We start from the raw sequence: 72,089 nt of genomic DNA on the forward strand, positions 1-72,089 counted from the left end.
CACTATAACTTACCCAGTCTCCTTGTTTAGAAAAACTTCTATTTTATTTAACAGGAACTATCATTTACCTCTGAGCAACACATTTTGAGGACTGACATAGCTGTTTTCAAGGATAGAAATAATTCTATTCATAACACTTTATCAATCTATAATAACATCCTCAATTTTAATTGTCCTTGAAACTCAAAGATGTTTAATTATGAAATATAATTTACCCAGTTTCTGGAGATCAGATAAGAAATGGTTAGTATATTGTCACTTTGACAGAATTCAAGTGCCCAATATAATAAATGATAAAATATGGAAGAAGTCAAGGGATAGTGATGGTATTTGCCCTAGTGTTGTCATTCCCTAATCTGTTGGTTGGATCCACAAATTGATCCCAGCCATACTCTAGCTCTGGTAGAATTATGCAAGCAAATTGGGGTCATACTGATGCGAATGTATTTCATCAAGGAAATACCCAGGAAAAACAAAAAGGTAAGAAAATGAAGGAAGAGAGGGCAAAGGACAGTGGGCTAGAGGGCAGGGCAGGAAGGCTTGTCATTTTAACTCTAAGTGCACAAGAATGTCCACTTGAGAAAGTTTTATAAATAAGGTTCCTTCCTAAGATGTTTCATTTGTTCATTTCACTGTGATTGAGACTCTAAAACTTTAGCAACTTTAATTATTGACTATCAACATATACATTAAAATAAGTTATTTTCAATAAAATGAATAAAAATAATTTTATTAACATTTTGAGTCCCCTTTCCCCCACATCCCTCTTTGGAGATAAATACTTTAAAAATAATAACTTTAGACATTTTTCTAAATGTCTACATTTACCCCAGCAATATACCCCAGCAAGGGGATTTACCTTCCTTTATATCATGCAGTCAGCCTTGATATAACACTTATAGTAGTTAGATAATTTTATTATGGATACTTTTGTGTTCTGATTTGGAAGTTGCACAGAACCATTGCATGAGGTGCATGAGGAATATCTGTAGAATACTGTCCAATTCTTTATTCTCTGTTTTCCATAGATTATGGGAAATTTTCATCAGATTATAAGCGTAACTGAACCACCATGAGTACTTGCCATACAATCTGGGAACTACTTCTGTGTTCATATTCCAGCACCGAGAAGAGGAGCTTTATCAACCAGTTGTATCTGTGACCATTTCTATCATGTATGAGATATCCATGAAGTTCATCAATCAACATAAGATTTAACACAGCAGAGTTCATGCACAAAGTAACATTATTAATATAGTGAAAGGAATACCAAGAAAAAATTAAGAAAATCAAATAAAATACACCCACATTTCTCTACTCTAACACAAAAGTGGATATGTATGTTGGATCTTTTGCAGCTCTAAAGAAAATGTAATCATAAAGTTTTCAGAAGATAGGAAGATATTAGAATATATAATATTAAGTGAAATCACACAATCCCAGGAAGGAAGAAAGAAAGAAAGAGAGAGAGAGAGAGAGAGAGAGAGAGAGAGAGAGAGAGAGAGAGAGAGAGAGAGAGAAAGACACTTGATCTCTCATTTGCAGAACTTGGACAATAATACCTGTATATATGTGAAAATATGTATATGTTAGTACAATTAACATGTAGACAGGGAACAAGAAAGCCTAAAGTTTAGATCACAAGGAAGATCTTATCAAAGGTTATAGACATGAGTTATGAAAGAACATATAAACCTTACTTATTTTTCTAGGTATAACCCAGTCACTGTGTTTTTACTTACGGTCTCATATGTGAGGGAAATATATTCAAAAGTGAAAGTGTACAATCCCCTTCCAGAGTGGACCAGAGCCCTGAGCATGGGCACTGAATTCCAAAACCAGTCCCACAACACACAGAGGAAGTTCCACTCCCAGGGGCACTAACAAGCCCAGGCTTATAGAATCAGAAGTGGGGAGGATACAACATTTGCCCTAACACTAGAAGTACCTGGGACAAGTGGGAACCATGCACCCAGGAACTCCTCCTGACCAGTGGCACAGGTTCCTTCAGGTCTGGGCCAGTGCTCTGAGGAGACCTTGACTGCAAACATGGCAGAAAGTATCACACCACACAGAGGAAGCTCCACTCCCAGGTGCTCTAACATACCCAGGATTGCAGGATCACAGGTTCAGAGAATCACAGAATCGCAGGAGCTTGGTCAGACCAGGATATCTTGGTCCCAAAGGCAGTTTCCAGGTGCTACGACATACTCAGGATCTCAGGATCACAGAGACATCTGAACTCTGAGGAATTCTGACAAAGCCAGGATCACAGCAAGGACAGGATCCAGTCAGACAAAGTATCAGCAAGTAGCACTAGAGATAGTCAGGTGGCCAGGGACAAGCATAAGAACATAAGCAAAAGAAACCAATGTTACTTCGCATCATCAGTACCCAATTCTCCCATCATAGCAAGTCCTGGATATATCATCACACCAAAAAAGCAAGATACAGATCTAAAATCACTTCTTATGATGACAATAGAGGACTTTGAGAAAGACATAAATAACTTCTTTAAAGAAATACAAGAGAACATAGGTAAACAGGTAGAAACCCTTTAAGAGGAAACACAAAACTGCCTTAAATAATTACAGGAAATGCAATCAAACAAAGAAAATGAACAAAACCATCATGACCTTAAAATGGAAATAGAAACAATAAAGAAACCCCAAAGGGAGGCAACCCTGGAGTTAGAACACATAGAAAATAGATCAGGAGTCAAAGATGCCAGCATCACCAACAGACGAAACCGGATAGAAGAGAGAATCTCAGATGCAGAAGATACCATAGAAAACATTGAAACAACAATAAAAATGCAAAATGTAAAAAGCTCATAACCCAGAACCTCTAGGAAATACAGGACACAATGAAAAAATCAAAACTAAGGATAATAATAGGTATAGAAGAGAGAGATCCCCAAACATACAGATCTAGTAAATATCTTCAACAAAATTATAGAAAAAACTTTCCTAACCTAAAGAAAGAAATGCCCATGAACATAAAAGAACCCTACAGAACTCCAAATAGACAGGATAAGAAAAGGAATTCCTCCCATCACATAATAATCAAAGCGCCAAATGCTGGAAACTAAGAAAGAATATTAAAAGCAGTAGTGAAAAAATTTAAGTAACATATAAAGGCAGACCTATCAGAATTATGACAGATTTCTCATCAGAGACCATGAAAGCTAAAAGATCCTGGGCAGATCTCATACAGCCCCTAAGAGAACACAAATACCAGCCCGGAATACTATACCCAACAAATCTCTCAATCACCTTATTTGGAGAAATCAAGATATTCCTTGAAAAAGTGAAATTTGCACAATATCTTTCTAAATCCAGACCTACAAAGAAAAATAGATTAAAAAGACAAAACACAAGGATAGAAACTACACCTTAGAAAAAGTAAGACAGTAATCTTCTTTCAACAAACCTAAAAGATCACCACAGAAACATAAAAACAGAAATTTCAAAGTCATCAGATGCTACTACAATAGCTTATACCCAACAGAATTGGAAAATCTGGAAGAAATGGGCAATTTTCTAGACATACACCAGGTGCCAAAGTTCAAAGAGGATCAGATAAACCATCTAACCTGTCCTACAACTCCTAGGGAAATAGAAGCAATCATTTATAGTCTACCAACTAAAAAAAGCCCTGGACCAAACAGGTTTAGTGGAGAATTCTATCAGACTTTCAAAGAAGACCTAATACCAATACTCTCCAAACTATTCCACAACATAGAAGGGATAGTTTGGAACACTAGCCAGTTTGTTCTATGAAGCTACACTAATGCTTGTACGTAAACCACACCAAGACCAAACAAAGAAAGACTACTTCAGACCCATTTCCCTTAAGATCATTGGTGCAAAAATATTCAATAAAATTCTTGCCAACCAAATCCAAGAACATATTATGATGATCATTTACCATGATCAAGTAGGCTTCATCCCACAGATACAGTTATGGATCAATATATGAAAATCCACCAACATAATCTACTACATAAATAAATTCAAAGAAATAAAACCACATAAACATTTCATTTGTTTTTGTTTCTTTGTTTGTTTTTGAGACAGGGTCTCTTCTGTGTATCCCTGGCTGTCCTGGTCTCACTCTGTAGACCAGGATGGCCTAAAACTCAGAAATCCACCTGCCTCTGCCTCCCAAGTGCTGGGATTAAAGGTGTGCACTACCACTGCCCAGCTTAGATATTTCATTAGATGATGAAAAAGCTGGAAATATCACCTAAATTTATTGATTGGCAGGATTAATATAGTAAAAACGGCTATCTTTCAGAAAGCGTCTAAAGATTCAATGCAATCACCTTCAAAATTCCAACTCAGTTCTTCACAGAACAAGAAAGAGCAATTTGCAAATTCATCAGGAATTAAAAAAATCTCAGGGTAGCAAAACTTTCTCAACAATAAAAGAACTTCAGGCAGAATCACCATCCCTGACCTCAACCTGTACTACAGAGCAGTAGTAATAAAAACTGTATTGTATTGGTACAGGGACAGGCAGGTAGATCAATGGAATTGAATTGAAAGTCCAGAAACAAATCAAAACTACTATGGCCACTTGATATTTGATAAAGGAGCTAAAACCATCCAGTGGAGAAAAGACAGAATATTTTCAAAATGTGCTGGTTCAACTGGCGGTTAGCATGTAGAAGAATGCAATTTGATCCATTCTTATCCCCTGTACAAAGCTCAAGTCCAACTGGATCAGGGACCTCCACATGAAACCAGATACAGTGAAAGTAATAGAAAAGAAAGTGGGGAAGAGCCTCAAGCATTTGGGCACAGGGGAAATTTTCCTGAACAGAATACCAATAGCTGATGCTGTAAGATTGAGAATTGACAAATAGGACCTCATAAAATTGTCAAGCTTCTGGAAGGCAAAGAAAAGTGTCAATACAACAAAAAGGAGACTGAAAGATTGGAAAAAGATCTTTACCAATCCTACATCTGAAAAAGGACTAATATACAATATACACAACAAACTCAATAAGTTCTACTCTAGCGAAACAAATAAGCTTATTAAAAATAGAGTACAGAGCTAAATAAAAAAACTGTCAACTGAGAAATACTGAGTGGCCGAGAAGCACCTAAAGAAATGTTAAACACCTTTATTCAGTAGTGAAATGCAAATAAAAAAAAAAAAAAACCCTGGAGATTCCACCTCATACCAGTCAGTGTGTTTATCTCCATAACCATCTGGAAATAATTTCCATGTTTCATAGTAAATATTCAATGTTTACAGAAAGATGTGTATGTAAAACAAGCAATATGTGTTTCTAATGTTCTCATAAATTGAACAAATATAAGTTAAAGTACAAAATCAAGAACCTAATTAAAATCATCATGACAAGTCTATTTTTTTTTCTATTGTGGAAAACGTGGATCTGATGAGTTTATATGTAAGTAGGAAAATTTATGCTAAAATATGAAACAGCATATTGCTTATGCTATGGTATGCTGTGGAGACAATAGTATGCTATATAAAACTTAATCAAATACATTCCATTCATTTACTTTAATTGGCTTATTTTCAAAGACAGAAGGTTTTCTGCCAACTTGCTGGACACTCTTAGCAAACCTAAAATTAGTTGTTTTTTCCCCTATTTTTTCTTTTATACCTAGGAATATAAAAAAGCAATGAGAGGGGTAAACCGTGGCTGGTGTCTGAAAGAATAAAACCTCCAGCAGAAAGACAGGGTCAGAGAGAGGAGCTTGTAGTAGGTACAATTTTGCAGTATCACAACTACTGAAATTGAAATCTTTTCTTTGTTTTTGTCTGAGAGGCAAGAAAGTTTCACATGATTAAAAGAAAAAAGTTACATTACCCATAATCTATTAAATAAGACAAAGCCTGTTATATAAAACAAAAGTTGTTAACATTTACATTTTTCTTACTAATATTATTGAAAGGTTCAATAAAGTGAAAAAAATCAAATGAAGAACTTCTCAAGCAATAAGGGACACTGGGATCACCACCATGACATGGGGAGTTGGGGAGGGCCTTGAAGGGAGCAGCCAATCCCATGGCTCTGGAGCTCAGGTGTCCTTTTCAGATAGGAACTGTTTTCCAACTTGGTTTTTCATTAGACAAATGTTGGGACCTCTTTCAGAAATATGGCTGATAAATCTAGAAACACTTCAGTCATTTGGAAACAATGCTAGTTAGAGAAAGTTCTGTGATGAGCAACCAAACATTTCAGGGCCTTCTGTTACCTGGAGAAATGCCAGGACATGGAACATCGCTCTACATGTGACAATGAAAAAACATTAAATTAGATGTCATTACAGCTTACACAGTCGTAGATGCTAACTTAAGACAGGTGAACAGGCTCAGGGTGCTGTGACACACATGAGCTATAGATACAGTTAGTTCTCCTGCACTCCACTATGTTGAAAGACAATACCAACACTGCCTGGAGAGCTGTCTGGACAGTTCCTAAACTCATGTACATACAGAACTCATCTACCAAAGGCAGAGGCACCTTACAGGGATCAAGTAGCATACAATGTATGACCATGTAATGGTTATATAAGACTCAAAGATCTGAACACAAAAACCTTATTTTATCTAATTGTTTAATATTTCAACCTTGCCATCAGTTAGTAAAGTTAAACACAAATGATTAATAGGAAAACACAAAACCTAATTCATACCTCACAAAAATATTCTCAGGCTGCCAAAACTGTGCCATATGCCTGTTCTCACTCTTACTGTATTTCCTGAGCTTCTAAAATTTTAACTAAAAGCACGTTTTTGTCTGATCACCTGGATACAGGACACATTCTCCTGAGGCATAAAAGCAGTGCCTAAGATCTGTTTTCAGGCAAGCAACAAAATAGTCTTTCCACATTTTCTTGTTTGAACAAAATAATTTCCTTCACACACAATGACTGGAAAAGCAGTTGGGTGACAGTCACTGCCATTTAGTGACACATTTCTCAGTATTTTGTCCATGAGAAATCCATCTGAACTGCAGAGCCAACTCTGCACAAAGGCCTTGCTTTGTAGAAGTTGCACTCTGGTGGAAAGTTTAGCCAACCAATAAAACATTTTCTTTTCTCTGTGTGGTCATCAATCCAGCATGCAGTGTAAAACCACAACAAAAGCCAAAGTACAATTTAAAACTTTCTGTGTCTACTTTCTTGGTCTCATTGCTTAAGTACAGACAGGACATGGGATCATTTGCTCTGGGCTGCCATTCCACATTTGGCCCTGCTAAACTGCCAACAAGCAGCCCAGGCAGACCTGGGCACACCCTCCATGGATGGTCAGACTCACATGATTAGTTCTAACCAACCACAATTATAGTTCTCTGGGAAACAAGGTTGATTGTTAGAATTCCCCCCGAAATGAACCACAAAGTCTTTTTTTTTTTTCCATTTTAAGTTGAGTTTTTTTTTTTTTTTTTTTTTTTTTTTTTTTTTTTTTTTTTTGCTTTTTGGGTTTTGGTTTTGTCAAGACAGGGTTTCTCTGTATATCCCTGGCTGTCTTGGAACTCACTCTGTAACACAGGCTGGCTTTGAACTCAGAAATCTGCTTGCCTCTGCCTCCCAGAGTACTGGGACTTTTTAAGGCTTCTTTATTCAACCAGTTCTGATCTAAAACAATCACTATACAAGGCTGGTATCATACTTGTTATTTTGTTTCTTTCTGACTAACTACCAGGCTTAATCTCAACCTGGCTAATAAAAAAACTTTGTTACAAAGCATGGCAAAGAAGGCTGTGAAATTGTCTATCCACAAATGGGTAATTTGAGTACAATATAAATATTTTCATAAAACTATAAATATAAGTATACTGTCACATTTCTACAAAACATGAACAGAAAGGTACAAAAATTCCAGATTTTGTAAATTTTATTGCAGAAATATTTGTTTGAATGCTGAGCTTTTAGAGCAAATTTTCTTCCATTTCCTTACAAGAGTGAGAGACATAGAGTGATAGACAGAGCAGATATACACATATAGAGAGACAGAGACAAAGTTCTAAAAGTAGAAAAGATACTGAACAGAGTTCCCATCAGAAAGGTAAAATTAACATACTTCCATCACAAACAGTCCCCCAAATTAAAAAACCCAAAGACCGTGTTTATTTGTGGAGAGGAACATAGATTCCATTCCTGAAGAGGCTTTCGAAGAAGTCTGAAGGTGATGGATGCCACAGGGTGCCTCAGCCAAAGACCGGCAAGGGTTCGAGGATGCTCCCAGGCCTCTCTGCCAAGGGGATTCTGTTCAGCTTGCCCACCTCCGCCTGCCAGCCTGAGATCTTGGTTGTCATGTGTGGATGAGCATGCTTTGTCAGGTGGTCACACTGTATGTAGGGCCAGTCACACACAGGACACACCAGCTTCTTCCCTCCAATGTGAGTTCTGTGGTGGCGAGACAGCTCATCTGACCTTGAAAACTTGTTGTACCAGCCATCACATCACAGATGGAGGTAAAAGGTAAGTGTGTGTGCAAAGATGATCTTAAAGGTGGGCAATTTTGTAGTAGATCTTCTGGCGTGCTGTACAGCAGTGGTGATGTAACCAGAATCAGAGACAGGTGTGAGGGGTCTCAATTTTCACTTTTTGAACTCATAATTTCTAATCGTGTCTTGGGGTAATATGAAAGAATAATATTTATTGAACAAGGCTTTACAATCCTTTATTTTGGTAGTATAGAGTAAGGAAGGAGTCTGTATTATTGTAGAAGCCACTAAGCTATGACATTCACTCTCCTGGATGTCACCCTCACTGAATACCATCTAAGAAGAGAATAATGGACTTACTGTAACAGAAAATATTTTCTGTCATCTCACTACCAAAGTCTTGTAGCCTTTTTGTCCTTCTGTCAGACACATGGAAGTTGAGAAGGAACTACTGGTTCAATGTAAGCTTACAAACTTTGAGTAATAAACAGACATATAAATTAGATAACTACACTGCTGTATTCTTTTCACTGGGGGGGGGAATCATTAAACTTAGGATTTTATATAAGAAGCAAACATTTATACAGTTTTCTTATATGCAGAACATGTTTCAACCAGTTTTATTTAATAATGCTTTTGTTCTTTTTAAATATTTTCTATATTTACATTTCTAATGTTTCCCCTTTCCATGTCTCCTCTTCATAAAATCACTGTCCTATACCCCTGCCCCTGCCTCTATGATGGTGCTCCCCCATCACCTACTATCAATAGGACAAAATGGCAATCAACAGATTAGGCAAGTCTTTACACCTGATACAGAGCTAATATCCAATATATACAAAGAATTCAAGAACTTAGAATCCAGTGAACAAAATAACCCTATTAAAAAATGAGGCACAGAGCTAAACAAAGACTTCTTGACTGAGGAATACTGAATTGCTAAAAAATCACCTAAAGAAATGTTCAAAATACTTAATAATGAGGGAAATGCAAATCAAAACATCCCTGAGATTCCCGCAAAATCTGTAAGAATGGCTAAGAGCAAAACTCAGGTGACAGCAGATGCTGGCAAGGATATGGAGAAAGAGGAACACTCCCCCTCTGCTGCTGGGGTTGCAAGCCAGAACAACCACTCTGGAAATCAGTTTGGAGGTTCATTTAAAATATTGGACAAAGTACTACCAGAGTACCTAGTAATACTACTCCTAGGCATATACCAAGAAGATGCTCCAACTTGTAATAAGGACACATGCTCCACTAATTTTATAACAGCCTTATTTATGAGAGCCAGAAGCTGGAAAGAATCCAATTGTCATTCAGAAGAGGAATGGATGCGGAAAATGTGGTCCATTTACATAATGGAGCACTAGTCAGCTATTAAAAACAGTGAATTCACGAAAGCCTTAAGCAAAAGGCTAGAACTAGCCAATTTCATCCTGAGTGAGCTAACACAATCAAAAAGAATACACATTGTATGTACTCCATGATAAGTGGGTATTAGCCCGGAATCTCAGAATACCCAACATAAAATTCACAGACCACATGAAGCTCAAGAAGAGAGACCGAAGTGTGTATACTCGAGTCTTTCTTAAAAGGGATATCAAAATACCCAAGCGAGTAGAAACAGAGACAAAACACAGGGCAGGGATTTAAAGGAAAGGCCATTGTGTTGATGATCAGTAGAGTATAGAATGGCAATCTATAAGGTAGTTATTGAAGAAACTAGCAATAAAAATGAAATCTGGTCTAGATATACAACTTTTCCATCTCTAGTGGAAGGACTTTAAGTCAGATTTGCACATACATAATTTCAAATACATATTTATTGTTGCCATGTTTAAAAGAGTCAGGTAAAAGAATGAGCATAGTTGACCATCATATGAAGAATGTTGAAATAAAATGTGCACTTGTACTTAAAAGAATCTCATTAAAACATGTCAGTGTTAACTTTGAGGATATCTTGTCCCCACCTGAGAAAAGTACAGCAACTATGGATCACTAAGATGAAAATGGTCTTTAGGCATGTCTATGAGGGGTTGTTAATTGATGAAGGAGGACCCATGCAACTGTGGACATTGTCCACCATTCCTTGGAAGGAGTTCCGGGGCAACTAAGCATGAGCTTGTGAGTCAGCCAGCAAAAACAGTGCTCATTGCTGCAGAAGATTCTGTACATCATGGCTGGGAGTAGAGTATGCTGGAGCACAGCATTTTAGCCTTGCAGAAAGGGAACAAAGAAGAAGGGATGCACTCCTCTGGTGGCCATCTACTTTGCTACTGTTTATTCAACCTCAGCCTCCAGGTCAAGGAACACACACTTCCCACATTCAGACTGGAACACTTGGATCCTTTCATTCCATCTAGAAAACCTCTAACACATAAACCAGAAGGATGTGTCTCTGAATTCATAGACGATTCCGGTCAACTTGACACTGTATAAATCCTGAAACCATAGTTCTCAATCCCTATTTATTAATTACTGTATACCTTTCTTCATCTTTGCTTTGAAAAGTAAGTGCTTCAAGATTCTAATAGTCCTAAGGAGACATTCTTAGTAGCTGCAATTCCTGAGCAAAAGGCAAGAGAGCTCTTGTCAAAACAATTCCACACAAATACTTGCACATGCATGATTATGGCTGCATTGTTTCAAAAAGCCAGGAAATAGAATGGGTCTAGCAGCCAATCATTCAAAGAACATTAAAATAGCATGTGCCAATATACATAACAGCATTGTATTAAAAGGTCTCAGTTATCTTTGAATGATTGCTGGATACATCCTAAAGCATCAAAGACACAAAATTAGATTTTCTGATACTCATATTTCAATACTCAATATTCAGGCTTCTTTCCGATATATTTTTTATTTACATTTCAAATGATTTCCCCTTTTCTGGATGGCCATGCCCTGAAAGTCCCATGAGCCTTCTTCCCTCCCCTACTCCCCCATCCACCCCTTCCCACTTCCCTGTTCTGGTATTGCCCTATACTGCTACACTGAGTCTTTCCATAACAAGGGGACACTCCTCCGTTCTTCTTGGACATCATTTGTGTGTGGATTATATTTTGGGTATTCCAATTTTCTAGGGTAATATCCACTTATTTGTGAGTGCATACTGTGATTGATCTTTTGAGACTGGGTTACCTCACTTAGTATGCTGTTATCCACCTCCATCCATTTGTGTAAGAATTTCATGAATTCATTGTTTCTAATGGCTGAATAGTACTCCATTTTTTTATCCATTCCTCCGGTGAGGGATACCTGGGTTCTTTCCAGTTTCTGGCTATTATAAATAGGGCTGCTATGAACATAGTGGAACATGTGTCCTTATTACATGCTGGGGAATCCTCTGAGTATATGCCCAGGAGTGGTATAGCAGGGTTCTCAGGAGGTGACATGCCCAGTTCTCTGAGGAACTGCCAGACTGATTTCCAGAAGTTTGTACCAATTTGCAACCCCACCAGCAGTGGAGGAGTGTTTCTCTTTCTCCACATCCTCGCCAACACCTGCTGTCTCCTGAGTTTTGAATCTTAGCCATTTCGACTGGTGTGAGGTGAAATCTCAGGGTTATTTTGATTTGCATTTTTCTAATGACTAATGATGTTGAGCATTTTCCAAGATGCTTCTCAGCTATCCAAAGTTCTTTGGGTGAAAATTCTTTGTTTAGCTCTGTACCCCATTTTTAATAAGATTATTTGGTTTTATGGGGTATAACTTCTTGATTTCTTTGTATATATTGGATATTAGCCCTCTGTCAGATGTAGGGTTGGTGAAGATCTTTCCCCAATTGGTCGGTTGCCGATTTGTCCTTTTGATGGTGTCCTTTGCCTTACAGAAACTTTGTAATTTTATGAGGTCCCATTTGTCAATTTTTGATCTTAGAGCATAAGCTATTGGTGTTCTGTTCAGGGACTTTCCCCCTGTACTGATGTCCTCAAGGGTCTTCTCTAGTTTCTTTTCTATTAGCTTCAGAGTGTCTGGCTTTATGTGGAGGTCCTTGATCCATTTGGAGTTGAGCTTACTACAAGGAGGTATGGATGGATCAATTCACATTCTTCTGCATGCTGACCACCAGTTGAACAAGCACCATTTGTTGAAAAGGCTATCTTTTTTCCATTGGATGTTTTCAGTCCCTTTGTTGAGAATCAAGTGGCCATAGGTGTGTGGGTTGATTTCTAGATCTTCAATCCTATTCCATTGATCTGCCTGATGATATTCAGGCTTTTTTAAGAAAATGCTTTTCAGTGAATTTTACCAATTCTAAACAACAGTGAGATATTATATCTTGTGTAAATAAATAATCTACATTATGGAAACTTGAAATCAGCATCAGTAATAAATCCATTGTTTCAAGCATTTTCATTGGTTTCTGTTAAAACACTTTAATCTTCTAATTATTTTCAAATAAACATATGAGTCATTATTAACTATACAGTTAATTCACAGTTCAATACAAGTTCGAATATCTATTTTCTAATTAATACATCATAATCTATGACAGATAATATTGATTTTTGACATTATTAATTATAAACACATTAAGGAAATATGGCACTCATGCACTGCCAATGAGTCCCAGCTGCATCTGCCTTCCAACTCAAGGACTGAAGACCGGGGGATACCTATGATTCCTCCAGGCCTTGGGAGGCAGATGAGGACTGCTCCAAAAGATGCAGAAAAATTGCATCTGATATTGAAAATTGGAACCAGGATGCAAGTGGCTATTGGAACTAAATTTGACTTTGTATTGCTTACCCTTTAAAAATGGAATTATAGGCCAAATCTAGAATTAGTTGGAGGGAGGCACGGAAAGACCCTATGATCCAATAAGCACGACTTAATGGGTAATCTAGTGAGATCTCAGAAACCAATGGCAACAGCTGTGTAGACAGTGAAGGCTGGAGTATTTGACAGCAATCAGGTTGAAGTCCTTTTACATCTCATCCTGCAAAGGAATATTTATCTATGCCTGGAGGTTTCAAATGACTCTGAGATAAAAATGACTGAATGCCTTCCACCTGCCTCATCCACATACTGCCTGTGACATGTGTCTGCCGTGTTCATAGGCACCTCAGCCTAAATCTTTTGATGTGCAAGGAACATAATATAGAATCTAGGCTCAAACATTTTCCCAATTACATTGTAATAAACATCTGAGAAAAGGGGTGAGGAGTGTGTACCTTTCTGAGGTAAAGAATTAAGTGGAATCCTTTTCCAAAATAAATGACCAAGGTAGTGGATTCTGTATTATCATATATCACAATTATCAAAAACTATGAAACTGTTATTAAACTGATGCAACTTGTCATCATATTTAATATTACTTGCTAAATGTATACTAAAAAAACTTGTTTGAGTTATATTTTACTTACTTTGTATCTGTGGGTATGTATGTGAACAGGCACCACAGCATGCATATAGAGGTAAAAAGATCAGTCCTTTCTCCGCACCATGTGAGTCCTGGAGTAACTCACATTATCAGCCTGGGAAGAAACTCATACCAATTCATCCTATTCATATTGAATCTTAGAATTACCAAATCCCCTAGAGTGTGTACTGGTAGCAGTCAGAAGGCAGAAGCCTCCATTACCTTCCTCTTCTATGATCTACAGTATAAAACTCACTCAGGGTTTAGTAAATAGGAATTATATATTGTCTGCCCAGGTGCTACACAATGAGTACTCTGATTGCTGTTTCTGAGGGCAGAAAATAGGTGTTCTAACACTGAGCCACACAGTGGCAATAACTCAAGAACATGTGGATTTCTCTATTTCAAGATGAAGCTATACTACCCAAAAGATACTTCTTCCTATCACAGATATACTTATTCAAACCTGTTCAGTGCTACAGCATTCACAGTAACCAGAAGTTTGGAACAACCTATATGGTGCTCAACTGAAAAGCAGGTAAACAAAATGTGGTACATTTACACTATAGAGCAATACATAGACATTTACATGAATGAATAAATTATGAATTCAAAGCTAAATGGAACTAGAAAAAGGCCCAGTGCTTTCTGCTGCTCTTTTCCATTTCATGCTAGCTTTGCTCAGATGAATTGGAGGGCTCTGTTCTTCTTTTCTTGCTTTCTGTCTTCTTTGACATCATTTTACCCTCACATTCTGCACAGTTCCCTGATATGTGAATGTATCTGGGTAGGGGGATTAATGGAGACACATCACATAGGGCTGTGTTTATCATAATCTGTCTCTGTCTGTCTGCCTTCTGTTTGCAGTCTGTCTGTCTCTTTTAGTCTTTCTCTGTCTCTATGTCCTCACTTTGCCTGTCTCTGTCTCTCTGTATCTCATTCTATCCTGTTTCTGTCTCCCTTTCTCTCTTTCTCTCTCCGTCTGTGTCTCTATCTCTCTGTCTATCTCAGTCTGTCTGTCTCTCTGTCTTTGTCTCTGTCACTCTCTGTGTCTCTGTGTCTCTCTGTCTGTCTCTCTGTCTGTCTGTCTCTGTCTCTGTGTCTGTCTCTCTGCATCCTTTGGTTTATTATGAAAAACTCTGATATGACATCAGTGATTCTATCTGCTGCAGGAGGAAGCCTTTCTTAAATGGCTGAATAGGGAATTGATCAGTGGGATTAGAAGAATTGGACTGCTAGATTGTTTCTTTTATTTAATTGTTTAGAGCAGTAGGATTTGATTTCAAACTAGGTCTCTGGCAATCTACACTCTATGTTTTTGTCACCTAAGCAGTGTCTTGTATGGATTCTATCTAATTAATTGGGCCTTAAGTCAAATCAGACATTTCTATTTTATTCCTAGATGTTCTCTAACACCACTGCCGTAGCATATCTGGCAGGTAGAACTGCCCAATGAGACTGAATAACAGACTTTCAACAGAAAATATTGTAGGTCAAGGGTTTTGTGGCTGAATCGGTATTTGTTTCTCTTTTGGTGGCCAACAGAGAACTCTCGTACAACAAAGAAACTAGAACATAAGGGTAAAGGTTTGAATCATGCATCTGCTCAACTTCAATTTCAATGTGCTGAGTAGGTGTTGGCCTAAGCAATTGAGCTCTACTTTCAGTTAGCAAAGAGTAAACAGTTGTCTTAGCAACAGCCTGGGTTGTTTGTGTATTTCCATGGGATGACCTTGCAGAACAACTCAAATGAATGCAATGCAGTCACTTTTCATGGAAGCCTTATTGGTGGCAAAAAGTGGCCAGTAGAGATTTTGTATCCCCATCAGTAGAAATCACTAAGATTGCCTTCCTATAATTTAGGATTTCCAGTACACTAGGTTTCCATGTTATGCCTCAAATGCCACTGCAGATGAACCTATATCTCCCAGGATTCTCATCCTTTCCCTGAGCTCCGTTCCTAATCCTCAGGGACTGTGTCCATTGTCTTTCACATAGGTCACCTGTAAAATCTAATCAATCTCTCACTTCCATGGAGATGCATGTATCCATCCTAGTTCATTTCTTCATACCCTATCTCTGGATGTATGGATTAAAGATTGGTTAGTAACATTTAGTGACTACTATCCAGATGTAAGTGAATACATATAATAGGTATATTTCTGGATCTTGGTTATGTCACTCTGGATGCTTTGTTTTGGTTTTTTTTATTTCCAAACTTTTGTCTGCAAATGCCATGATGTCATTATTTTTTAAAATATCCAATCTGCCACTATGTAAATGTATCACATTTTTCCTAAAGGATCTTTTCAATCTAGGACCATGCTTTGGTTCTTGGAAATTGCCCAGTGAGATTGAATGAAAAACTTTCAACCGTAATATCTTTGTTCAGCCTAGAGGTCTCTCTCCTTCTTCTTCCTGATGATTTGAATGAGAACAGCCCCACAGATTTATATATTTGCATCATTAGTCTCCTATAATGAACTGTATTGAAGGTCAGAAGGTATGGCCCTGTTGAAATTATGCTGTTTATTGGAAGAAGAATGAAACTTGGGGGACTGTAGGATGGGATGTGTCAATGGGAGTCTGAAAGTATATATTAGAGGAGATAGGTCACTAGGGGAGACTTTCGGAGGAAGTGTTTCACTGGGGATAGGTTTTGAGATTTAAGATACCAGTAACAGGACCTGAATGTAACTCTGTTTGTCCTTATGTCTGTCTCTGTCTCCATCTCTCTCTGTCAGTCTCTGTCTGTCTGTATCTCATTCTATCCTGTTTCTGTCTCCCTTTATCTCTGTCTGTCTCTGTCTCTATCTCTCTGTCTATCTCTCTCAGTCTGTCTGTCTGTCTCTCTGTCTCTGTGTCCCTCTGTCTCTCTGCCTGTCTGTCTGTCTGTCTGTCTGTCTGTCTGTCTCTCTTTCTCTCTCTGTCTCTATCTCTGTCTCTGTACTCTTTGGTTTATTACAGAAAAACTCTGATACGACATCAGTGATTCTATCTGTAAAACTATAAGGAAGCCCCAATTAAATACTTGCTGTTCAAGGAAATTCCCCAGTCATGGTGGTTCTTCACAGCAATTAAACAGCAAATAAACACCCACTGAGGACATATCTGTGACTATAACATATACTAATATTATCTGTTAGGATGTATAATCACATTTCAATGATAAGTGTCTTATTAACACTTGGAAGAAATGTGTGACACTCTTTCTTAACTAAGAGCACAGGAAATAGGAACTACCATCTTTTGGTTTTGTGCTTATAGCTGCCGTCATTTCAGCCATGTCGGGCTGCCCTAGGCTTGCTTTCTAGCATGGTGTCAAGTCTGTCCCTTTTAAAACATGGCTTCTGAGATTACTGTTGGCTTTCATCTGCCTTCTGACATCAGATTCCTTCTCAGCCAATCAGCATTTAATAGAATCTTGAGGTTACCATGGAGCTGAGTAAACAAATCTGGCTCCCTGTTCAGTTGAACTGCTTCAACGCATACACGTGACTTGTGCTTGTGAATCTCAATAACCCGTTTACCTTGTGAATTCCCAATAACCTGTTTATCATCCCTTTATCCAAATCCTATACCTCTCCTTGTCTTCCTGCCTCCACAATGTCAGGTAGGAAAGAAACTAACATGTTTATTTAATTGAAAGTTCCTCAAATAGGGAATCATCAAAATAAGGTGGGATTGGGAAGAAAGTATTGAAGGACAAGACTGTGCCCTAACTAAGGTCTTGGCTCTGACCTTTCCTAGGGTTGTAACTTTGTCCTGAACCTTTACTTATCTACTTGCTGGCAGATTCTAGGGCTCTCTAGGGAATTGAGTATTTAGGAGGAGGGGATAGAGAAGGAATCCAGATAGTTCTTGGGGCTGTTTCAACTGAAGCAGAGAACTGTGTTTAGACACAGGAGAACTGAGGCCCAAGAGGCTTTTCTTTTGATGACAGACTACAGAGTATTACACAATAGTACTTCAAAGATTAGATGATCAACAGTAATGTTGAGATAAGGAGATTCAATAAAACATCTTCCACTGTTCAATTAGCAACTTAGATTGACTAGTTTTTGCCAACTGGATAGATGTATTTTCCTCGCACATGGTTTCACATTTGTGTTCTCTGAAGCTGTCAGGTGGAAACAAGTCTTTCCCTGACAAAAGGATAGTTTGTTACATTCACCTGCACATAAACAGCTGTGTCCACCCTGGTGCTGCACACTGGGTTGAAGATAGGCACCTTTCTAATGGAGGAGGTTTCCACTCAATTTTGGCAAATGGTTTAAGATAATTACATTCCTTGATTGTCATTACAAACAAACTCCTAATGTGAATAGCTAGAGTATGGTGGCATATACCTTTAATGTCCACCCTTGGGAACCAGAGGCATGAGAACCAAGGTGAACATAAGAGGTTCTCTTGGACAGTAACTTCAAGAGAGTCACTCAGGGGCTAAAAGATGGTTCCTTGAGTGATAAAAGGAAATGAATTTTAAAAATTAGAATTCCCAGTATTAGGAATCTTACATCTGAAACCTACTAAGAAGGAAGGGTGGATCACAAGGCAGTAAGCAAACTGATACTCTTGAGAAGGCAAGCTAGGGACCATTTATATAAAGATCACGCCACCTTTACCTAGAGACAGTGAACAAAATGAAAAAAAATGGGGCAAGATTGCAGGAGAGGAGAATATGAAAGAATAGATGAAGGAGAAGACAGAACATAGAGGTGTTAGCCATGTAACCACTGAATGCTCAAGGCAGACAAATGATATTAATAAATACATTTTCAAAGGAACACTGGCTAAAAATTACTGAGTACATGGCAAACATTGAAGGATTTAATGAAATATAGGTCAAGAGTTCAGGAATGATCCTGGGGCTGCGACAGGATGTGACTAGAAGGACCAACTTATCAGGAAAAACGCATTTCATGTTTAGTTATTGTCTTCTGGGTCCCTAAACGCTGATGATGCTTTACAATTAGGAAATGGGCTTTCTATGCATATATTGTAGAACCAATTCTTAGTGCAATGTCTGGGCTCAAGAGTAAAATTCTAGCTCGCAGGTGGCATAGGCAGAAGGTTTGATGCTAGTTTATCCCCATTCTAGAAAGAATGATGAATTATAGGCAAACCCTGGCCATGAAGTCAAATTATTACTCAAAAGATATACATTTTTTTTGAGAACTTGTGTTTGGGGATTTTGTTTTACTCTGACCTTGAGCATACACAGGAACTGGAGAAATCATGGTGATCTAGATATTCTTTAGTATTAGAGATCAAGCTAAAGCAAATTTCCCAGCTTTATACTCATTTACCTCACTAGACACAGTATAATCTTTGTAACAAGGAATTATAAATCTACGAAGATAAGACAGGAATCCATAAAGACACAGTTGTATGTCACTAATAAACTTGTGCCTCCCCAACCAGTAATTCTTGGGATAGAGCTACTAGTACAGTTTCATGATACTATTCCACTTATTAGCCAATCAAAACCTGAATGAGGTCCCTATGATAAGTACAAACCTGTTTTCCCAAACTGTGTACACATTGCCAACCTTACAATGTCTGGTATGGAAAGAAATGGGAACATTTCTTTAGCTGATATTCCCATATTTTGAGAAGTCCAGAATGTATGGATGCATAGGGAATGTATTGAATGAGAATCTAGTGCCAAGTGTCAGTTTTGGCTCTGATATATCTGAGATTATGATTTTGGACAGAGCATTCTCCCTTTCACTATAAGGATCTTCACATTCCATAGTAGCAAAACTAACAGGCTGACCTGTTAGCACAAGTAGATATAGAGTGCTTAAGAGATTGCAGTATAGAGAATGCACCCAGCTAATTCATGGGAAGTTTTACAGAGAAGCTGGCACTATTGGCGCACACTTTTATTCACAGTGCTTTGGAGGCAAATACAGGTGGATTTCTGAGTTTGAGGCCAGCCTGGTCTAAAGAGTGAGTTCCATGACAGTCAGGGCTACACACAGAAACCCTATCTGGGAAAAAAAGAAAAAAGGAAGCTACATTTGTTTGCAGATGTCCTGCAAAGGATCTGTGTAGGCCCAGTTCTTTCTGCTTCTCCCAGTTCATGCTAGCTTTGCTCAAGTGAATTGGAGGCCTCTGCTCTTCTTTCATTTTGTCTGCTTTGACAGATCTTGCCCTCATATTTCCCACAGTTCCCTAATGTATGAATGGTTCTGTGTAGGGGGGATGGATGAACACACATCACATAGGACTGTGCGTTTCATTCTCTGTCTCTGTCTTTGTGTCTCGGTTTCTCTCACTCTGTCTGTCTCTGTCTCTTTGTCTCTCTGACTCTGTCTCTGTCTCTGTCTCTGTCTCTCTCTCTCTCTACCCCCATAATATATTGGTATGGAACTCTCTCTATATATTCCCATTTGCTGCAGGAGGAAGCCTTTCTTATAATGGCTGAATAGGGAATTGATCAGTGGGATTAGAAGAATTGGACTGCTAGATTGTTTCTTTTATTTAATTGTTTAGAGCAGTAGGATTTGATTTCAAACTAGGTCTCTGGCCATCTACACTCTATGTTTTTGTCACCTAAGCAGTGTCTTGTATGGATTCTATCTAATTAATTGGGCCTTAAGTCAAATCAGACATTTCTATATTATACCTAGATGTTCTCTGACACCACTGCCCTAGCATATCTAGCAGGTAGAACTGCCCAATGAGACTGAATAACAGACTTTCAACAGAAAATATTGTAGGTCAAGGGTTTTGTGGCTGAATTGGTATTTGTTTCTTTTTTGGTGGCCAACAGAGAACTCTCATACAACAAAGAAACTAGAACATAAGGGTAAAGGTTTGAAGCATGCATCTGCTCAACTTCAATTTCAATGTGCTGAGTAGGTGTTGGCCTAAGTAATTGGACTCTACTTTCAGTTAGCAAAGAGTAAACAGTTGTCTTAGCAACAGCCTGGGTTGTTTGTATATTTCCATGGGATGACCTTGCAGAACAACTGAAATGAATGCAATGCAGTCACTTTTCATTGAAGCTTTATTGGTGACAAAGTGTGGCCAGTAGAGATTTTGTATCCCCATCAGTAGAAATCACTAAGATTGCCTTCCTATAATTTAGGATTTCCAGTACACTAGGTTTCCATGTTATGCCTCAAATGCCAATGCAACTGAACTATATCTCCCAGGATTCTCATCCTTTCCCTTAGCTCCCTTCCTAATCCTCAGGGACTGTGTCCATTGTCTTTCACGTAGGTCACCTGTAAAATCTAATCAATCTCTCACTTCCATGGAGATGCATGTATCCATCCTAGTTCATTTCTTCATACCCTATCTCTAGATGTATGGATTAAAGGTTGGTTAGTATCCTTTAGTGACTACTATCCAGATGTAAGTGCATACATAAAATATGTATATTTCTGGATCTTGGTTATGTCACTCTGGATGTTTTTTTTTTTCATTACCAAAGTTTTTTTCTGCAAATGCCATGATATCATTATTTTTTAAAATATCTAATCTGCCACTATGTAAATGTATCACATTTTCCCTAAGGGATCTTTTCAATCTAGGACCATGCTTTGGTTCTTGGAAATTGCCCAGTGAGATTGAATGACAAACTTTCAACAGTAATATCTTTGTTTATCCTAGAGGTCTCTCTCCTTCTTCTTCCATTTCCTGATGATTTGAATGAGAACAGCCCCACAGACTTATATATTTGCATCATTAGTCTCCTGTAATGACTGTATGGAAGGTCAGAAGGTATGGCCCTGTTGAAATTATGGCCTCTCCTTCAGACTCTGCTCCACACTTTGTCTCCTTATTTGTTTCCATGAGTATTTTGTTTCCTTTTCAAAGAAGGACCAGAGTATCCACACTTTGGTCTTCCTTCTTCTTGAGTTTCATGTGGTCTGTGAATTGTATCTTGGGTATTCAGAACTTTTGGGCTAATATCCACCTATCGGTGAGTGCATACCATGTGTGTTCTTTTGTGATTGGGTTACCTCACTCAAGATGATATTTTCTAGTTTCATCCATTTGCCTAAGAATTTCATGAAGTCATTGTTTTTAATAGCTGAGCAGTACTCCATTGTGTGAATGTACCACATTTTCTGTATCCATTCCCCTGTTGAAGGACATCTGGGTTCTTTCCAGCTTCTGGCTATAATAAATAAGACTGCTATGAACATAGTGGAGCATATGTCCTTGTCATATTCATTTCTTTTTTAAGGCATAATTTTTAAAAGTGTTCTTAAAAACATTGCACGGCAGTTGATTTTTGCCTTCAGATGGGCATTCTGTATGTTAAGTAGAATCTTTACATTATCATATTAAAAGGAGAATAATGTTAGACAGCTTAGTGGTAGAGGGCTGATCATGCATGTTCGAGGTACAATCCATATCCACCCACACTGGCAAACATTTTTAATAATAATTGAAAATATGTACAAAACAATTTGCTTAGGAAAATATACCATGAAGGAGCTTATATACCAGAAAAACATTTACATCTTTTTATGAGTTGTGACTAAGAGTAATTGATGAATCCATAGTATAAGGGATAAAGAAGTGTTATGAGAGGGAACAGAGGCTGCATTTCTTTGGGCATATAGAGAGGGTATGTATGTATGTATGTATGTTTGTATGTATGTATTCTGAGCAAGCACTTTCTTCTGAGATATATCCCCAGCCAGGAGAGAGGCTCTTCTTGAAGGTTTTAATTTGTGGTTTCTTAGAGGTAGCACTTGCTTTCCTTAAAAGCATTTAGAATGTCATGTTGAAGAGATCATGGAGGAAGATGGAGGACTTTCTTTTACATTGTCTCAGCCAGCATCAAGTGTTCATGGTACCCTAGGCAGTTTACCTACAGTTGGTTAAATATTTAGGAAAGGACATTTAGAAGCACGTCTTCATGAATCTGGCCTTAGCTTGGACTTTGTCAGTTCTTTATTTTATTTTCCTTTTGTTTTGATCTGAAAACCTTTAAAATATGATTCTAACTAGAAACTTTGAAAGAAACGACAAAATTCAGTAATGAAGATGCCTCATCTTACAAGTGAGTCTTTACTGGTTAATGATGAATGCTCTGACAGGCTGAGGAGCTGAGGGAACAAAGAAAACAAGGCAAGGTGCTCAGTCAGCAAAGGCTTCCAGTGCTGTTGAGGGAGCAGCCTGGAGAAGCACACCCTGGGCTTAGCCCCTCTCCTCATCTAGTGTTCATTCCTTCATCCAAATCTCTTAAATACCTTTGAATACTGGGCAGTTTGCCAAATGTGGTAAGACTATAGAAGTTAAACACTTGAATTTGTTTTTAAGCCCTGACGAGTAAGAGGTTTAATTGTTAACAAAACTCTGAAATGGGCAGGGAACAGTTATATGAGAACAGTTACAAAGGTCTGATTCACACACACTGAGTTTGGGGCCTGAGAGGAAGGCTCTTGAGTGTGGAAAATCACAAAGATTTAAGTGCTTGTGCGAGAGAGCATATACACTGGCCTCCTGGTTTAGTAGTTTACTGTGAGTTCTGGAAAGAGGCTCCTTCCTAAAGAGCATGGACAGGTGATCCCCTATAGAGATGTAAACACTGGGCGTAGTGTCTCTGTAGTTTATAGCAAAGCCATAGGTGCTGTTGTTTTGGGGTGAGCTTCCAGTTGGGATTATAAGGTAGAAAATGTCTATAAACATAGTGCCAACGCTCTGCTGTATTTAATTTACGAAATTATTTTGAGGTAGAAAAAAATTGGGCCACAAATACAAATACTGATACTTAAAATTTTCTGTAAACAAGTGTTTGAGTTATCCTACACGATCTTTTTAAAATGGAAGTACTTGTAAATTGCTAATTGATTTCATCTAATTGCAGGTGGAGGGGCCTCAGGTGCTACCATGTCATGGGCTTTCCGTTTTCTGTTTAAATATACTGTATTTCCAAGTGTGCATATACTTGTAGCATACAGAAAAACAGCAAGCTCTTTTGTTCTTGTACCTTGTATTCTGTGGGAATGTGGACATACAACCCTCACCCCAAACCCTGCCAACCGAATACTTACTGTTTTGATCTCTCTCTCTTCTTATATTCACTGCCCATTGTTCCTAGAAAACCACAAAGCTTGATTTGTTGAAGAGCATGGTTCTCCAGTCTCAAGGCCTGTGCAGTTGACCTATATAATCTCATCTCTTATTAATTCCTTGCGTCTGTCTGTCCAAGGTGCGGTGCTCCTGTGTACTTCCTCATGATGCCTTCCTGTTTAGAGTGCTGTCATAAGTCCTCTTAGGACCAAATTATTTCTGCTGCATTCATACTGCGGCTAGCAACACTTGCACTGATTTGGGGACTTTAAGAGAGCAAGTATTTACACCTTCTCTTTCCACTTAGGGTTTGTACATGCCTGCCTGACTAACCCGGAAGTCAGGAAGTGAGGGGACTTTGTTTAAAATGGTATAACTCTGAAGACATGGGCACTGTTTCCAGCCTCCTCCAGAGAAGAAACGAAGTTGCTTAGCTTATTTGGACCTATAAACCCTGTAACTCTGTTTGGTCGTCTGTGTGTCCAGGCCACAGTATCGGGCTCTTCTCTCCTTTGGCCTCTCTTTTTATGTTATACTTTAGACAGTAATGCCACAGACAGTGAGGATTTTCTGCACCTTTTGTGATTTTCTTGGAGATCACTTACATTTTTCTCTTTCTTTTTAACAGCTACATAATATTCCATAGAAATATCATAATAAATTAAAGCAAATTCTAAAAGCATGAAAATGTACATGTTAGTTGTACAATATGTAATTATTGTATATAAAAAGGATAAACTGACTAGAAAAAAGGATAAACTTGGTAGATTATTGAAATTTTAAAAATGGAGTATTCCCAGATTTCTTTTGGTTTAAACTCTTCTGGGAAATAATTTCCCCAAGCCCTAAAGAGATTCATGTTAAGTGGTGTTCAGATTGAAAAACAATTGACAAATACTTCTACTTCTTAAAGAATCAAGATAGTATTTAACAATTTTCAAGGAAATGGTAAAAATCAAACAACACAGCCAGTTGAGGTGAGTACATGCTTTGAAAGTAGACACACTCAGTCTTAAATTTTCACTTCAACAAGATTTGGCCAAGTGATTTCATCCTGCTAGCTTCAGTTTCCTCATTGATAAGGGAAGTACATTGATATTAGTACCTACCTCATTAGTACCTACCTCATGGGGCTTATGAAAAACAAAATGAAAAGTATTTGATACAAATGGGAATCATACACACACACACACACACACACATACATATGAGGAACCTCTTGAACTGTCAACATGATCTGACTTTGGCTACAAATAGTATCTCAAATAATGTACTTCTTAGTAAACTTGCTTGGACTGCATCATAGGCTTATAGAAGAGCTCCTGGTCCTAACTATAGCCTTTGTCATCATTGTTCTCATCTTCTTTATTTCTTATCCCTGGTCTTTCCCTCAACACCTTGTCATTCAGGACCCCTGTTCCTGCTGGCTCAGGTCAAGTGGATGGATACTAATTTACTCTAATACACACACACACACACACACACACACACACACACTGATATAGATTATATACATATATATAATAGAGAAATTAGAATACATATAGGACTTAGAATCTACACTATTAAGCAAGGTCACATGACCTCAAAAACAAATGAATCACATCTTTTCTCTCATGCAGAGTCAAGTCACTATCGTATGTGTAGATGTTGACAAATGTACTTGTGGATACACTGTAACATGAAGAAAAGCTAAGCACAAGGGAATGATGTGGTCATTGATTTCAGGTCATTGATGAGTTAAGGGAACAGAGTAGTTTTTTCTGATTGAACTGCTGTCATTGATTTTGGGCTTTTTTTTATTAGATGAATACATAAAATATATTCAATACTTAAAGAGTAAAATTTAATATGAAACTTCATAGAATCCACTTTGAGTTGCAGTTCTAACAGAACATAAGTTCATTACCTTACAAAGGCTTTGGGTCTGGTATGTAGTGCTTTTATTTATTTGAATTTTTATAATAAGGCTTATGAAAAGAAAAATGGAATGTATGTAGGGGAATTTTTATCCTTTTCACAGTATCTGGCATACAGCAGGTAAACACTGAATGCAGGGTTATGTTTCTTAGACTCTGTCTATTTATAATGATTAAGGTAAGAATTCTAGTTGCTGGATTTTTTTTAATATTTTTATTTTCTATATTCTTTGTTTACATTCCAAATGATGTCCCCTTTCACAGATCCCCCCTCCCTGTATGTCCCATAAACCTTCTTCTCTCCATCCCTTCTCCAATCACCTCCATCCTTTTTCTCTGTCCTTATATTCCCTTCCCATGCTAGATCAATCCTTTCCAGGATCAGGACCCTCTCCATACTTCTTCATGGGAGTCATTTGTTATGCAATTTGTGCCTTGGGTATTCAGAGATTCTGGGCTAATTAATATCCACTTATCAGAGATTGCATTCCATGTGTATTCTTTTGTGATTGGGTTACCTCACTTAGGATGATATTTTCCAGATTAAACCATTTGCCTAAAAATTTTGTGAATTCATTGTTTCCAATTGCTGAGTAGTATGCCATTGTGTAAATATACCACATTTTTGCAAAGTTCCTGTAAGGCAAAGGACACTGTCAATAAAACAAAATGGCAAACAACAAACTGGGGAAATATCTTTACCAACCCTACATCCAATAGAGGGCTAATGATCAATATATAACTCATGGCGTTAGACTCCAGGGAACCAAATAACCCTATTAAAATGTGGTACAGAGCTAAACAAAGAATTCTCAACTAAGGAATATCCAATGGCTGAGAAGCACCTAAAGAAATGTTCAACATTCTTAGGGAAATGCAAATTAAAAACAACCCTGAGATTCCACCTCATACCAATCAGAACGGCTAAGATCAAAAAGTCAGGTGACAGCAGATGCTGGCAAGGATGTGGAGAAAGAGGAACACTCCTCCATTGTTGATGGAATTGTACACTAGTACAACCACTCAGTCTGAAGGTTCCTCAGAAAATTGGACATAGTATTACCCGAGGACCCAGCTATACCACTCCTGGGCATATGCCCAAAAAATGATCCAAGATATAACAAGGAAACATGTTCTACTGTGTTCATAGCAGCATTATTTATAATAATCAGAAGCTGGAAAGAGGAATGGATAGAGAAAATATGGTACATTTACACAATGGTGTACTATTCAGCTATTAAAAACAACAATTTCATGAAATTCTTAGGCAAATGGATGGAACTGGAAAATATCACCCTAATTGTGATAATCCAATAACAAAAGAACACACATGGTATGCACTCACTAATAAGTGGATATTAACCCCCCAAACTCAGAATACCCACTATACAATTCATAGAACACAAGAAGCTCAAGAAGAAGGAAGATCAAAGTATGGATGCTTTGGTCCTTCTTAGAAGGGCAAACAAAATACTCATGGGAGGAAATATGGAGACAAAATATGGAGCAGAGCCTGAAGGCAATCTAGAGACTGCCCCACCTGGGAATCTATCTCATTCACAGTCACCCTCAGACACTATTGTGTATGCCAAGAAGTGCTTGATGACAGGAAACTGGCATAGCTGTTTCCTGAGAGGCTCTGCCAGAGGAGGATGCTATAGTGAACCATTGGATTGAACACTGGGTCACCAATGGAGAGAGAAAGGAATGAAGGAGCTGAAGGATTTGCACCCTCATAGGAAGAACAAAACTATCAAACAACCAGATCCCCCAGCGCACCCACAGACTAAACTACCAACCAAAGAGTCCACATGGAGGGACCCATGGCTCCAGCTTCATATATAGCAGAGGATGGCCTTGTTGGGTATCAATGGGAGGAGAGGCCCTTAGTCATGTGAACTCTTGATGCCCCAGTGAAGGGGAATGCTAAGGCAGAGATGCAGGAATGGGTATGTGGGTGGGGCAACACCTTCATAGAAGCAAGAGGAGGGAGCATCTGATAGGGGGTTTCCGGGGAGGTAGGAGGAAAACCAGGAAATGTGATAACATTTGAAATGTAAATAAAGAAAATATCCAATAAAGAAGAAAGAAAAAGTTTAACTTGTTATGCAGCAGTAGATCTCAAATACAGTGTCCACATCAATTAACTAAATATTGCTTGATTGTATTTAAGAGTAGACTTTATGCCCTATCAATACATTGAAGTTGGAAAGAAGAATTGCAAATTACTTTGTACCACAAAGAACATAAAATCGACTGAGTACATGCTAGGGCTTACATTAACAGAAAATAGAAAGTAAAAACCTAATTAAAGATATAGCTCATCATTTTTTAATTGTTCTTTTTTGGACTTTAAAAAAGGGAACTCTGATGCCTATCAATTGATGTGCTCACCAAATGGTTTTATAGGAAAACTTAGGGATATCATTTATATATATTGTCAGGTAATGAACCTGAAACTTTGGCACGGCTGTAATAAATAACCAGGATGAGAATATATTAATTTTTTTCTACAGGCATCAAGCTTATATTTGACAATTTTGTATTGTGCCAGACATAAGAGGCTTAGCCAGGGGAAGAATAATCTCTTGAGATAGCAGCAGTGTGCTACAAGTCTGAACTCAGCATTATGAGGTGTTCTGTGGACTCCTTTGTTTTATTTTCTGTTGTTAAATGTGTTAGATTTGGGATTACACTATTTGACCAAGCGGCCCACAGACTTGAACACATCCTGCTATCAAGGGGAATCCTGTGGCCTTGGTTTTTCCTTTGCCCCAAGATTCTATCCTTTAGACACATGAAAGCTCTAACACCTCCCTTGTGTTTTTGGATGACTCCTGCCTTCCAGTCTTTTGGAATACCCAGGTGATACTTGCAACTCCCAAGTATTATATTTCTTAGTCATTATTAGTAAGTGAATGAAGAAAATTTAGTACTTCTATTTCCTAATAGAAAAACGTATATTTTATTAAATTATTTGCTTGTGTATTAATACCTGAATTAGATGCCAGAGGATTCAAGGAATATCTAGGTCATAACTTTATTTTTCAAAATGAATAAAAAATCCACCTGTAAAAACCATAACACTTGGAATTATTTTAAGAGCTTGAGCTCAAACATCCTCATAATTGAGTATTGATCCCCTTTTGTATCCTAAAGCCTTTTTTTGTACAATGTGTCTTCTTTTGTAGGCTCTGTAGGTAGCTAAGATCTCTTTTAGGACTGGAACAGTTTTTGTTTGTGTCTACTCTACCTATCATAGTACTTGACACATTGTATAAACTCATCAAATAACTGAATAACTGAGTGAATAACTGAGTGAACATTTAGCTATTAATTAATAAATAGTTGTGCTCTAGGCCTTATTGTAGGCGATGTTCTTTCTCCAGCTTTTATCCATGCTGAGAGATCTCCAGCTTTGGCTACCTATGCAAAGCCTATGTTGAGTAAAACTTTTCAAATAATTTGAAGACAACCAATCCACAATCCATTCTGGCTCTATCAACTTTTGGTTTACCACATCAGATTCCTAAAGTAATATGCTTAATTTCCACTTATAAATAACATGAATTAAGAAATAGCAATCTTAAATAATATTATATTTTCTCCTTTCTGTTTTAAAGATAGAAAAATGCATAAGCCTAAACTTTTATTCTTACCCATACTATATTATTAAATTTATTAATTACTACTTTATCCAGAATGATAATTTTCTTTTTTCTTTCTTGAAAGAGACAACGGCCCCACTCAAAGTTATGAGGAATTCATTGTGCCCCCTACCTGGGGAGGATCTAGTCTCTTTCCCTGATTCAAGAAAATCATGCTTTCTATCTTTTCTTTTCACTTCCATCTGAATGTCAAGTCCTTCTGCAGATCCATTCTAGCAATCTAGGCATCCTACACACAAGTGTTTAAAAATTAGCATCTCATTTTTCTGCTTATAATTGTACAGAGCCCACATTTAAAACAAAATATAGGAGAATCATGAAAGACTTGTTGATTGGATGAGCAAGAGTTCTATGTTAAGCCAAGCACACTAATGAGTAGATTCTAATGGGCTCATAGTTGGATCTAGAAAGTTTTAGTTTCCTGAGAAATCCTTATAGAATTGTATGAATTGATAAGTAATTTTACAGATGCTGAAGGTGGTTGCACAGACATAAGGTAGCCCAATGAATATTAGTGACTAATTGCTATGCTTAAGATGGTAAAAAAAAATAACACAACAGACATGTAATATACTAATCTACAATCGAGTTTCAGTGACAGGTAGTTACTGTGTAAACAGTTGTTAATAAGCCAAGTGCAAAGCACTTTTTTTTTCCTGTATAGCTTCTTCTCCAGGTATATGATGTCCATTGATTGCCATTACAGAACAGAGATAACCCTAGCTCAGAAACCATGATAAGAAAATATATGGAATAATGTAATGATAACTAAGTCTGTGGTAATAGTTGTAGTAGTGAATTGTCAATCTACTCTGAGCTCCAAGTGGGAGGTCGTACTTCTTGCCACAAGCCAGAGCTCTCTGGATTCACAAATGAAAAGACACCCACCCACAACCATTTTATTTTCATATGCTTTGACTAGCTCAATGGTTGGGCACTTCCAAACCTCTTGGCAGCTAACACACACTTCCCTCTGATATTCCTGAGTTAAAACTTTCTTAATCTATAATTTGTCTCTGCTGCCCTGTTTCCTTCTGGAAGCCTTCCCATGGGGCCACTTTCCCTTTGCACCTACATCGCTGCATGATTTTCTCCTGCAGCTCTTAAATCTGACCTCTGCTTCCAAGTCATGACAATTTTGTTACTTCTCTCTTCTGTGTTTCTTGCAGGAGAATCCTCAAAATTCCACAGCTTTCATCCTGCGTAGTCATTTGGCCATTGGCTCTGTATTGATCAATCAAAAACCAATTGGAGACAGGTATGGTCAGCATCCGAACAAACTGATTCCTGTGTGATTTAGGGAGCTGACTTAAAACAGAGTATTAGAACCAATCCCCAACATAATAGTGCTAGAGCATGTGCCCATGGGCAGAAGCAGAGTAAGCCCAATGGATTTCTCACTGGAGATTTCACTCCATCTTACCTATCTGTTTCTTATGATCTTGGAGGAATCCATATTACAAAGGAGGTAAAAAATGCAGAAGGGCAGAACTCTATAATGTGTTTTCTGTGACGTCATCACCATGCTAGTCTTTTCAGTGATACACTATTTCTTTAACACATACACCTGTATATTAGTCTAATAAACTCCCCTATGGGCCATGTTGGACTAGGATGGAGTCACTTCTTTGCAATTTTGTTGGTGCCCTGTTTATACAAAGAAACATTAATTCATCCTTCCTCAGGGAAATAGAGAGCAATAACACATGTGTATCAGTTATACATGATTTAAAAGACATTCCTAATATCAAAGCAAGCGAAACAGCAGCTTATTAAGGGCATGGATTCAAGAAGGAGATAAAGCCTTCACTTCAAAAGCCCAGGAACTAAAAGCATTGTTGGTAAACTTTGAAGTCTTGTGAAATTGTCATTGTCACAAAGACAGACTCCAATAATATATTACTTATTTTAATTTTCTGTTAATGTATAATTTATATTATGCCCAGAAAAGATAACAAGAAGATCACAACTCAGTATAAACAAGACAAAAGTAAAAAAAAAAAATTGACTCTGCAGGCAAAACAATTGCTTATTGATAACAAGGAGAGGATGGAAGTACTTACTGTTTTCCCTGTTTGCTCATCTGTCTAAACAGCTGTAAAGCTCATGTTTTATTTATTCTTCTGGATGCGACTAGCTCTGAAACTCCATTGAATAGATTAACATAGCCATTGTCTTTCTAAATAGTCACATTTCACTGTATGTGGCAGAGTGATCACCACAACCATTTGATTTCAAATTGCTAAGTGTGGATGTTTGTTTTAGGCAGAGTGTTGTATTATCTGTTTAATTGGATAGTATGGCCAAGCAAACTATTAGCACATAGAAGGGAAAGTCCCTGAATCTACAGTTTGGAGATATAGCCCATGAAGATACCACATACCTTGTAATTAACTTAATGCCATGTATTTAACACAATTAATTAACACGAAAAGATCTGTATTTTGCTACATAAAAACTTGCTAAGCATTTCATTTGCTTGTGAAAAGTCAGTTCTATTTTACTTAAAAATAGAAACATCATTTCCACTTCTTTTTATGTATGTGTGTGTTATTTGTAGTTCATGTATAGATTGTAAATTTTGCTTCAATCCCAAGAATCTTTTAAAAAGATACTACCTTGAAGTCAGTAGCCAAGCAAATCCTTTTTCTTTTTTTATTTCTGAGAGAGGAATGCTGGGAAATAAAAGACTACAGACACAGTTTTAAGTGACTTTTTGAAGAGTCTTCCAGTTTATTACTGTTAGGGAAACTTGAGTCTTCTCACTATATTTAACAAAACAAAGCAAAACAATCCAAAAGAAAAATACAAGCAGGGCAGATTTAGGTAATTAACATTAATGTATTACTACCCTCAATAAATAATTATTGAATATTTTAAATACGAAAGGGCATTATAGCCAGGGTATGGATGTTTTCAACTTGCCAAAATCCTTGGAGACCTGAGAGCAAAGGAAGTTTATTCATCATTGGTTTTTGTACTATGTGATAAGAACTGCTGGGTCAGAGACAGGTGCTGTGTTGCACATGAGAAAGTTATTCACCTACATGGAGTCTTTAATGATCATTCTATTATGGCCTCCAAATTATACCTGAAGAGTCTTGTGGAATTAAAGATTTATTAGACTCCTTGGCTATGGCAAAGAGCATATAAGAGCCATATTAAATTAGCTTCCAAAGAACACCAACCAAGCTGGTGGAGATCCAATAGGAAAGGTGAGAAAAGATGGGGAGTACTTTTATCTGGTTTGTTCCCTTTAGAGGGAGCCAGGAGGGAATATATGAATAAAAGTGTTGGGGGATTTTTCTGATGCTTTTGAATGGTTAGGTCAGCGTGAGGAAAGCTAGAAGGGGAGCTTGTAGCATCACTCAGGTAGCACACTTGCAGGTGTGTTCAGGCATCAGGGACATACTCTACAGATGTTTTCACATAGCTGATAAAAAACCCTAAATAGAAAGCAACTGTTCTTGTATTTGATTTTCTATCACTGTTAATTATTTTAATCTGCCTCTCAAAAAAGAAAGATTTTGAGGCAACTGGATCATTAATCTTGAGCAACCCACAATATCACAGAGATAGACATTTTATGTACTTCTTGTTTAGCATTTTCACTTCCTACATTTATGCTCCCATGGACATTTCTCCTGATAGCAATCACGGGGCTTAGAATGGCATTTAAAGTCAGAATGACATTCTTGATGTTTATGAACTATGTAACCTTGAACATGTAAATAGTCCTCAATAAGCCTTTGGAATCATTATGCATTGGCAGGGATTATCATGTCTACCACAGAGCAGAATAATAAGTTCTCAGTGACTGACTATTCAAAAGGTGCCATCACATTAAAGGCACACACACACACACACACACACACACAATTATTATATATTATGCTATTTTGTAATAAACAATCACAGGGACAAAGGCTTCAAAACCCATAATTCTTTTCACATTTTAGAAATGCAATATTAAGTATATCTTTGATACTATAGAACAATAATACAGCAATTATTCAATCTTTAAATTTTAAGAAAGATTTTTAAAAGACCATGACTTTTTACTTTGAAAAAGTTTTGCTGTAAAAATAAGTTTTAGGCAAGGTAATTTTCTTATTTTCTCTTCTATAAAGACAGTTTTAGGGAAGACAATCTTTATTTGGGCTTGTAGTTCTAGGAAGACACCTTACTGTTGAGGTGAAAATATGTCAGCAGGCAGGTAAGCTCTGGATGCAAGTTCAGAAGGCTGGCTAGTCACCTTGCATCAGTACTTAGCAAGCAGAGAATAGACAGAAGTTTGTCTGATCTGTAAAGACACAAGGTCCAGCCCAAATAACCAACTCCATCTAAGAAGACTCCATAATGTTCCCAAATGACATCACAAACTGAGGACTTAAGTGTTTACATTCAAACTGTAATTGCCAAATTTGAGTTAACAGGCTATAGTGGTATATCTTCAAAAGTCCAGGGACTTCAGATTGCAGGTGTGAGAGGTAAGATATTAAATACTTGCTACATTTGTTTTTTTTTTTTTAAGATTTATTATTACATGTAAGTATACTGTAGCTATCTTCAGACACTCCAGAAGAGGGTGTCAGATCTCATTACAGATGGTTGTGAGCCACCATATGGTTGCTGGGATTTGAACTCAGGACCTTCAGAAGAGCAGTCAGTGCTCTTAACTGCTGAGCCATCTCTCCAGCCCCACTATATTTGTGATAAATACTAAATGTTTCTGACATTTTAAATAGATATATTCTTTATTTACATGTCAAATGTTGTTCCCTTTCCTGGTTTCCTGCCCTGAAAATCTCCTAACCCATCCCCCCTGCCCCTGCTCACCAATCCACCTACTCCCACTTCCCTGTCCTGGTATTTCCCTATACTGGGGTAACTAGCCTTCTCAGGACCAAAGGCTTCTCCTTCCTTTGATGTCAAACAAGGCCATCCTCTGCTGCATATGCATCTGGAGCCATGGGTCCCTCCATGTGCACTCTTTGGTTGGTGATTTAGTTCCTGGGATCTCTGAGGGTACTGGGTGGTTCATATTATTGTTACTTCTAAAGCTCCTTGGGTCCTTTCTCTAGCTCCTCCATTGGAGACCCTGTGCTCAGTTCAATGGTTAGCTGAGAGTGTCCACCTCTGTATTTGTCATGCACTGGCAGAGCCTCCCAGATGACAGCTATATCAGGCTCCTGTCTTCAAGCACTTGGCATCCACAATAGTGTCTGGGTTTTGTAACTGTATATGGGATAGATCCCTCAGTGGGGCAGTCTCAGGATGATGTTTTCCTCAGTCTCTGCTACACACTTTGTATCTCCTCCTGTGGGTGTTTTGTTCCCCCTTCTAAAAAGGACCAGAGTATCCATACTTTGTACTTCTTGAGCTTCATTTGGTATGTGAATTGTATCTTGGGTATTCCAAGCATTTGGGATAATATCCACTTATCAGTGAGTGCATACCATGCGTTTTCTTTTGTGATTATGTTACTTTACTCAGGATATTTTCTAGTTCCATCCATTTGCCTAAGAATTTCATAAATTCATTGTTTTTAATAGCCGAGTAGTATTCCATTGTGTAAATATACCCCATTTTTGATTCGGTTGTTTGGGGTTTTGGTGGTTAGCTTCTTTCCCACTTTCTCTTATATTAGATTCAGTGTATCTGGTTTTATATTGAGGTCCTTGATTCACTTGGACTTGAGCTTTGTGCAAGGTGACAAATATGGGTCTATTTTCATTTTTTTTTACATATTAACAGCCAGTTAGACCAGCACCATTTATTGAAGATGCTTTCTTTTTTCCCATTGTATATTTTTGATATCTTTGTCAAAGATCAAGTGTCTGTAAGTATGTGGTTTTATTTCTGGGTCTTCAATTCTATTCCATTAATTAATGTACCTGTCTCTGTACCAACACTGGGCAGTTTTTTTTTTATCACTAATGCTCTGTAGTAAAGCTTGAGGTCAAGGATGGTGATTCCCCTGGCCTTTCTTTCACTGTTAAGAATTGTTTTCACTCTTCTGGATTTTTTTTTTCCAGATGAATTTGAGAACTGTTCTTTCCATGTCTTTGAAGAATTGTATTGGGATTTTTTTTTTTTTTTGGATGGGGATTGCATTGAATCTGTAGATTGCTTTTGGTAGGATGGTCATTTTTACTATATTAATTCTGTCAATCCATTTGGAGCATGGGAGTTTGTTCCATCTTCTGAGATCTTTGATTTCTTTCTTGAGAGACTTGAAGTTATTGTCATACCAGTCTTTCACTTGTTTGGTTAGAATTACCCCAAGATATTTTATATTATTTGTGGCTATAATGAAGAGAGTTTATTTCCTAATTTTTTTCTCATCTTGTTTTTTATTTGTATAAAGGAAATCTTCTGATTTATTTGAGTTAATTTTATATCTGGCCACTTTGTTGAAGTTGTTTATCATCTGGAGAAGTGGTCTGGCAGAATTTTTAGAGTCACCTATGTATACTATCATCTGCAAATAGTGATACCTTTATTTCTTCTTTTCCAATCTGGATCTCTTTTTGTTGTTCTAGTTAGAACTTCAAGTACTATATTGAATAGATATGGGAAGAGTGGGCATACTTGTCTTTTCCCCGATTTTAGTGGAATTTCTTCAAGTATATCTCCATTCAATTTGATATTGGGAATCTATTTGCAGTAAATTGCTTTTATTATGTTTAGATGTGGGGCATTGAATTTCTGATTTCTCCAATACTTTTAACATGAGGGGGTGTTGTATCTTGTCAAATGCTTTTTCTGCATCTAAGGAGATGATTATGTTATTTTTTTTCCTTTGAGTTTGCTTATATAGTGGCTTATGTTAATGGATTTTCATATATTGAACCAACCTTGTATCCCTGGGATTCAGCCTACTTGATCATCATGAATGATGATGTATTCTTAGAATCAGTTTGTAAGAATTTTATTGAATATTTTTGCATGGATATTCATAAGTGATCTTGGTCTGAATTTCTGTTTTTTGGTTCGTTCCTTGTGTGGTTTAGGTATCAGAGAAATTGTGGCTCCCTAAATTGAGTTAGGTAGTGTTCCTATTGTTTTTATTTTATTAAATAGTTTGAGGAATATTGTTATTATGTCTTCTTGGAAGGTCTGGTAGAATTCTATACTAAATCTATCTGGCCTTGGGTTTTTTTGTTTGGGCGGTTTTTAATGGCTTCTATTTCCTTGTATGATATGGGCCTGTTACATAGTTTACCTGCTCTTGATTTAACTTTGGTATGTGGTATCTGTCTAGAAAACCATCCATTTCATCTACATTTTCCAGTTTTGTTGAGTATAGGCTTTTGTAGTACGATCTGATGATTTTTTTTTTTTAATTTCTTTCAGGTCTGTTGTTATGTCTTCCTTTTCATTTCTGATTTGTTAATTTGGATACTGCTTCTGTGCCCTTTAGTTATTTTGGCTAGGGGTTTATCTATCTTGTTAATTCTCTCAAAGAACCAGCTTTTGGTTTTGTTGATTCTTTGCATTATTCTCTGTTTATATTTGGTTGATTTCAGCCCTGAGTTTGACTATTTAATGCCTTCTACTCCTCTTGAGTGTGTTTGCTTCTTTTTGTTTTAGAGCTCTCAGGTGTGCTGTTGTTAATGTAAGATCTCTCTAGTTTCTTTACCAGGGCACTTAGTGCTGTGAATTTTCCTCTTAGCACTGTTTTCATTGTGCCCCACAAGTTTAGATAGGTTGTGTCAACCTTTTCAATAAATTCCAGGGAGTCATTAATTTCTTTCTTTATTTTTTTCCTGACCTAGTTATTGTGTAGAGAGTTGTTCAGTTTCCATGTATATGTGTGCTTTCTGTTGTTTTTGTAGTTATTGAAGACCAGCCTATGATCATGGTGATCTGATAGGATGCATGGAATTATTTCAGTTTTCTTGTATCTGTTGAGGGTTGTTTTGTGACAAATTATATGGTTGACTTTGGAGAAGGTACCATGAATTGCTGAGAAGAAGTTTTAGTCTTTTGTTTTAGGGTTCAATGTTCTGTAGATATCTGTTAAATCCATTTGGTTCATAACCTCTATTTGTTTCATTGTGTTTCTGTTCAATGACATGTTTCCATTGTTTTTATGATTTTTTTCTATTTCCATTGAGGATAATGGGGTGTTGTAGTCTTCCACTATTATTGTGTGGTATTCTGTTCAACCTGTGCTTTTGAGCATTACCGAAGTTTCTTTTATCATTGTGGGCGTTATTGTATTTGGGGCAAAGATGTTCAGAATTGAGAATTTCTCTTGGTGGATTTTCCCCTTGATGAATATGAACTGTTCTTCCTCATCACACTTGATAACTTTTTGTTGGAAATCCATTTTATTGGATAGGCTCAAAACTCCAGCTTGTTTCTTGGGACCATTTGCTTGAAAGACCTTTTTCCATCCTTTTACTCTGGGTTAGTGCCTGTCTTTATTATTGAGGTATGTTTCTTGTACGCAGCAAAATGTTGGATCTTGTTTGCGGATCCAGTCTGTTAACTTATGTCTTTTCATAGATGAGCTGAATCAATTAATAGTGAAAGACACTAACGAGAGGTGACTGTTGGTGCCTGATATGCTTGTTTTTGTAGGTGGCTTTATGTGCTTGTCATTCTCTCCTTTTGGCTTGATGGATGCTTAATATCTTGTCCTTTCTTTGATGCAAGTACCTTTCTTGTGTTGGAGTTTTCCTTCTAGGATCCTCTGTAGGGATGGATTGGTAGAAAGAAACTGGTTTTATCCTGGAATCTTTTGTTTTTTCCATTTATGTTGATTGAGAGTTTTGCTGGGTATAGTAGCCTGGGCTAGCATTTTTGTTCTCTTAGATTCTGCAAAACCTCTGTCCAGGCTATTCTATCTTTCACAGTCTCTTTTGATGAGTCTGGTGTAGTTTTGATAGGCTTACCTTTGTATGCTACTTGGCTCTTTCATCTTGTGGCATTTAATATTCTTTCTTTTTTCTGTGAATTTAGTGTCTTTATTATTATGTGACAAGAAGACTTTCTTTTCTGGTCCCATTAATTGATTTGGTGTTCTATAGACTTCTTGTACTTTTATGGCCATCACTTTCTTTAGGTTGGAGTTTTCTTCTACGATTTTGTTGAAGACAATTTCAGGTCCTTTGAGCTGGGAATCTTCATTCTCCTCTATTCTGACTATTCTTAGATTTGGTGTTTTTATTGTGTTCTGAATTTCCCAGATGCTTTGGGTTATGAGTGTTTTACATTTTGCATTTTCTTTGACAGTTGTGTCAATCTCTCCTAATGTATCTTCTATACCTGAGATTCTCTCTTCTGTCTCTTGTATTGCTAGTGATAATTACATTTGTAATTCCTGACCTCTTTCTAGGTATTCCACTTCTAGGTTTGCCTCTCTTTGAATTTTCTTTATTGTTTTTACTTCCACTTTTAGGTCTTGGATCACTTTATTCAATTCCTTTACCTGTTTACCTGTGTTTCATATATTTCTTTCAGTGAGTTATTGATATCCTCCTTAAAGGACTCTATTATCTTCATGAGATAGGATTTTAGGACAGATTACTGATTTTCAGGTGTGTTGCTGTATTCAGGGCTTGCTGTGGTGGGAGAACTGGCTTCTGATGATGCCCACCTATATTGTCTTCTGCTGCTTATACTCTTGCATTTGCCTTTTGCCATCTGGATATCCCTGGTATTTGTTGGTCTGGGTGATCCTGTCTGGAGTCTGGCTCTTCTTTTCCTGGGTTGCTCCAGGTCTCCCTGTAGGCATGTGGCCCTGGCTGTGAGAGACCACCTGTGGGTCCTTCCAAATGGGGGCTCTTCAGAGGGGCAGAGAAGCTGCTGATCTGTTGCAGTAGATCTCCTGGGAAGCCTTCAGATGGTTGGGTCTTCAGTGGAGCAGTCAAGCTGTTGTCCTATGTGAAGATGTTCTCCAGGGGGGCCTACTAACTATGGTTTCTGTTTCCTTATATGCCGCAGTACTCCAGGGAGGCTTTCAATCTGTCTGCTCAGTTGCCCTGCATTCTTTCAAGCAATGGCATCAACTGCTCTGAGTGTAGTGCATCCTCTAGGATAGATCAGGTTATGGTGTCTTTATAGGAGCAGACCAGCTAGGAGTCTGCCACAGCAGAAAGGACCAGGAGAACATCAAAGCACTCTTTACTCTGAGAACACTGTACAGTTTCTTGCACAATGTCATTTTGTCAGCATTGCACCCAAATCTTGCTCATTATGAGTTTCCTACTCTAACACATGCTGCTCTTATTGTGGTGATATCACTTCTTACCTTCAATTGTGTGTGTGTGTGTGTGTGTGTGTGTAACTTCTTTTGGATTCATTAGGAGTAGGCCCTAGTAACAAAGCTTTTTCAAATGCTATCATTATATCTTTATTGAATTAATCATGAGTGCAGTATCAGATACAAAGGTTTTGGTATAAATATAACTATACACATATATACACAGAAGTATATACATATACCCATGTATGTACATACTGCTCTAGACCCATATACCACACACACACACATACATACACACACACACAAAGACACACATGAATACACATATACCACCCACATCCACATCCATGCTCTCTCTCTGTCTCTCTCTGTCTCTCTCTGTTTCTGTCTCTCTGTCTTTCTCTGTTTCTGTCTCTCTGTCTCTCTCTTTCTCTCTCTCTCTCTTGCACACACACACACACACACACACACACACACATAGCTACAAGAAAAATAAAAAATCTGAGATGTCTCTTCCTGACTTTAATTGAAAGTCATGCATAGCTTAAATATAGACCTCTAATGAAGGTGACAAAGCCACCTCCCATGTCTCTAAAATCTCCTTCCTCGAAGGGCATCTTATGTACCAATAAATAACAACAACTTGAAAAAAAAGCCTACTCTGGATATTTAAAACAACTTAAGCATCATAATATATTCTATTCTGTGCCACTTTGCACACCAAATTGTTTTTTGAGACTATTAACAATGTCATGCTGTGCAATTTAATAAACACAGTCAGTGCTAAAGTCTGTTACTTTTGTTTTACTGGTTTGAAGAAGCATTGCCATAGATATCTCTGCTGTGGCGATGAGCCTGCTTCCTTAAGTAGAGAATCTTGAGGAATAACTTCTGCATGTCTGATGAGATCGTCTTTTCATGGATGACACAGTCTATTGTGCAGTTTCTATTCACACTCAAATTGTTCTTGAGGAACAATTTAGGCATCATTTGTGCAGGCCTGCCACACTCAGAATAGGTTAATAGTCAACGTCACCTTCACTGGGCTATTCTTTGGATAGAGACCATTAAGGAAAATAGCTATTTCAGTGAGTGGCATATTAAAGTCCTAGTCCAGAGCTCTGTGTGTCCCTGGCCCCAATATTTGTGATCATGGCCTAGTGAGGAAGACTACAGTCATACCCTTTCCAGGATGTAACTACAAGGAAGGGCAAACATAAAACTCAAGTGTGAGAAAAGCAAAGCTGGCTTGGGGCAATACAAAAGAGGCTAAAAGAGATTGCTAGCAGTCACCATTCAACTTGGGTCTTTTCTCACCCTCTAGGAACCTGTCATTATCTTCTGAATGGTTTATGGCCCAAAAGGCTTTAGTCCTTATGATTGGGTGCTTTCAATTAGATCTCCAGCCACTGTTCTTTCTCTATGTATTAGGTAAGGACAGGACTCCTGCTTCTGATCTATTGTCCCTCTATGTCATGTTTCAAAAATGATGTCAACATACTGTTCTAGAATCAAGTTCTTCCAAGGACAAATCTTTGTTGTTCCTTGGGGGATTGTTTCACATACTCCACAATGACTGTATTGTCAAAACTAGCTTTGGTTCCTTCTAACTTTTGTTTGCCAAGTAGTTGTCAGCCAATGACTCAGATTAATCAAGAGCCTAAAGGCAGGTGTCGTGGTGCATCCCTCCAGAACTAGTGAGACTGCCGGCAGTAGGATTGGCATGAGTCTAAAGCCAGGTTGAATTACTCTGTCTCTAAAATGGCAAAAGATGGAGAAGGAAGGAAAGAAAGAGTAAGAGGAGTTGAACATATGATTTTTATCTCGGCATTTTAATTTTATCTCAGTCTAAGCCTTGGGCCTTCACTCTAGCATACATTTCCCATGCTCTGATATATCATTTTAACAATTTTTTCTAATATTTTTTTATCACAACTGTACAGAAACAGATTATTCATAATCCTAGATTCATATTGTACTTACACTTTCTTTTATATGATTATTGCAGTTGAATGTGTAATACAACGAACTCTTCCCAGAACATAGCAAAGTATAAATAAATAACAAGTAAGTTAGTGGTGCCCTTGCAGCAGCAAGAAAAGTGAGTATGGAAGGAACAGTAAGGAGAAGGAAATCAGAATTACTCTGCATGAAAAAACAGGCTGGGAATGAGGTACATTCTGAGGGAAGAGAGAAGGGAAAGAGGGGGGAGTGTAGTTTCTCTAGATAAATTACCTATGTGTAACATAGCCATAGATTTATAAAATCAATTTAACATTATATTCAAAATAAAGGTTTTCTGCCCTGAAAACAAATTACACTGTGTGGAGAAAACAGTCAGCAATTTTGTGACAATAACCTGCAATTAATAGCACACAGGGAAGATGACTTCTAAGACGTCTATCGTCTATCGGCAGGTGATTGAGATGGGATGGAAGGACTAGAATGACCTTGAGAATATTTATGGATGACTATGCAGGTAGTCACAGGACTTAGTAGGACATAGCATATGCCCTAGTATGTGGCAAGACACATGCTACAGTCCCTTCCTGCTTCTCTCTACATATATCTTTTCTTTCCTTTGTCTCTTCTTCTATCTTCTACTCATTCTTTTCTTTTTCTGTCGCCTCCCCTTCTCTGACCTGTCTCAGAAGTTCTATGTTTTGTATGAGTGAGAGTCTTTGCTTGGCCTGGAAATCTAACGGGTTTTAAAAGAACAATTTTGACATCCCAGGATGTTATATTTTGGTAAGGAACATAGCTCAATAAAGACAAAATGACTACAATCATTCCCTGTTAGAGGAAAGAATTGTATTCACACAACTTACAAAGCTTGGGAATCTGTGAAAGTTGCTTGAGTCACAAAGTCCCTCTCCAAAACTTTATAAACAGTAACAATTGTTGACAAGACACACTCTGACAGCCAGAACAACCTTCAAAGTGTTCAGAAAACCCCAAATGCTGCATCTTTTGGGAGTTGTCAGGAAAGCTTGGGTGGATATTTTTAGTGATGCAACTGTCTTAGTATCACCTAGGCTCTGTCAATAGTCCAATACTCTTCCTGCTTCACACAGGTACCCTTGGGCGAGGTAATTTTCTTGGTCTGCTCTCAGTGCCATGTTGAGATCAACAGACCTTTGTCCTGGTCCCCTCAGGAAAAATTCACACAATCGAAGAGGTGATAACTAGTGCTTCATAGACAATAAGATCAGGGAAAGAAAGAGGGAGGAACAACCTCAAGGAGGTTATGTTGTAAACAATGTTAAAGGACTTAGAACTTAGAAACTGGTGGAATGGACGACTTTTCAACAGGCTGGAAGAATTTAGAATATCAAACCTCATTGAAACATCATAGTAGTAAAATGGGAAAGCAAACCAATGCATGTATCATATGTTTCTTCCCTGGGCATGTTTTTCTTAGACTCTATACTGTTGCTCAAATGGTGAGGCTTCCATTTAAATAAAATGGAATAAGCCTTTCAAAACATTTGCCAATTGGCTTGAATTTTCAAAATTTGAATGTCTTCAAATCTTTGTATTCCAAACCTCTTTGCAATTATGTTTTCATTATATGCACTAAACCCAAATGTTTAAATTTTACTTTAAAACTTTCAAAAAAATTCCCAAGGGGCAAATAGTTTTACTTATTTAAAATTATTTTTTGAGGATTTCATATATGAACATACATCATTTATATCATTTACATCATTTATACCTTCTCTTCTCCTCCCTTTAATCCCTCCCATCTCCTCACCTAACCCCATCTCAAAAATTTCATCTCTTTATTTTTTATATTCATGTAAATGCATATGTATATACACACTATTGGCTCTAATGAATGTCTGAGTGAACATAGGATTAAGACTGACCACTTAGTTTTCTACTGGGTCTAGCCCTGTGAGAAATTGCCTAAGCCTAACTACCTCTCCCTTCACTAGGGTGTGGTCCTGTGAAACTCCCCCAGCGGAGTTCACTTGTGGACTTCATAAGAACTCTGATAATAGTGCTACACTATTGCTATCTAGTCAAGGAAAAGAATAGATTGATATATAGAAAAACTGAGATTCTCACAGGAGTTTCATTAGAGTTTGGAGGTAGGAAGTACTTAAGAAAAAAAGGTTGTGCCATAGTAACTGTGCTTGCCCTTTTGTTTCCATGACAGAATGTCTAATATCAATAGCATAAGAGAGGAAGGATTGATTTTGACCTTTAGTCTCCGTCTATCATTGGATACAGGACATGGTTGAAGAGGGGCATATTTGACTATGTGGATAGAGGTTCACAAGAACTCCCCTGGACCTGGAGTTATAGGTGATTGTGATCCACCCATCATGCTTCTAGAAAACAGATTAAGTTTTCTTATCAAGAGCAATATTTGCTCTTAACTATTGAGACAACTTTCTAGCCTGCCTCTTTTTAATTTATTTAGAACTTTAGCTAATGAGATGGCACTACCAACATTCAGGGTAGTTCTTGACCTTTGTCAGCCCACTATTGAAATATCCATAACCAAAGAACTTTATACTCTAAGTATGTTATCAATCAAGATTAGCAAAAGAAATATAAAGAAAAAGTGATCTGACACTTAGCGAGAGAACTGGTGACCTTGCATAGAACATAAGTCAATATTCTCTAAGGGGAGGGAGAAATAAATATTTATAGAATTGTTATTATCTAATGTGAACACTGGAGTTAAAATATTTACTATCTGTTGAGCCACTAGAGAATAATCATAGTCCACGTCAATTATTCTTGTTATCATCATCTAAAGATCTTGCTTATTACATCAATCCAAAGTTTTTTTACTAGGACAGTTGTTATTTATTTCCATTGGTGGAGTATCACCCACAGTCAACAAAGACTCACCAGAGGAGAAGGACCTCTATATGTTTAGATGAAGAAAATTAGATAAGTAGATATGTGTAGAGAGGTGAGGCAATGTTAAATGTTAATTATGTTAGGAAATCATGGTAGCCATGAAGTAGACCCTCTCAAATCTCCTTCAGGAAACTTCCAAAACTCAGCAGCCTCCTCAGTGCACCTTGAAATCTTCCTCAGTGTATGCATAAAAAAATGCTGTGTCTTGTAGCTGTTCCAGGTTAATCGCAAAGTCACACTGAGATTCTAAAGCTTTTCCTTCTGAGCTCCTTGGATTTAGGAAACCTTTTAAGAATAACTTTACAATGAACGATTTTTTTCAGTATTTTTTTTATTGATATATTTTTTATTTACATTTCAAATGATTTCCCCTTTTCTGGGTCCCCACTCCCCTCAAGTCCCATAAGCCCTCTTCCTTCTCCCTGTTCCTCCATCGACCCCTTCCCACTTCCCTGTTCTGGAATTCTCCTATACTCTTGCACTGAGTCTTTCCAGAACCAGGGGCCACTCCTTCATTCTTTTTGGACATCATTTAATTTGTGGATTATGTCTTGGGTATTCAAAGTTTCTAGGCTAATATCCACTTATCAGTGAGTGCATACCATGATTGATCTTTTGAGACTGGGTTACCTCACTTAGTATGATGTTCTCCAGCTGTGCTTCCCATACTTTCTTATTTCACAGGAGTTGAACCTATGTTGATGTCAATTTCCCTCCCACTTTCTCTTAAAATATGCTTGCCGAAATCCTGCTACAGATATTGAACTATCCCTTCATATCTACTCCTATCAAAGAAACATATACTATGTAGACATTGTCCAGAAACGAATCTCTAGCCTCATGTGAGTTATCCTTGAAAAAATTGACTTCTCCTGGTTGCCCAATTTTTAATTAGCTAGAAAAAGACAGTTCTCTCTCTCTCTCTCTCTCTCTCCACTCCTCACTTGCTCATTGTCCTTTGAAATACAAGGCGTCACCATGTAGCCTTGGCTAACCTGGGACTCATTGTGTAGACTAAATTGGCCCTACACTCACAGATCTGTCTGCCTTTGTCTACAGAGGACTATCATTAGAGACTTGAATCACTATGGATAGCATAGATGTCTCTTAGTGGCGTCCATCTTGTGATTCTAAAACTACCACAAACTGTGTACTTTTATTTCCTGCATCTCAGAATATATCATAGTAGTTACTCCACATACAAATTATTCTTTGATACAAAAGCATGCACTAATTCTTCAAACGAGGAATTGATGCTTTGATTTTTTTTCAGATCACAATACCACTATGTAACAAATAACATTAAATCAGATCTTTGAAGATTCAGCATCTTTATCACTTCTGATCTAGGTCTACCTATGTAATTTTAGAGTAAAGCATGCAGCAACTTCCTAATTGGCTTTCCACTCCCAGATTAAAAGTACTTTAATTAAAGAAAGTTCTATATTCATTATCACCATCAAAGACTGACTTAAAGCTCTCACACTCAGATCTATTAGTTTGGAACTAGTGGCAACAGTAACAAAGTTGAAAATCCCATTATGATATAAAAAATAAATAATAGTTTAGCTACAAGGGAAATTGTCTTTTCCTAAGTTAATACTTCAGGCTTTGAAGGCACAATGGTACACTATTCACACAAATGACAGATCAAATATGAAGGGTTTTTTTTTTTTAAACAGAAAAGGAAGGTTGTGACATTTTTGCTACAAGTATAGATGGTCACGTTACTGTTTGTCCTTAATTAGACAGTGTACAGGGATAATCCACCTTTATCACTAGACGAGGGCAGGAGTCTAATAACCAGTAGATTTAATCTAAAATGAACTTTGGAGATTTTCCAAAATCTCTGCTGTGTTATTTTAGTCTTGGACTGTTTGGATAATCTAAGGCTCTGATCAATGAGAGCTCAAAGAAGAATTTAATGTTGGTGATGGGATTTTCTTCTGAAAGGTGCACATAGGGACTGCACATTGATGGGAAAGAAGTTTATACCCTCTTTACTTTTTTTAAAGGTATTTGCTTTCTAATGCAACATTCGTTAAAGTAATAGTTTTGGCATAAATATGTACCCAGTCTTTAGACACATAAATTGAAAAAAGTGGTCATTATGCTTCAAGGTGCCCCAAAGTAAAATGGCATTTGCTTAGGAAGTTTGTCATGAGCACATTTCTTTAAATTCATTGGAGCGCTGAGAGGCACATTCAAATTTTATTAAAATAATTTACATATTAAACATTTTTCTCACATTTGTGGATCTCTACAAATCTGGGTTTTATTTAGATGAACTCAGGGAGAAAACAGATGTATCATAAGTGTTCATGGAAATTAGATCCAGAAGTAAAACCCAGCCTGCTGTCTGGTGGGCCTTACCTGCTTGGGCTCAGTTTAATGATCACTTTAGATTGAATGAAATCTGTTCAAACTATATAAGCTTTCAGTCCAGACAAGAGACATATAAAGACAAACCTGTGATGCTGACACTACTCTGTGAAGGCAGCCGTACTGCTTCCCAGATCCAGGGTGAAGGTTGATATGGGTAGCACTGGCATATCAACAGGGCCTCATTTGGCCTCAAAGTTCTGTCAACAATTGGTTGAAAAAAAAAGTCACTGTTCACATTGAACATTTTGATCAACGAGTGGGCCTGACCCAAACTCTCTCATTTCCAGTTTTAAGACCATTTGTAACCCAATGGTGACAGATGAACTCATTAATTGTGATTTATGGAGAAATATTGAGTATTTTGATGATTGCAAAGATGGTGTTCTATACTGCCTATTTTTCATATACTATAGTGAATATAGATCACTTTCTCTAACATAACACCACCCAATCCTCTCTCTCTCTCTCTCTCTCTCTCTCTCTCTCTCTGCTTGTGCATGTGTTTCTCTGTTTCTTTTAAAACTTAAAAAATTTTAGTTATGTTTAAATATGGCAAGTCATCGTTGCTGAGATTCTGGAATTATTCATTTGGAATCATTTCTTGATCCCAGCTGTTTTCTGTGATCATAACAGGACATTTTATCACTAGAGATGATATGGTTTATATGTTGAACACCCACTGTGTGCTGAAAGCCTGGCCCCTGTGCTGGAACTACATGGGAGGCATTATGTCCTCTTAGTAGCTGACATTTTGTGACAGGTCCTTAGGTTACTGGTGGTATGGAATTTTATGAATCCCTGTTCTACATCTTTTCCTCTTTTGTTTCTAGCTCCTGATATAAGGGGTTTGGATTTGCCCATTTACACCATGTTGTACTCCTATTTCCAAAGCTTCTCAGGTTTGGACTGAAAATTCCAGACCTAAGAGACAAATACATTGCCTCAGGTGTCTTGTTCTCATGGCAAAAAGCTGATTAAAGCTGATTTGAAAGGGTAGATTCCCTTGTTCCTAGAGTCTTGTGCTTTCTACTAGATATTTTTATGTTTCCATAGATATTTTTGTTCTAGTGACAGGCTCATCACCCTTTACATTTGGTTCTAATGAGGGATTTAAACCTATTTATTATATCCTCCCCTAATCCAGGAACTTCTGACTCTCCAGATCTTATAATTCTCAATGTTGTATTTTGTACTGAGTCTCTCCTCATTTGCTCATTCTTCTTGGGTTGCTTACTACACTACACTAAAATGTTAGACATCAGCTATGGCTTGTCTGTGTTGCTAAACTTCTTGGTGGTGGGTGCTGTCTTCCCCATGCCTATCAATTCTACGTGCTCTACAGGCCCAGCAAATATACCCTTTGATTTGACTCTACTAACAAAAACATGTGAAATACCTGTATGTACACCTGAATGAAGATTAAATTGGGCTATTCAGACAATGATTCTAGGAATCAATGATTCTAGGAAACATCCAGTGGAAATCAGGGGCGAGGGGGTTGGACATTTTTTGCTATCACATTCAGTTTTTTGCCCTCCTCTATTTCCTGGTTTGTAGTAAAATATGTAAAGTTGTCAAGGTTTGATGCATCTTGCCACTATCCTATGATTTAATTTCATGCACTCAGAAACTCAGAACAACTTGGCCGTTAACTGCTAATGGCTTTTAAGGGTTTAAGTCAGCCCTAAACATTATTCCAATGAGTTTTTGTGGTTTAATTACCTTAAAACCTTAAGTAGTCAGAGTCTATCAATACACACACACTTAGGGGTATAAAATGTGCCGAGGTCCTAATACCATCTCAATGATGTCTAATACAGCACCTTAGTTTTCCAAAAACATGTAAAAATAGTTTAAGTCTATCTATGGAGCCTAATGATGTGTGCTATCATTAAGTTGGTGGAAATGTGAACTCAAAATGATTCTCTAAATAGCCAGCAAGGCAAAGGACAAAGCCATGTCTGCCCTGCCCTGTTGTTCCCTTGTCATGTTAGCTTTATGGCATACATCTTATAATTAAAAAATCTGCATTCAAATCATCTAGGTCTGCAATTCACAAGGATGTTAAGTAATACAATGTTGAATGTGGGAAGAATAATTACAATTAGTTGTCAGGGAAGTTTTTGTGAAAACTTCATTAAATGCTGTATGCAGAAATAATAATGATAAGCCACTAATAAGTGCTACAACAGTCTTGTTTTTAAATCCTACACTTGAAAACTCTGGAGATGAGGAGAAAATGAACTTGAAGGGTCAGTATACAATTTTAAGGCTATAAAAATGAGCTTAATCTCTTTATTGTGATTTTCCTTCTTTGGACAATAAATAAAGTAACCAAAGATCGTCACTTATTCCATGCAGTGTTTCAGATTTTTTTTCCTGCAGAACTCATTTCTATCCACAAACTCACAATAACTTCATTTCTCTTTTCAAGTCACATCACACCCCAATCTCCACCATTCAAATTGACCTAAGATCCCGCACTAACAAAATGTTAATATTTATGAGTAATGCATATTGGGTTCAGAGATAGGAAGAAAAAAACCTTCAGGGAGGCAGAAATGAGTTATTGGTCTGCTGTAGAATGTGTCATTTGTAAAGGGCTGCATTGTAGTGAGCGATGATTCAAATGCATGATTTCAAGGGGGCAGAGCAATCTAGTTTACTAATCTCTCATCATACTAAAGTGAGGCTTTTGTGAGCTGCTGGCTGCTCATTAGCATCTCGATTCCACTGAAGAATCCAGATAATGGGTGCCAGTTTTATTCTCATTATGGAGCAATTCCAGTGTCGCCATTCTTTTCATTAATTTATCATGGAACAATTAAATTCAACAGAAGGTAGAGCCATTTGAGCTACAAGAGGATGGGTATTATAAGATACACATTATTTCTTTATTCCAGTGTGATGGTCTCTGAGTCACTTCAGTGAAGCTTCCTTGACCCCTGACCTCACCTCTCATGTCTGTCACAGCACCCACTTTGTTCCTTCTTCATATCCTACTTTTGTTTTTGCTTCATTGATGCTGATGACATCCTTCTCCAACAAAGGTCAGTCAGAGACCACACTTGAAATCTACTGGCTAAATCCTGTCTAACAGAGGTGAAAGTTAGTTGTCCTTAATTTGGCTAGAGAAAAAGGTAGGTAGTTATTGTTGCAGGTATCATACAGCAAGGGATATAGATAGGCTGATAAAATGTCAGAATATGGGCAAGCCAATTACTCCAAATCAGTACCAAACCCCTACAGGTAAATGATGCAGCTAAAGGTGGCTAAGAATTTTCCTTTTGATTCTAACAAAAAACTTAGTTGATATTTACCTATAGGAAAGGATGACATAAAAAATGTGATATGATAGAATATATAAAAGGCTTTTCTTCTTTCCCTCAAGCCGAGTTTGGTTTAAAAATGTGTTGTTTCCATTAGCCATAAATCATCAGTTCCCAAGATATCTGATTATATTAAAGAGATTCTGTAAGTATATGTCCATGGGGTGGTGGTGGGCAGTTATACTATAGAACATAATTCTATCATGAGGACCATGAAGTCCATGACATCAGACATACATGTAAGCTATATTGCACAATATAAAGATATCATCAGATTGGAAGAATAATGATTAACTGTGACTACTAGGGTATTTATTAGCTTTTAATTGATATAATCATAATGATTATCCAAAGTACTAGGATAATTATAAACCTGTCTGTATTGTGGTAGAGTTGGAACTGCATAGGTCTGGAGTCAGATGGACCTGTATTAACCAGGTAGTTTCATTTCCAAAGCTCTGTGACATTGCTTAGTGTACTTTACCTCCATGCCATGTGAATAACAATCTTCATTTCCAGGATCATTTTGAGGGTGAGAGAGGTAATGTGTCTAAAGCAGCTAGCATAGTGCCTGATACATATCCACTCAATACCAAGCCAACGCAGAGGCAGCAGTAACTGCCGTTATTATGGTACTTGCTCTAAGAAATGTTCCTTATGACAAAAGAGAATGGGTGCCCGTAGAACTTAAACAGAGTGAATGCAACTTCAAACAGAGCCCCAGGCAAGAGTAGCAATGAAGCAAGGATAGCAGATAGATGTAGACTGGCATTGTACTAATACATGCTGGATGCTAGAAAGAAAAGAAATGCACATGCAGATAGACAGTTTCCCAGGATCCTCATGGCAGTGTGATTAAACCACACCTAGAAAAGACATCTCAACTAGGTGACACTTTGTCACTTACAAAGATGCCAGAATCTCTTGGAAGTAGAGGGAGAGAGGAATCTGGAAGAGAGAGAGGATGGGGGAGGAGAAAAATGAGGTCTGGTTCAGATACAGGAGGAGATGGGATGAAGCACAGAGGGGTCAAAAATTTAAAAGTAGATGTGTAGCAGTGTGGGAGGGGGGACTAGGTATAGCCACTAGAAAGTCCCAGATGCTAAGGATCCAAGAGGTTCCCAGGACCCAACAGGGAGTACATTAGCCAAAATAACCAACAAAGTGGAGACAGAACCTGTAGAGACCATATGCAGTATATAGGCATGACCCCCAGTTGAGAGATTAAGCCACACCCACCCACCTCAAAAATATTAACCCAGAATTCCTCCTGTCAAAAAGAAAAGCAGGGACAAAGAGTGGAGCAGAGACTGAAGGAAAGGCCATCCAGAGACCACTCTACTTAGAGATCCATCCCATCAGCAGACACCAAGCCCAGACATTTGCTGATGCTAAGAAGTGCTTACTGACAGAAACCTATTATAGCTGTCCCCTGAGAGGCTCTGCCAGAGCATGACCAATACAGATGTGGATGTATGCAGCCAAATATTGCACTGAGTGCTGAAAGCCCTGTGGAGAAGTTAGGGCAAGCACTGTAGGATTTGAAGGGGCTTGCAACCCCATAGGAAGAACAACAATATCAACCAACCAGAGCCCCCAAATCTCCTAGGGACTAAACCACAAACCAAAGAGTACACATGGAGGGACCCATGCCTCTACCTGGATATGTAGCAGAGGATGGCCTTATTGGACATCACTGGGAGAAGAACCCTTTGATCCTATTGAGGCTTGATGACCTACAATAGGGGAATACTAGAGTGCTGAGACAGCAGTGGATGGGTGGGTAGGGAGCACCTTCATAGAGGCAGGGTGGAGGGAGCAGGGGGAGAGGATTGTGGAGGGGAAACTGGGAAGGGAGATAACATTTGAAATATAAATAAATAAAATAGCCAATAAAAAAGAAAAAGTGATTAAGTCTGTCATTGTTCATATTTTCATTAATATATTTTACTAATGAGATTTAACTTGTTGGAGATCTTTCTTTTTCATTCCTTCCTACCTTTATTCCTTTTATCCTGTCTTTCTGAGTTTGGGGGGGAGAGGGGACACAAGGGTAGGAACTGGGAGGAATAGAGGAAGAGGACACTGTGGCAGGAATGTAATGTTTGAGAGAATAAAAACCTAACAAAACCTCTGCCATTGTTATTGCCTTCTGACTCTTTCCTGTTAGCAGGATCAAGACAGGACGCCTTTTGCTAGTCCCCTTCTAGCCCTGGCTTAGGTTTGTCATCCAACTGGCTCATTTGAGATGAGTTATCAAACTACAAAATACATTTCCTCATCAGTGAAATGATGCTCATAATAAAATCGGTTAAACAAGGATAGTGTGCGTGGTGGGTCATTGCAGAATTGTTATTTTCAGGTCTGCTCTGATCTGTTGGGAGGATCTAATCTATGATCAGGGCAAGCTCATGCAGTGTTCTTTGTATAAATTAGCGATATATTAAGTACTTACAATATCTATTCAGTCATTAAGGTATTATTAACAATTGTAGCTTTAAACTCATTTGTAAGGAATTAAAGGTTTCACAAATATTTGCATGCATTCTTCATTGTCATCATTTGTTAGCTGTTCTCTTTTGTATTCAGCTAACACTGTATTATCTTGCATATTTTGTTCTATTTAATTACCAGAACAATTCTGTACAATATTTTAGTCCTTTGGCCTGCTATAGCAAAACACAGGTCACGGGTCCATAGATTAGGATGTTCAAGATTTATAACACATGTTGCTTCATCGCTCCCGAGGGTTCACTCTTAGATTCATAGATGGTGTCTTTTGTACCTTCATGAAGTATGATTAGCCAGTCTGCTCCAGGGAGTCTCTCTTACAAGGACTCTAATTCAAGACATCACTTCTCTAACCTCCCAAAGTCTTCATTTCCCAGTAGTGCCACACAGAGAGAAGGGAGTTGGCATCAGCAAGTGAATTTTGGGTGATAATAATGTTTACAATATTCTGGATTGGTATTATTACTTTCATTGTACAATAAGAAATGAGTTTATTTGTTCAATAATCAGACTGAAATTTTTATATCAGATGTATAAGATGTATAAGTTTAGACCATTATTTCCTATTGCAGCATCTAGCTATACCTTTGTGCATCATAACACCCACTTTAAGATGTTGTAAAGACTAAATAGCTGTGAATCCTTAGGCCATTTGTTTATATTAGAGATGTTTATATCATAGAACTGTTATGCTGCTCTTTTGTATCTCCTCTACTCTGGTTTGTCAATAATGAGGTTATTTACGCATTTCTTCCCATAAAATATCTTTATTTCTGAGAAAAGTCCCTGTTCTTATTAGAATGAGCAATGTAGCAACTAAAGCACATTTTCATGTGTCTGTAGGTGATGTGCTCTTGAATTATTGTAATTTATACTAAGACTCGAGGAATATTATGCACATCAGTCTTATAAATAATGTGACATAAATAACAGCTGCATTTATTGCCAAAGCAATTATTTTCTTCCTAAGCAATCATTATTTTAGAAGGAAATGGAAATTTGCATACAGCATTGTCTCTGTACATAATTAGGGTGAGTTTCCTTTTCTCACCTGTCTTGATGTTTAATACCTGAAAGTAATTAGTTTTTCTTTGAGCACTGTCAAAACCTACTGACCGTTAAAGAAAAAAATATTGCCTGCAGTTTATGGAAATTGTCTTCTTAGTGTGGTTTTTCTTTGGTATACTTTTTGTTTGTTTGTTTGCTTTCCTGTTGACTTGCTTGAGAGAGAGAAAGAGAGAGAGAGAGAGAGAGAGAGAGAGAGAGAGAGAGAGAGAGAGAGAAACAGACAGACAGACAGACACAGACAAAGAGAGAGACAGAGAGAGATAAAGAGAGACAGAAGAGAGAGAGAGAGAGAGAGAGAGAGAGAGAGAGAAAGAGAGAGAAAGAGAGAGAAAGAGGGAGTGAGGGAGGGAGGGAGAGAGAGAAGGGAGAAGGGGTTTGGAGTTACATGGGGAGAAATGTAGGAAGATTCAGGGAGGTGTTGGGGAAGGTGAAACCATGATCGGAATATGTTGTCTGGGAAATATTTCTTTTCAATAAAATGCATGAGCGAAACAAAAAATGCATATAAATTAATTTAAAAAGAATCTAAGGCCCTGTTGGTAGGCTGATCTTCTTTGCTTCAGGGTGCTCTCACCCTAGTATGATACTATGTCACACAAACACCATTCTTTACTTGCATAAAGATTCATTTTGTTTGTTTAGAAAACTTTAAAGGGAATTTTCAAAATTGAGAGAAAAAAAGCGAGCAAGAAATAATTAGTTGAATCTTCTGATATTATTTTTCTGATTATTGACCATATGATAAAACTAGTAATTCTGTAAAAGATACATGACTAGGAAAGTAAAATGTTGCTAATCTTTAAAATCAGCCTTGCCTATAATTTATGGAAATTGAATATTAATATGGTCCTGTCTTAGAATCCCTTAGGTACTGATTCTTGGACCCCTGTAGATACTAACATGTCCCCTTCTATAATATTGCACAGTGTCTGTTTATGATCTGCAATATGCCCCACTGTTTTAATTTATCTAAATTGCTTACAGTACTTACTACAATGCTTTTCACAAATGCTGTCTAAGTAGCCATTGATTTTATTGTTTGGGAAACTAGGCAAAGAAATGATTACTGTAGACATTTCATATGTTTGTAAGTTTTGTCTTACCAATAATTTTGAACAGTTGTTTGCTTAATCCATTGACACAGGGCTAATTCAACCTAATTTCTTATCCATACCGTTGGGTTGCTGGAAAGAAGTCAAATGATAGATCTTGAGTGCCTAGCACTGTGCTTGGCTCATTCATGAATTTATACAATTATTTCAGTAATATATTTTTGTACTTAACATACTATATGCTGGACGAACCAGGAGTACACAACAGTAAATACAACAAACCACAACATATCTTACCGAATACACAGTTCCAGAAGGCTTGTGTTTTGGACAGTTACAGACAAACAAAGGAAATATGCAATTTAATGTTTTATGGAAAAATAGATCCTTATGAGAAGAAATCACTTCATATTCAAGAACCATAGAGATTTGATTTCTAAGGATGGATGGGAGTAACAGAGTTACCGAGACTGTAAGAGCAAAGGTATGTTCTATAAAGACATTGGAGATTGTGTGGTTCCTCTGATCTGAATAACTTGCTTTCTGAGGATCTACAAGAGTGCCACTGTGGATTAGATTTAGTAAGTACATTTAAGATATGGGTCATTTGAAATCCTGGAAGTCAAGAGTACATAAGGAATTTTCCCAAAGTGAAACAACTTTCTTTAGAGCATCTTGTCATTTGAACACCTTCAGATAGATGTGACTGAAAATCCAAATTAATTTTTTGAGTGATTCCAAACATTCAGTAAAATAGTGATGGTAATAATAACGATAATTGCTGTACCAATTTGGAGTTTTCAATCTGTCCAACACTTATTGAATAAGTCTATATGTTTGAAAAACAGGGAATATTGGTGTGTATGTGTGTGTGTGTAAAATAATAATATCTTTTTCTGATCAGGCAAACCACTAATTGCTGCTGTGACAGATACCTGAGCAAATAAATAATTTAAGGGAAGTAGAACTTATTTTGCTTTATGTTTTTCACATGTGAGTCCATCATGGTTGGAAGGAGGTAGCAGAGCCCAGAGGCTTACATTTCTCTAAGCAAGTGTCAGTAAAAGAATTAAAGATCTAGGACCAGTCATAACCTTCAAATGCATAGCTTCAAGTTACCTACGTCTTCTATCATGCCCCACCCAGCTTCCCAAATAGTTTCCCATCAAGTGCCTATCACATGAGTTTCTGGAGAATATTCCATGTTCAAAACCTCATCAGACAAAGGTATTCAATTCATCTGTATGTAGCACACAACCTCTAAGGAATTGCCTTCAGTCTGAATCCAAGATTACAGTACCCTTTAGAGTTTACTCATTTCATATTCCTCTCAATAATAAAATTAAAGTGTAAAAATATTGGGAAGCAATTTCAAGTTTACCCAAACATTGCAAAAGAGCAGTAGAACTTCTCTTTCTTGAACCCTCTGAGAATTTGTTGTCAATAAACAACCATGTAATATCTACAACATGGAACTTATCTTACATTAACCATACCACAGCCATCAATATCAGACAGTTATTACTGATATTCTTCTTCCCTAAGCCCAAACTAATGTTTTTATAGTAAGTTGATCAGCTCTGGATCAAATACTGCCTGTAGTTCCCATCACTGTTTAATCTCTTTCGTTTTGTATGATTCCCCATTCTTGGCCTGACTTTCAAAACTTTTCATCATTTTAGATTATAGGACAACCATGTTATAGAATTCCCTTGAATTTTATCTGAATTGTTTTTAATGGATATATTACAATAATTTTGGAGTGAAGTGTGGCAGGAACAGCACTGTGCATTTGTTATTGATGGTTTGTTTCTAGTTGTTATAGTGAGGATTAAACTCATGCACGCTAGTTAAAGCATCAGACCACTGTGATGACTTTCAGCCCCCTTTGCCCTTTTGATTTTGAGACAGAATGTCACTATGTTGCCCATGCTAGCCTTGAGCTTACTTTGTATGCCATATGGACTGTGGATTAACAGTGTTCTGCTTCATTTTACAGGATAAGTGAGATTAAAGTCAAGCATTCATAGTCCTGATTTTTCTTATTGCCTATTAGTAAATAACATATAATTTTAGCTACTCCAAATTTAAAAATAGTTGTTCTGATTATTTGATCCAGTTTGGCACAACTGTGTCTGTCATGCTTTTTCTAGTGCTCGATCTTTAACACCTTATTACATTTCTGTTGCTAGTTACCACTGGCTCAAATGAATACTCTCCTAGCTTGCTGTTCTTGCAACTCCTTCCTATGTCCACAAACACTTGAACATTACGTTCCCCTTTGTAGGTGTCCCTCAAACCTTGTACAGGAGCTTTTCATCCTACATAGATATCCACCTTCCTCCCACTTGTTACTTATTTGACAAAGGTATAAATTAAAAAAAGTAGAAGATAGAGAGAGATGTCTAGAAGAATGAATAAAAAAGAGAAAAAGATCAAGGGATGATTCAAAAATTTAAAAGACACAGAGAAAACATAATGAAACAAATTGTATTCATCTGAGATAAATATTCTGGGTAACATTAGTTGAGATGATTTTGAACATAATCTTCATTAAAAGATACATTTCTGTCTTTACCCAAAACAATAGCAGAACATTAAGAAAAATGCTGTTTATCTGAACTAGCATTGTTTTGTGTTTCCAAATTACATGTTATTTATTATTTAATTGTTTAGTGTGTGTGTGTGATAAAAGTGTATGTATATGTGGGATCTGCACCTATGTCACACCAGCATATAGATGCTAGTTTGAAGTCAAATTTAAGGCAAACTGAAGAGTTTCCTCTTCAGTTACATTGGTTCCTGGTATTTAATTCAGGGTAATCAGGCATGGTAGCAAGTTGAGTTACCCATTTACCAACTCAACATTTGAATTTTTGTTACGTCTCTTAAATTTATTGTCTGGAAATTTTTATACATGTATACAACATATTTTGATCAAATTCTACTACCTCTTACTACTTCCCCAACAACTCCTCTCAGGGTCTTCTACAGTGCCTCTCTCTAGACTTCATATTGAACATGCATTTATTTTTCAATAAAATAAATCAAATCAAAGTACTCTCCAAGTACAGTATTAGGATCTTCATTATTTGCAACTGCACTCAGTATACACAAAATTACATTGTAGCTTTTATGGTAACAGATTTCCTCAAGCTGCCTCTTCTCAACTGTTGTCCAGTGTTCAGCACCTGGTCTCAGGACCTTAGTATTTCATGGTGGAGAGAAGTTGTCTCTGGCCATTATGAGCCTTGTATAAAGCTAATGACTCTGTTTTGACCATGCGACTACTAAGCTCATTCTCATTACCTCTAAAATCTGTCCATTGGAATGAGGAATATTTTTATTGTGAAGTCTATGAGCAATAACTTAGGAAAAGTGCTTATTCTAGGCCATAAACTACTGAAAATCAATTATCACAGAACCTTACGCTCTTGCTTCTCCCGTTTTAGCCTCAAAAGGCCATGATTGCAGGTGTGTGACAAACCATCTGAGTGAAATATTGTTTTATTTTTTCACTATCACAGTGAAAGAAAAGTACCATTCACAATCATGAATAAGTCTGCCTCAATGGATTATTTTTGAAGGTAGGAACTGGTTTTCATCTCCATATTCTTAGTGCTAATCAAAATTATTGGTACTTTTAAGGATACCCACTGTGTGTTACATGAAGAATGGAGGACAGTGCTGAAGACTGTGATTAGATGAATAGATGCAAACACTGAAGAATGACAGGGAAGAACAATGATAGCCATGTGTGGTGGTTTGAATGGTGATGCCCCCCATAGGCTTATACATTTGCATGCAAATTGATGAAATGTTTGGAGAGATTAGGAGACCTGTCCTTATTGGAGTAGGTATGTTCTTGTAGAAGGATGTATGTTGATGAGGCTTGGGCTTTGAAATTTCAAAAGCCAACACAAGGTCCAATCCCTCTCTCTCTCTCTCTCTCTCTCTCTCTCTCTCTCTCTCTCTCTCTCTCTCTCTCTCTCTTTCTCTGTCTCTCTGTCTCTCTCTGTCTCTCTGTTTCTCTCCCACTCTGCATCTCTCCTTTTCTGTCTGTCTGTCTGTCTCTCTCTCTCTCTCCCTCCCTTTCTCCCTCCTTCCCTCCCTCCTCCTCTTTTCCCCTCCTTTCCTCCCTCCCTAACCCCCTCTTTCTCCCTGCTGCCTGTGGATCAGAATGTAGCTCTCAGGAACTTCTCTAGCACCACTGCCTGCCTGTGTGCCACCATGCATTCCATCATGAAGAAAAAGTACTAACCCTAACTGTAAGGAAGCACCCAGTGAAAATGCTTTCTTTGATAAGCGTTGCCTTTGTTGTGGTGTCTCTTCACAGCCATAGAGTACTTAGACACCAGGTTATTGGGAAATGTCCCAATATTTATTGGATTATTTATTGAATATTTATGACATCCCAGCCAATTAGATGGATATTTTATTTGTATTATGGACTGGTCCAGGGTCAGGTTATTATAGTTTGGAGAAACAAAACAAAGCCTAGGAATGTAAATAGAAACCATATTTACAGGCTTAGAAATAATAGTCCACAAGGTCAGAGAAAAGAAAACATCATCTAATACTTCATAACAATAATGTCCCTTAATAAATTCCAGAGTTTCTTACTTGGCATTTAGTTGGCATTGGTTTGACAGTGATTTACCACATCGTTTGTCAAGCATTCTTTCTGCTTTGATATTGCAGCTACTATACTTTGTCTGCCTAGTATAAGTTGGAAATGTTTAAGTGAACAGTTTGACAAGTATTTCCACATATAATTAGGCTGAGCTACTTTGTGAATTTTGCAATGAAAAAACTTATCACAGTTCAACTTGCCTCATCATTTTTAGTTCCAAGATCATTCCTAGACATAGGACTCTGGCTGTACCCTACAAATGATTTTTCAAATGCCTACAAATATCTGCACTTTGCTAAGCACCAAGATAAGTAAATGAACATTGATTTCTATAGCAAAATACATTAATCTTCTTGATCCCTTTAATTATTATTGGGTGACAACAAGCTTATCAAACAGTTCCTCACTCACCAACGTCCTAGATAGTTAGCCATTACCTTTCCTATTGTCTATCCTCTGTATATTTTGTTGCATTCATCATATGTATTTAAACAATATCTTGTTTTCCTAAGTAGGTAATTAGACTTTCAAAAACAAAACACCTCTGTCTGTATGTCTGTTTGTTTGTTTATTTGCTGTCATAAGCAAAGAGGCAGTTCAAGAGACTTCCCCTGTCCTTTTTCATTGAAGATAACAACTTCTTGGGAAAAGTAAGAAAAACTCAAACACAAAGCACAGTGGCTTGAATAAAGTGTACAGAGCAATTTCTGACATTATTCAAACACAGATCTCCAGGAACTGGTAATTTAAGTATCCAACACTGTCTCACCTGATTTTCATACTCATGAGTGGTCTGGTTCATCTCAATCCTCTTAAAAGACATTATGCATATAGAACTGGAGACTGTGTGATTAGTTTACTGTCACTCTTGAAAGGTTCTGTTTCTCCACTAGTATCTGATAAAGAAGAGAGTTTCCCAAAGTCAGTCACTCAAAATAGAGAAAGTAAATCCATTTTAGCATACCTCTGGGAAGCAGATCTGCATTAACTAGTCTATGACTTCTCTGGCAATTATAACGTGGAAGAGAATGCACAGCCACTGGTGATTTCTGCAAGCAATATGATGAGGGGACAGAGAAAATGAGGCAAAAGTAAAATGGGACGTGGGATTAAGGGATCTTCCACTCATCCATGTGCAGAACATTGAAAATTAATACGGAATTGTTTAGTGAGCAGCCATTAGGTTATTGTAATTGGTAGAATGTTTTTGTCTTCCTCTTCTCCTTCACTGAAGACATATTATAAACGGCTTCATTTCTGAGGGATGACACAGTTAATCCTATTTTGAGTTCTATTTGAAGAAAATGAAATGTTAAGCTGGTTTTGCACTTATCAAATGAGCCATTGAATTCCACATCTAGCAAGCAGCTCCAGAAGGAAGGCACTGTGCTAGATAGCAGGGCTATGGAGATGAATTAAGAATAATTATTTTCATCATGGTATCAGATAATTTGGGGGATTTACAATATTGTAATTTTCAGCTTCTGTAAATAGAGGAGTTAAGATAAACCAGGAATGTCAGGCCAAGTGAAAGACAGATCCAAAGCATTGCCCTGAACTAAAGGGCAGTGGCCCAGGAACAGAAGTAAGACAAAAAGAATCTTCACCCTAAAAATTCAAAGTATGCTATGTCAGAAAGGAAACCTTTGAGTCTGCATTTAAAATATTCAGAATAGGGTGACAGCTTAGTAGATAAAGCACTTGACATGTAAGCATGAGGGTGGGAGCTAAGCAACTAGGCACTTACAAAAATCAGGCAGATGTCATGACCACCCCGCAAACCCCAACCTGAAATCATAGCACTAAAGAAGTAAAGATAAAGGATACCCTAGGCAAGCTGGTTGGTTGACTAGCTGGCTGGCAAGCCTCAGGCTCAGTGATGTGGATAATGATAGGGAAGCCACTCAGTTAGCTTCTGGACTGTGTACCATGCTCATGCATATTCACACAAGTAGGCTCCCACACATGTGCATTTCTATTCATACAAGCACATAGACGCATGGATATACACATATATATCCCCCACAAGAAACAACAATGACAGCAACAACAAAAACCAAAACACAAAATATACAAGCTATGCATGTCTCCACAGAAGCGCTCATTCAACTCTAATTACATAACATAACACACTACACTAAATTTAATTTTATCCAATGGTGTAAGAGTACTATTATCCCCTTCCAACTTAGAGCAGTGAATATTATCTTGCATATTCAAGACAAATCTTTTAATGGATGAATAAAAGAAATGAAATGTAATTAGACCTACAGTAAGCTGTGTAGCATGGTATCAGTGCCATAATATCCTTGTCCCCAAGAAGCACAGACACAGGCTGTCGCTGTGATACAAAACAGCAATTCTTGGGTTAGGGAAAGAGCCATCAGCTCTGGAAATAAGAGTGCAAGTTGGAGAAGAGAGATTGCTCAGGGAATCGTCTAGTATTTTTAGGAAGGCTTAAGAAAAGTTCAATGGAGTTTGTAAAGTTTGCTGGTATAGAGCCCACTGTGTGGTTTAACAGTAAAGGAATTGCTCAACTGACTCAACTCCCTTAATAGATCTTCACCCAAGAGCATCTCTTCTAAGGTCAAAACATGCTAGAATAAAAATCAAAAATGCAAAAAATAATTTTTTTCTCTAAACTCCCATAAGATTCTTTATTATTCTGTTTCTAGCATAGACACAATTATAAGAAAAACACTGAAGATACAAATGCAAACCTAAGAAACTTTTGTTTGGTAAGTTGCACTCTTTCCATATCATGCAAGTCTTCCATCAGTGAAGCATATGTTAGACAATTCTGTGGGCTCCCACATTATGTGGGAGTTGCCACATGCTTAAAGGTCAGAGGCATGTCAGCTGTTGCAGCCTTCCTTTGATCCACTACATCTTGCTTTCCCATCATCAGAGATCTTGGCTTTTAAATGAGGATCACACTGTGATTGTGGATATGCTTGTGGCATCATAGCCACACACTGCAGCACATTGGATACTGTCAGTGTCCTGATCTGATCTACAGACCCACAGAAAGAAAATGGTTACAATGAAGTTGTCATTTCTATGGTATTTGATGCAGGGATTTATCAGGTCATTTACTTTATTTTTTATATTGTTAGCTTAGGAAATCACGTTGTTAAGAAAATGGGAGAATTTAAATTTGCCCACTTTAAGTATCAAGAAAAAGGTATAGGTAGTAAACTCAGATCTACTACTTCTAAGATAATTTCAGGCTACTTGCTTATCTTGTTTAAATTATTCATTCACACAGGAGTCTAAGAATGGCACACAAGGTCTCAAGAATTAGTGAGATCACAGGGCACTCCAAGAATGTAGAGGTCAGAAAGTCAGGTGGATATAGTGTCTTAGTATCTATGACTTCCAACAGAAGGCAAGATGGGGTGTAAGATATGAGAAGAGAAGAACCTGCCTGCATAAGAGGAAGACACCAGCAGACACACTGTCTTTCCCTGCAGGTCCCCAACATGTAAAAAGGGTAAAATATTTAGCTTTACTCAATTAGTGGTTAGGACAGATTCAGAAAGTAAGGGAAAGATATGGAAGATTATTAGTGATGGATAATGTTTGAATGAGACTCATATCGTTACTGAAAAAAGAACGGACTACCTATTAGCTGTAAACAGAGGTTGGTAAAAATTCCTGTGGGGGGAAAATACGGAAAAAAAGAGTATAATCACTTATAGGCTTTTGACATAAAATTGGGAACTGATAATCAAAAGGTTTAGAATAAAGACTTTTAGTTGAGAGTTAAGAATAAAAAGCAGTTTTCATGCTGAGGAGATATTCTTTCAGATAACCCAGAGTCAATCAATTCTCAGCAAACACATGATGCCCACAAGCATCTATAGCTCCAGTTCCAGAGAATTCTGGGTCTTCTTCTGGCCTTTATGGATACCAGACACACAAGTATCTGTACTGCTCAGCAGCAGATGGAGGCAAAACACCTTTACTTTACCAAACACCTTTTTACACATAAAAATAATCTTTAAACTAAAAAAGAAAAACATTTTTATCAATAGTTCCCATTAAAATAATCATTTAGTATTTTAAACAATAAGCAGCATTGGAAATAGTTTTAATGAAATGTTCTACTTGCTTCCATAACATTTCCAGATGAATGTAGTTACATAGGAACCGTGTTGAAGAATTAATTGTTGCATCAAGGTTCTAAGAGAAGAAGACTGCCTAGAAAATTTGGTGGTTTGACATGGGGACAGTTTATGATGTCTAGCAGTTTAATCTAAAACAATGTAGTCTGTAGATGACACACATGACTTAGTTTTCTTGAACCCAGATTTGATGCTTTACAGGGCACTGGGAACTAGAAGAGTCAAGAAGGTGGCAGTCGTTTCTGTTTTGTTTTACATCTAATTTTTGAATGAAGAATCCCATATGTCCTTTTGTTTTTAAATCTAAGATATGAAAAGCATGCAGTCATCCTTATTTTCCAAAATCAGTTTCTTAGCATCAGTTACTTTCATATTCCTTGTCTGGAATAAGAAGTAGCATTCACCAAGCACTCAAAAATGCTTTGACATTTACATTAATTCGATTTACATCATGTTACATGCATGTTACATGTATCACACATATGATCACATATATGATCAAATGTATAATACCTGAATATTTTCAAACTTGTGCTTATGTATTTTTATAGTATAAATATCTAATATATACATATATGTGTATGTTATATATATTATATATACTAATATATTATATATATGTATACTACATATATACTATATAGTGCCTATATAATGATACAAAATAAATGCAGATTATCTGGGAAACTCATTTTCTGACACTTGTGTCTTGCAATTATCATTCGTATTAAGAGATTACAGTTTTAGTCCCATTGAATTTAAAAGGTCATTAATCCAAATGCTAATTTAATCAATACTATATTAAATGAACTATAGAAAGTAAATTAATACCTGGTAAGCAGATTCATTGGACTATAAGCTTTCAGAATGTGCCCAATGTCAGCACATTTCACTGAGAAATGAGTACCGTTTATTCCAAAAAGAACTCGCAAAAATCTTAGTCTGACTTTTTCTCATTCTTATGCTTTGATTTACTCTGGGAACCAAAATAGTTATTAACATAAAAGATTTTGGTCTGCCTACTTCCCAAGTGCTTATCATTTTTTAAAAACACCTATGGCTATGTGTAGACAAAATATAATTTTGTGCCAGCAAATGTCTTCTAATATGATTTTTTCACTAAATAGATTACTTTGTCTTCAAGGAGCATTTTAATTATTTAAAAAGTTGGATTTGTAACGACATATATTTGCCTATGAAGATATACCCATCTCCAAAAGTCTCATAGGCATTTATGTATATAATACAAATAAACATAGAGGTACATAGACATCTACCAGGTGTATATACTGCATACTTAATCACCATTCATATGTGTTTACTTCAATTTTATGTACCTTGCCATACAAATGCATAACAGATATATGCAGGCATGCTATTGTATGTCTTTTCTAAGAAGACACAAACAGATATCTATTCACCCCATATACGGCACCAATCACAAGCCAAAAAACGATGCTACCAAGAATAGTGTAGTGAACTAAGGTGTTAATTGGAGTTACTACAGAACATGAGCGAGGAACATAATTGTCTTAAATGCAGCTGAAAAACAAAGAGCGGTTTTACATATAAATAAATGCATCTGAAAACCAAGAGCAGTGTTAAATATGATCAAAGTTCACTATATAATTGGATGAGAATGTCTTTATTTTCATTGTGAAGCTAACATTTGAATACTTAACCCTTACATAGGACTGTTGGCTATGCACAGATACCTGGCTCACCCTTGGGTTGGGAAAGTGGTGAGCTTCTCAGACTTGACAATCAGAAAGATTAAAAGATATTGGCAGGAGGAACATATTTTGATCCCATCTAGGAATCATCAAAATTGCCATAGGTTGTCTGTCTTGTCGTCTGTAGATCCAGCCAATAGTCTACACTTACATGAGTCATAGGGGCTTTATGATTTTACATTGTGATATTCCTAGCTAAGCCCAGGGCAGCTGGGCAGTTCTTCTTAGGGCTTTAAACCTATGTACTATGAAGTGATAAGTATATAAAATAGTTCAAGAGAGTTTCCTCACAAAGAAGAAGCCTCTTTTGGGTCAGTTGCCTGTCAAATATTCTGGGAATATGTCTAGCCATGGTAGAAGGCTTACCACCATATCCTTCGCCAAGAGACTGAGGACATCACTCTCAACTAGCTGATCTCACAGGGAATACAATAGGGCAAGCATGGAAGGGTGAGGAAGAAGAGGGTTACATTGGTCTAGGCTGGACCTAGCTCCCAGAGGGACAGAGAGGACACTGGTAAGAATCTGTTGTAAAGAAGTCAAGAGGATGGGCTACTAATTAACCAAGATTCTGCCTTCTGGTTGTACCCACACATTCTACAAAACAAAAATTTAGAAAATAAACCAAATATTTAATGTGGGCATTAATACTGGATGTTATTCTTTGTATGAACTATTGCCATAATAAAATATCTGCCATGAAAAAACAAGAAATGTAAACTTTATTTATTTATTTATTTATTGGCTTACAGTTTAGCAATGAATATAAGCCATAGGGTGGCATTGGTAGCAGAAACACAGGGCAACTGTTCACATTGCATTTGGTCAGAAAAAGGAGAACAGAGAGGAAGTAGGTTAGTGCTATAAAACCTCAAGGTCCTCTCCCAAGGTAAGCACACATGGTAGTGAGGCTCCACTTCCTAAACATTTCATAATCATTCCAAGTGGCCCAACTAACTGCGGACTAGGTGTACAAAACCTATGGAACATTTACATTCAAAGAAACATTCTCCTAGTATAAGGCTTTATGTAGAGAGCAGAATGATGTCTGGTCACACAACAAGGAGGCCAGTCTTGAACATACATAATGGAATTATGTATTTAATACAGTGCTGACATATTACAAGGGGTTATATTGATGCAATGAGAGGACAGCTACTAGGTACATTTGGACTTGAACTAGCTGTGTTTTAATATGAACCTGTGCTTTCTGAACTGATAAATGGAGAAGTTGTGTTCCCAGCATAAGAAACCCCATGTTAAACATTTCAGAAGTGTGGAAGATTATGGCACATTCACAAAGCTATGTATTTTGTCCCCATAGCATTATGTCCAGTAAGTGTGCTTCCATGTGGATGCTGATGCTGAGAAATGCATAACACAGAAGAAGGCAGATATCCTAGTAGCAGGGAGTCAGATTGGGCTGTAACAGAACTTGATCCTCAGTGAGAATCTGGCCAGTAAAGCTACTGCAGAGTGCTTAACCTATGAATACGCAGACTCAAAGACAGTAATTTTATTGCATAATAGCAACAGATAACTACATAAGTCGTAAGTTCCAGTTTCAGGACTTCAGAAACTCTTCATTGACATGCACCAATGGACAACATTCAGAGGTCTTAATAAAATTAAACACTGGAAGAAAGGAGCACGTAATAATAATAGACTCTTAATTTCTTAATATTTCTCTTAAGATTATAAATTAGCATCCTTTGAATTATATGTTAGAGGAGAGGGGGCAGTTACGAATATCATCAGTTAAGATAATCAAGCATAACAGGGTTATATCTGTCAGCATCATTAGTTTTAATTTTATGAGTGTAATGCTTTCAATTGAAAAATTCGATTGAGAATGTCCAGCTCATAAGCACAATGCAAGATAAGTAGGTAACATATGAATTTCTTGTTTTCAAAATATTCTACCTAGTAAATACTTGTATTTATTTTGTAATCAAGGAAATCAAGGCTATTAATGTTAAAGTCTCTTTGTTTTAAAATAGTAGAAACCATCCCATCTGCAGACATCAAATCCCGACACTATTGATGACGCCAAGAAGCAGTAGCTGACAGAAGCCAGGTATGGCTGTCCCCTGAGAGGTTCTGCCAGCACCTGACTAACACAGATACAGATACTCACTCCCAACCATTGGACTAAGCATGAGTACCCCAATAGAAGAGGTAGTGGAAGGATTAAAGGAGTAGAAGGGGATTGCAACCCCATAGGAAGAACAATATCAACTAAACAGATGACCCAGAGCTCCCAGGGACTAAACCACCAACCAAAGAGTATACATGGATGGGTCCATGGTTCCATCTACACATGTAGCACAGGATGTTCTTATCTGGCATCAATGGGAAAGGAGGCCTTGGCCCTATGGAGAATTGATACCTCAGTGTAGGGGGATGCTAGAGCAGTGAGGCAGGAGTAGGTGAGTGGAGCTGCACCCTCATTTAGGCCAAGGGGATGGGGGATAGGGGAATGGGATGGAGGATTTGTGGAGGCCCAACCGGGAAAGGGGCATATTATTTGACATGTAAACAAATAAAATGATTAATAAAACAATAAAATCAAATACTGGATCCATTTATTAGTAGAGCCAACGTTTCACATTCCTGTCACTTTTTCTAGACACATCTTGTTTTTCAATGGGTTCCTTGAAATATTCTGTAAGTTAGCTGTAAGAATTTTCAAGGTTTTAATGGCGATGGAGTTGGACCAATTTTATCATTGTGTAGCGTTTGATGTGGATATGACTTGGGCACTGGAGCTCAAGGTAGAGGGATTTCTGGGTATGACATCAAAGTGATATTTTGGGACCTTAAATCTGAAAGGAGATTTTCTTAGTCTTTGTTTATTTTGGGAAGTAGTTTAGTCTAATCTTTATATATTCTAAGAAAATGTCAATTTTACCTTCAGCTCAAACACTGTATAATCACAGCCCTCTGATGTAAACTCCAGAGATGAACTTGAGCAAACTTAATACATTTCATTTTGTAATGTAATAAGCAAGTTTCAATATGATGGCATGAGGAAATGACCAAGCAAGTGAGGGCAATTGAAAGCCTAATGATCACATTCGCTGTTGCTGATGGTGATAGTGATGCCTGCTGCCTAAAGTGGCTGCAGCAGGATAGCAAGGCAATCGATTCGGAGTTTCTAAATTAGAAGAGGAAGAGAAAAATTAAAAGAAGCGGAACTGTTTTAGGATATGCCCTCCTTATTTCTCAAAATGTAAAGGAATTAGCTTTTAATAGATGTATTTTAGTCTTCCCTCAGACCTCAAATTAGCGAAGAAGAAAAAGTTTCTGTTTCCCAAACCATGCTATGCTGACTCTCTCAATAAGACAGGGGATGGATGGTGGGAGGCGAGATTGGGAGGGGAGACTGGAAGGGGAAAACGTATGGACTGCAAAATAATAATAATAATAATAATAATAATAATAACAGCAATAATAAAAAATTCTCACTTCTATCTTTTCTGGCTATCAGCTTGATAAAGAGGCAACTTAAATTTATGGGCTAAATGGATGCCTACTACATAGAGACAGGTTAAAAAAATCCAGACTTTGTTTCTTCGTAAGTTTAAATGAAATAACCCCACTACACTTTGCATTATTTTCCCATCACATAAAAGAAAGTATGAAATGATTCCATCCATCATACAATATATTTTGACTATTAAGCAATATAATGTGTATGAAATGTATAAAATATTAAACCCAGAGGCTTCTGCAAATTGTTTTTTTTTAAAATGTCAGTTATTGCCAAGAAATAAATTCTACAGTTTAGAATGAGTGGCTGGCAAAGCCAGTACTAAGAACAACTGACTTGCAGTTTCAGGTCCATAGAGCTGGTCAACAGGCTGGGCGATGGGTCCACATCTTAGCAGGCAGAGCTTGCCTGAGAGCGTTAGCAATGCAGTTCTTTTCAAGAAGAAGGAAGAAGCCTACGCATCGATTCATTGGCTTTTTGGAGCAGAATTGTGCTGTTTTAAATGCTTGCTAATTCATGTATCCAGCTTTGAAAGTCTGAAGATTAATCAGTAAGCACTAACCAAGAAGAGTGGACTCAAATGTTTTATATCATAAGACGTCATGAGATCCAGCAGAAAGAACATTTCTTGCCATCTCAATACATACTTGCCTACTTACTTTTTCTAGAAAAAAATAACAAGCAGGTAGTTTCAACTTCATGGCACTCCATTTTAAAAACTGTACAGCATGCCAAATTATGCTTTAGGGACAGTGAGCAGGATATTTGTATAATATTAGAATTAATAAAGTAATATTGTACACAAGAGTGTAGTTTATCATCAAATCTCTCTGTTGTTTTCCTGCTGAATTTGCTTCTTATGAAGCAGACACTCCCATCAGCTACCTGATCCCAGAGATGATAGACCTCATTGCATTGATGTCTCACACTTTAGAAATATGACATATTAATAACACTCTGTTTTGTCAGTGGAGTAGATGACCCTCGGGGCTTCTGCTCTGCTTTCAGATCCAGGCAAGTGTCCTTTTGCAGAGGTCTTTCAACTTCTGTGATCCTTATACCTACTTTCTAGATTTTGTCATCCTGTCTTGAAATAGTGGTTTATATTCGCATCCTGATACAGCCACCATTTGTGTGTGTGTGTGTGTGTGTGTGTGTGTGTAATAATTCCAATGGGTTTTTGCTTCAACACATTGTAAATCTTTTAGTAACAAAAGGGTAGCTTAACTACATTATCTATGGTACCAGGTTTGGCATTTGCCAGTTGGAGTGCTCAGTTAGGAGTACTAAGTGCAATGCTATTATCACACTTATACTGGTTCTATTAATACCAGAGGGATATGCCCTCTCCATGTGACATGTTACTATTACAGAGAAAATATGAAATCACTAGAATAAATTCCATAGTGCTTTATTGAAAGCAACAACAAAACCTCTTAGCATATTTATGATATGCCAGTAATAATAGCATATGCAATGTGTTATATGACCTCCTCAATAGCAGATGTTAGAACGATATTTCTGGCATGTGGCACAGCTTCTTCCTGGACTTAATAGGTTTCTGCCCTTACTCCATACTTATGCCACCAATATATACATAGTTACATTATAAATTCTAATATTTCCTGATCTGGTCTCTCCCATCATTTTCTTAACAGCTATTCATTTTATCATTAGAGAAACAGTCCTGCTAGAACTTTTCAACATCCTGTTAGTGGATTGTCCTACTTTATAGCTTAAGATTCTTAACATCTTTGCAATATCATCACCATGATGGTACCAAAGTAGAGGTGAGGCAAACCACTTTAACACTCTTCTGTTAAGTTTCATTAGCCCGGGGCAGCTGAGCATATGTTTAAAACCCTTGACCAACAAACAGTACTTGGATTTCCTTATGGTCCCATCTCAATCTATAGCTAAATGGACATGAAATCAATATGTACTTGTGGAAAGCTGGCCCCTGTGAGATACATTCTAAATAATGCAGCATATCGTAACAATCGGATGGTGCATAATTCCTTCCATCTGAAACAAAATTGATTTTTGTCCTCTAACTATTATCCCTGCTCTGCAGAGGGATCTATTTTCATTTAAAGTTTCCAACTTTTCGGCCATGCACCATAAACAAACACTAAATGATTTCATAATATTCTGAATATTGTCCACTCTCAGTAGCAAAGAAGTGCCACTATGAATGCTAAAGGCTAAGAAGTAATAAACGATCAAAGCTCCATTGCAAATATAAGAAGATCGAACTAATCCCATGCCTCCTATCAGATCACCATGGAGTAAAAGTGGTCTTCAATAGCAACAAAAACAACAGAAAACCCACATACACGTGGAAATTGAACAATATTCTACTCAATGATACCTTGGTCAAGGAAGAAATAAAGAAAGAAATTAAAGACTTTTTAGAACACAATGAAAATGAAGACACAACATACCCAAATCTATGGGACACAATGAAAGCAGGGCTAAGAGGAAAACTCATAGCCCTGAGTGCCTCCAAAAAGAAAATGGAGAGAGCATACATTACCAGCTTAATGACACACCTGAAAGCCCTGGAACAAAAAGAAGGCTTTTTTTTTTTTATAAGACCAAAGATGTGATACAAAGATTGCTAGATGTAACAACAGGAAGAACCAGAAAACTGGTTTTCAAGCAAGTGCTTCTTATCAAAATGCACATGGGCCTCCTGGTGATCTTGAAAAATGACTACTTCAGTGGATCTGGGTGAGGCTTGAAATTCTGCATTTGTAACATGCTCCTGGACAAAGTAATTTTGCTTGCCCAGGACCACATTTTGAACACTATACTAGGCAGAATTTTGGGATTCCTATCACTGGAAGTGTGCAGATTTTTGTTACTTAATCAAAGATCAATTTAAGGACTGCTGAGAAATGAGTTTGTAATTAAAATTCCAAGTCATTTTCAATTGGCCTTAGACTACAGAGGTTATCCAGGTAGGCATAATTTAATGACAGCAGACATTTAGAAGACAGAAGAGCAAGTTATACTACTACTACTACTACTACTACTACTACTACTACTACTACTACAACTACTACTACTACTACAACTACTACTACTGCTACTACTACTAATAATAATAACAACAACAACAATAACAACAATAGCAACAACAAATCCAAAACATGATTGGCTGGATGCATTATTGCAACTTTGAACAACATAGGGCAATTGTGAAGGAATGTGTTGCTTTAAAGATCA

The sequence above is a fragment of the Apodemus sylvaticus genome, chromosome 16 (genome assembly GCF_947179515.1).
Source record: "Apodemus sylvaticus chromosome 16, mApoSyl1.1, whole genome shotgun sequence".
NCBI classification, from domain to species: domain Eukaryota; kingdom Metazoa; phylum Chordata; class Mammalia; order Rodentia; family Muridae; genus Apodemus; species Apodemus sylvaticus.